At 38.0% G+C, this 60948-nt stretch overlaps 1 protein-coding gene across 2 annotated transcripts; it reads right to left on the bottom strand.

Annotated features, from left to right (window-relative positions):
- Positions 1-16099: 16099 nt before the first annotated feature.
- On the bottom strand, positions 16100-31525 carry LOC147617402 (aspartic proteinase-like protein 1). Of its 2 annotated transcripts, XM_086775656.1 has the most exons (10): positions 31086-31525; positions 30296-30440; positions 21888-22132; positions 21288-21512; positions 20470-20605; positions 20298-20365; positions 20108-20210; positions 19914-19971; positions 16421-16492; positions 16100-16324 (listed from the first exon to the last, which is right to left on the bottom strand). In XM_086775656.1, exons 1-10 carry the CDS (start codon positions 31394-31396, stop codon positions 16140-16142), a joined length of 1548 nt encoding a protein of 515 aa, XP_086631782.1. In that variant the 5' UTR covers positions 31397-31525; the 3' UTR covers positions 16100-16139. The 2 variants fall into 2 exon arrangements, with proteins under 2 accessions (XP_086631782.1, XP_086631783.1); XM_086775657.1 differs by lacking the exons at positions 16100-16324; positions 16421-16492; positions 19914-19971 and having other exon boundaries at positions 20104-20210; positions 20478-20605; positions 31086-31524.
- Between the last annotated feature and the right edge of the window lie 29423 nt (positions 31526-60948).

Here is a 60948-nt window from a genome sequence, read left to right as displayed (position 1 = left end):
ATCGTGTGCTTTAAATCCTTCGATTGCGCTCAGCTTTCGTTTTGCATCTCCTAACCCACCATCTCTGGATTTTGACCTTTTCTACTATCTTCTTTCGAGGTGGAAGCTTGATCCTTTTCTTTTCGTTTTCTTTTTCTTCTTCTTGTGTTTTTGATCTTCACGGATTCATAAAATCTTCTGTACATACATTGCAAATAGTATAAACAATGTCTTCAGGGAATGCATCTTTACAATAAAATTTAAAAATGAAAATGTTGCCATATACATAGGCAGTGATGTGTGTGAACACACTTAGGACCGCCGGGGCGCTTTTTCCCTCTTTAGGAGGTTTTTTCCCCCTGGGAGTATATACGCCCATCATTCTAGGGCTAACTTATCTTTGTACATTGACACAATCTAATACACTTTGTGTTGTGTGCATTCTTGCTTCTTCCTCTCCAAGCTTTGTGTGCTTTCTTCCTCCAAGCTTTGTGTGCTTTCCTCTTGGTTGTTATGACACAAGAGTGTCCACAAGTGGTTTTTGTTTCATGCTCGGTAGTAGCTCATGCATATCTTGGTTGAGAAGCATTCTACTGTGGCCACTTCTAGTTGTGAAGCTGAGTACAGGGCAGCTTTCACAGCTCGGTTGAGTGTGTGTGGCTCAGACAGCTTATGGCTGATTTGGGTGTTGGCTGCCACCTCTATCTACACTGACAGAGCGCATTGGCAGTTGCGAGAAACCCAGTTTTTCATGCTCGCACAAAGCACATTGAGGTGCATTATCACTATATCAGAGAGAGACTCTCAGCAGGAGAGATCAGCTTGGCCTATGTGCCAACACAGGACAACCTCGCCGATCTTTTCACAAAGGCGCTTCCTCGTGAGAAGTTTGAAGCTTTCCGCAAAGCTTTGGGCTTGCTCCCCTTTGTAGATTGATCTACTTCGGGCATGGCACTCCCCTATACATGAGTGCCAGCTCTCGTTCACACCATCACTCCCAAGGGGGATTTGTTGCCATATACATAGGCAGTGATGTGTGTGAACACACTTAGGACCGCCGGGGTACTTTTTCCCTCTTTAGGAGGTTTTTTTCCCCTGGGAGTATATACGCCCATCATTCTAGGGCTAACTTATCTTTGTACATTGACACAATCTAATACACTTTGTGTTGTGTGCATTCTTGCTTCTTCCTCTCCAAGCTTTGTGTGCTTTCCTACAACCCTAATTCCAACAGAAAAAACCCTCATAAACAAACAGCCATAATAAATGATTCACAATAACATCCTGAAGTTTCACGAAAACTCGGGTTCGTGAAACTATAGTTTCACGGAGCCTATAGGTTCACGAACTTGAGGAGGGAATCGTCACATATGCATCTTTACAATAAAATTAATAAATGAAAAAACCCTCATAAAACAAACAACCATAATAAATGATTCACAATAACATTCTACAGTTTCACGGAAACTTGGGTTCGTGAAACTGCAGTTTCATGGAAACTCAGGTTTGTAAACTTGCAGTTTCACTTCTAACATTTTCACGGCTCATTTTTCATGCCACCTGACTTTTTCACGGGTCACTTTTTCACGTTGACCTTTTTATGTCTGATTTTTCACGACTAACATTTTCACGTCGGATTTTTCACGTTCACGTCATATCTTTTCACACCTCAACTTTTCACGCCTCACTTTTTCACGCCTCACTTTTTCACGCCATACTTTTTCATGTCATACCTTTTCACATCTGACTTTTCATGTCATACCTTTTCACGCCTGATTTTTTCACGCTTCACCTTTTCATGTCTCACTTTTTCACGCCATACCTTTTCACGCCTGACTTTTCACGTCATACCTTTTCACGAGAGGACTGACTTTTTCATGTCTGACTTTTCACACCTGATTTTTTCACGGCTCACTTTTTCACGGCCTGAAGATTCATTAACTCACTCTAACCATGAACCTTCACGCCACAACTTTGCCCTGACTATTAATAACACACCCCATGATTGCTCCTACACTAACAATTCCTCAATCCAACTAAACTATTACCCATTATTTATATTTTTTAAAAGAAAAGAGAAAAAGAAAAGAAAAGAAAAGATGATATCAACCCCACCAGTTGGTAGACTGATGTGGTGATATTCATGTGTACAGATGTCGGCCTTAGAGTCAAAAGCTCTCGAGAACTCAGTTGCGACTCAAGCCAATGCCACAAGATCCCTAGTAAGTCCGAGAAAGAGGTCAACACAACGCCCAAAGATGAACTTTTTGGGCCCTTATGCCCAAGCCTTCCATGGGGCCATCATCAGCAAAAGAAGCTCTCACGGCCCATGGAAAGGTAGCCCTCCAGTACCACAGCCCAGAATGCCTACAAATTCTAGAGGAGGCCGAAGTAAAAGCAAAGCTGGATAAGGTTAATCTGGGGAAGATGGCAAAGATACTCTCAAGAAGTACCGACACAGAACTATGTGCAGAATACCAAAAGACATACGACAAGGGGACCAAAAGGGGAACCATCACCAAAGTTGACAGCACTTTCGAGCAACTCCTCATCACAGAAGATCTCATACGGGATGCTCTACAACTTTCGCCCGCCACAGTAAAGGTCCACGCACACGCCATTGACAAGATGCCTCTGGATGCCATGCTCAAGAAAAGGTTGTACAACTCAAATGGGGCCGAGTACGAAAACATCCAGGATGAGGCTATGGAGAAAGTTTGCAGGGCCATGTCCTTGATGCTGTAGGTGAAGCCCGTGGACAGATACAACAGGGTCACTTTGAACAGGATTGCCAAAGCACATGAGGAGAAAGAAGACGACTGGGCATGTCCATAAGGAGATGGAGAACTTCTTGAAGGCCCACCAATCCAAAATATATAACCCATACCTCCTCACACAGGTTCTCAATCACATAGCAAAAAGGCCTCTCAAGGAGCCTGAACCAGAGGAGCACAAGCAGTTGGCACTGCTACCAGACCAACCCACATTAACAGCTGAAGATAGGCAAGAAGGGCATGCAATCTTGATGGAGACCAAGGAAATCATGAAGCAGATCAAGAAGGGGCGAAAGAAGAAAACAGATAAGAAGATGAGGGGAATGCTGCAAGATATTACTACTGAGTAACAAAGATTAGAGGCGGAAGTGGCCCAAGAAATCTGCACATACCAAGAGGCCCTGCAAGAGACAACTCTCATCCAAGCCACACAGGAGCCCCTACAATGAATTACTCCTCCAACAAGCCCAGCGCAACTAATATTTACAGATTTACGTCCTCTCAAAGAATTAACTATGGTAGACACACCAACAGAGGCAACGCCCAAACAGAGAATTAACTATGGTAGACACACCAAAGAATTAACTATGGTAGACACACCAACAGAGGCAACGCCCAAACAAGCAACACCAATATAGAAATCTGCATATACCAAGAGGCCCTGCAAGAGACAACTCTCATCAAGCCACACAGGAGCCCCTACAATGAATTACTCCAACAAGCCCATCGCAACTAATATTTACAAATTTACGTCCTCTCAAAGAATTAACTATGGTAGACACGCCAACAGAGGCAACGCCCAAACAAGCAACACCAATACAGGCTGAGGAAAGACAAGGCGTTGAGCGGCTACAACTCTAGTACAAGAACCAGAGGCCCCAATTGACGGAAGCAAAAGATAAATAACTCTAGAGCCATCCAATCCAAGCAAGAGAAGGCGGTTGGAAGATGAAAGACTACCCCACTTGGCCTCCTTGCAGAACATAGACTATCACCAATTCTTGCAGAAGAGGAGACCATGGAAATGAGCTGCTCAACCAACCAGAAACTAGGCTGGAAGCCGAATCAAGCACAAGTGCAATGTGGGAGCAAGAACAAAAGGTTTGGCAGTGCCACCTCCTAACAACGCACATGCTCCACAACCGTAACGTCGCCCTCTGGAAACAAGTAAGAAATGCATCCACACAAGTGTAAAAATTAAAAGCCAACTTGGAAGCAGCTGAAACGACCCATAAAGATGTCATCATCATGAAGAGCTTGAAAGCCACGGAGGAGTAGGAGAAAAGTATAATGCCCTGGAGAGTAATAATATGGTCCTAAGCTAAACAATAGTGCAAAGAATCAAGGACAATGTGGACCTCAACGCCAAATTAGAACAAGCAAAGGCGTAGCTTCAAAAAGAGGTCACCCACACAAAGGAACTCACTACACTTCATGCATAACAAATATAGGAGTTCCAAGCCAATGCTAGGGCCAAAGAAGAAGATTTTGCAATGCCAAATCCAGCAGCTAATAGCACAGCTAAAGGCAGAGGAGGAAAGGGCAACCCATTTACAGCACGAAAGAGGACAAACAAACAAGGCCCATGCAGAAAAGATTATTGCACTTAATGAACAATAAGTGTAAGTCAGGCCGAAGTACAAAGAAAAGAGTTGGCACACCAAGAGGCGATGGAGTGACTTACACAACAACTACACGACGCTCAGAGGCTAGCTGCCCAAAGGCTCCAACAGAGCACTGCAGCTCAGGAAAGAGAAGCAACGGCCAGGAGGGCCCAAGACATTGCAACCAGAAGATTCGAAGAATTAGATGCTGCAAGGATGGTAAGAGAAAAGGCAATTTGAAACCTCCTTAGCAACACTAACTCTCTCTCGCCTATAAGAGTTAGAGCGTCGGATGGTGGTACAAGATAGAAGTCAGTGGGGCCGGAGCCTAGTGATGATCTCCGCGTCCTCCTTGAGCGCGCCTCCGAGAGTTGGGTCAGCTGCCAGTAACTCCTCGGCCCCCTCCTCAAACTCTTACCTTGTTTTTGTCTACACTAATACTCTCTCTACTTCACTATGACATAAATCTATCTGAAGATATAGGCCTAGGAGAACTAACCCTAATTAAACAAAATCTTGAACCAGACACTGATCCTACCATAATAATGGGAATTTTGCGAGGAGACTTAGTATTAACTAATCCCCAAGACATCTTTTTCTACCCCTTACATCCTATAGTGCTAAACCTTTGTAGTTGGTCTCGCGTTCTCCAAAATTCTAAAATTTTGGACAACAGTGTCAAAAAATTAGACTTGTTTGTCCTAGATGACATTCTTGAGATGCCCGCCAACTATGAGGTAGTCGCACAATGTTACCAATGGATTGTTAGTCATGGGTGGCTAGAAGTATATAATACTCACCAGCATCTAAATTTATGTGAGTCCACCTTATATCATCCTTTTGGCATTCTAAAACTCTATTCTAATATTTACAAGCACTTAGAAGCCATGGTAACAAATGTACAATACAATTTTGATGCTACCCACATAGAATATCCCACTATCAATCCCGAAGAAATTCCAGACTTACAAGAATTTATTAAGTCTCATAAACCTAGCCACCCACCCCCTAGCACAGGTCAGGGTCAAGAAGAATCCTCTTCTTCATTTTCAAAATCAACTTACCCTGTTTATTCTAATGTCGCTTGTAAGTTACTTAATCCATATCCTAATACACCACCTACTAACACATCTCAAGCTGACTGCATTTTCTCATCTTTTAATCCTCCAGAGATAGATTTTCCCACTAATATTCTCGCCCTCGAGGAGATACTAGTACCTCACCCATCTCCACAACAACTCTCCACAACAACGGACCTCTCAAGAGGTATGCCATCCTATCTCGCACGATAATATTGAGGCATTTACTGATGATACCATATTGAAATCTTTATCATGTGCAGAGTACAAAGGTTTCATTCATACCCAGCAACCGTTGGTGGCGCACCCATATACACTTGGCTGTATTCCGGAATTGCCAGGTATTCCTTCTGCCAGTCTGGTTGTATGCCAAAGTCTTCCAATCTGGGTTGCCCTTCATTGGTGACTATGGTGGCGTAGCCACCTCTTGTGTGCACAGGGTTTGCTTTCCTCCACCTTCGGAAACAATAGCTGATCATGAATATAACAATCTGTATTTCCAGCAAATTGGCTAACTAAGGGTTTGCCAGCTTTGTGTGCCTTGCCACATTTGCCCATAATGTACCTTCTCCAGCCAATGGAAGTAGTTTTTCTAATTCAGGGCATGGAGCTCAGAGAGGATATGGCACATTGTGCTGTTTTGTTGGAGTAATTTCTAAATAAACTTCTGGCATGATTCGTCTCATGGGCTCAAATGGAATTATCTACATTAGGACTTTGAACATTAACTTTGGCTTCAAAAGCGACTCACATGTTTGCTACAACTTTCCAATTTTCATACCAGCAACATTTGCAAACATACAGGAGCAAAGAAAACAAATGCTTACATGGATAAGGGCATAGCACAGAATTCCAGACCTAGTAATTGTGGCTAGCGTCAGATTTTTAAAATTGGTGGTGGTACTGATAGACCAACCAAGGAGCCCTATGATGGGTATGAAGCAGAACACCTGAAGTTCAACATGAACCATGGGCCATCTAACAGGGGTATCATACTTTACTACCATCGATTGCGATGTATTCTAGGCTACATGCATATCACTTTCAAAGACATGGTTGGATACAGGATTCTGGAGATCACACTCAGCATTCTGATGATGCACACTCAAAAAGCTCCAATCTAGAAGGAACTTCTACCGACATGAGTTCGGTGACCACAGGTCTTTAGACCTCGGTAAACAGGTTATGCGGACAGAACCTACATTAGGAAGGGGGGATGTTAATCCCGTTTTGGATTAACAAACATGATCCTCCAATTGAGGACATTAATAAGTGTCATCATGAAACGGCACTATAAAAGTTGTACATTATGAGAAATTACCCACCCAAGGCCTAGAAAGTAAGTTTTGGGCACCCAAGTGTGAATAAGGGCCAAATGTATATAAGGCATTTTCTCATAATGAAAAGACACAATCCCCTTTGTACTATAGAGAGCTCTTCCTTGTGTCTTGAGAGAGATTGAGAGAGAGAGAGCATTCTAGCATTATTCCTCTTCTATGCTTGTGTGAAAGAGTGAGTGAGAGAGAGAGATTGCCTTATGCGACAATGTGAGCGACTCTTCGGTGACAACGTGGAGGTGGAGCTTAACAAAAGAACTTGGAGGCCTCAAGGGACTCAAGTTTGAAGCATTGGTAAGTGCCCTACGATAGTTGTGATCTATTGCTCATCCTTTAGGTGAATGTGTTGAGTTCCCTCTTGGAGGTGTGGTAGCCCATAACAGCGATGATGAAGGGAATGAAAAAAAAAACTCAATATTTTGCCTAACTCTTCCCATTCAACCTAATCAACCCTTCCAACCCTCCCCTACTTTGTATGTGAATCTTCTATTGAGTCTAAATACTCTCTTCAACAATGTTTTGTTTTTCTTTTTGGTGTGCTGAGAGATTAAGGGAAATCTTGTAATCATCTCAACCCCCTTATCCTTCATATACTTGAATATCAAGTAACATGGGATGTGTATGTATTGATCTTGTTTTAATGTTGTGAGCCTTAATTAAGAAGAAAGGAGGATACATGTTGTTGTCCTCTATGTATCATTTTCCTCTTATGCCCAATATGTATGGAAACCCTTTGCTAAAGAGAAATGATTATTCTTCCTTCTTGTGGGTGGGTGCGATATGCTAAATAGATTTACAAGTAAGGGGTGTGTTATCTCCTTGCCATATATACAGAAGGAGATAATTAATTTTGGGGATCTTGTTCCTTCTCTTTTCCTTTTCTTCTACACCATTTAAGTCGTAATTGGAAAAATACCCATCTTTCATGGAAGTCATGGGGAGGATCCATAAGCTTACCTTTGTGAGTTAAAAGATCTTGCATTGTTAATGGGGTATAGGAAGTCTATAGAATGGTTAGAATTACCACCTTTATTTTTAGAGGGAAGGCCTATTAGGTGGGTAGAAGAGTAAGAGGAAGAAGTGGTGAGCGACTGGAATAAGTTAAGTGCAACCTTGTTGGATGAATTCTTACCTGAGGAGAAGTATGATCAACTTGCTAATTGAGGTCTCACATCTTTCTCAAAGCAATGATTCTATGAAGGATTATGGTGAATGGACCACTAAGTTGAGGAAGCGCATCGAACATCATTTGCATAGAGATGGGGTAAAGGAAGCCTCATCAGTTCATGTGGTAGGGATTTATGGATTGATCTTGTAGCAATTTATCTCTAGGGTGAATCCTATGATATAACAAATGGTCAAGTATGAAGGTGCTAAAGACTTAGCTGAGGCCTTGAAGATAGCCCTAAATTAGGAATCAAGTCTTGAGGATGAAGATACAGATCAACCAAAGTCTTAGGTATTTCCACTTTTGCATACCCCAATGGTTACAACTTCTTCTAGTGCTCCTAAAGTGGCCACCTTTAATGAATAACAATAAAGTATGGTTACTTCCGATGCACTTGATGTGGTGGTTTCTTAACTCATGGGGCAAGGATGGATCTGATATGGTTTGAGATTCTACAAGCTCGTGAAAGAAGGCATCCCCTAGGGCAAGTAGATGTAAGAAACATGGTAATAAATCATGGCCCTCTTGATCTTTCACGTATTACATGCTATGGGTGTGCTGCGAGAAGGGAACTATCAGAGATTATCCTAGGAGAGCTTCTTCTTCCTTAAATCCTATAAATTTAATAGATGCCACTAAGGAAGAATGTGTTGTTGAAGATAAGGGTAAGGGTATTGTTGATGTGTGTGCTCAAGAGAAGACACACGTGAAGGATAAGGATGTAGAAGAGTAAAAGCCTCTTTAGAAAAGAAAAAGGCGAAAGCAACAAAGTTTAAAGAAGCAAAAGCCTACTTGGGAGTTGCTAACTTTGGCTTCTCCAAGGATCAAGGGCCTTATTCCATTATAAAAGATATGGGGTTGCAAAAATCAAACATCACTTATGGACAACTTGTTGCATTGGCTTCTCCTTTAAGGAGGGAGTTGTGAAGTGGCATCAATGCTAGAAGGAGAAAGAGGGATGTGCCAGCTTAGCTAATGGAGGCAAAAGTGGAAATCTTTTCTCCTCAGGTGGTTTGATGTGATATGTAATGGTTTACATGTAAAGAATGTTCTTATTGATGGTGGTTCTATAGTCAATGTCATTTCTGAAGGTCCATTTGAAAAATTAGGGCTTAAAAATAATTGCAAGCCTAATGTTACCTTAGGAATGGCAAATAAGGCAAGTGTGAAACTTGAAGGTGTTGTGACTAATGTGGTAATTTCTATCATGGGAGTATCAGCCTCTTTAGATTTCCAAATTATGAAGAGGACTCAAACTTCTTATCCTATGCTTCTTGGAAGGCCTTGGTTAAAAAGGGTCCATGCAAGGGAATATTGGAGTGAAGGGTAAGAATCCCCATAAGAAGAAAATCTTTATCTCACCTACTAGTGTCGTTGATTTACAAATTGAGCAGAGTGAAGAAGATAATGAGTATGGATACTCTTCATATTACATACATGGAAGTGACCTAGACATAGAGATGGATGATGACACAGAGGTGGACCTGCATACACTTGAGGTGATTCCAAAGGTGGGGTCTCCATATGATAAGCATTGTCTATATGATGATGCACAGATCTATGAATGACTTCGACCCATTCAGCTTGGAGACATGATTACTAATTCATTAAAGGAAAAAAATCTTCTCTTTTTCATCGTTATGCTCATCTTTTTGTAGTTGACTACAAGCATCTCAAACAAGTCACAATGATGGAACAAGTCATCATTATGCTCATCTTTTTGTAGTTGACTATAAGCATCTCAAACAAGTCATCATTATGCTCATCTTTTTGTAGTTGACTATAAGCATCTCAAACAAGTCACAATGATCAAACAATAAGTGGATCTGATGGATGGGGCACAACCAGTAGCAACAATAAGTGGATTTGATGGATGGGGCACAACCAGTAGCAAACAACCCTACCATATGAACCCTAACTTCTCTCTTGTGGGGTAAAGCAAGAAATTGAAGAGCGTCTTCAAGCTAGGTTTATCTTACTCACCGAAGAGTATGATTGGGTTTCTCCTGTTGTAATCTCAATAAAGAAGTATGGAAAGTTGAGGGTATGTGTGGATTTTAAGAAGTTGAATGTTGTGACTAAGAAGGATCATTATCCAAGTGTGACTGGAAATGAGTGGTATAGCTTTAGAGATGGGTATAATTAAATACACATTATAGAGGAGGATCAACTAAAGATAGCCTTCACTACACTATGGGATACTTTTTCCTATTGTGTGATGCCTTTTGGTTTATGTAATGCCTTTTGGTTTATGTAATGCTTACAACATTTTAGAGGTTCATCAATAGGGTTTTTGAGCCTTTTATTGCTTTGATCTTGATGATAATGAATATTATGGTGGCACTCACCACGACACATATTTTGAGTTCACCTAACTAGGAGAGAGTTTTTGGTGTATCAAGATGATTATCGCTACCAGGAGGTCCTGAACATGATGGGTAGGTACACTACCACATCTTCGGTGGCCATTAGTGCTAAGATAGTAGACCATTGGTGGTAAACCCTAAAGCAGGTTTACCTGTCAACACTACCCCTCAGATTACTACTAATCCAAGAAGATGAGATTCTAATAATGCATAAGATTCTAATAATGCATAAGATTTGGCATTAATTGCTTTTTCTATGAGAAGGTCTATTGTTTTGCATATACGTCCTTAAAAAACTTTTACTTTCTTGGAACACCTTAGAGAGTATGCATTAGGGTAAAAATGATGCACGAGTTATTTTTCTCGAAAGGTAACTTGATAATGAGAAAATGTAGGAGAAGGGTTCCATGAATGAACACTTAACCAAGTTGCATGACTTAAGAAGGTAGCTTCTCAACATACTTTGAGCCAAAAGGATTAGAAAGGCATAATTATCATATTCATTTTGCAAGTCAGTAGCTCATATTAGTAGCTCATTTTGCAAGTCAGTAGCTCATATTAGTAGAAAGAAACTACTCTATCTCACTAAAAGAGAAGCTCTTGCTATTATCTTTGATGTGAAGAAATTTTTCCATTACCTTTTGGGAAACAACTTCAGTGTTTTAACTGATCATAGAGCTTTAAGGTTTATTCGTAATAGGCCTAATCCACTGGTCACATTATTATTTTGCAAGAATATGAGTTTGAGGTTTTGGATAGGCTAGGGTCTAAGTATATCATTGCGGATGCTTTATCTCGAACATATTATGATGTAGGGGATAAATCAGAGGATGATGATTTTTGTGATGCTAACCTTATGGCTATAGATGTTGTTCCAGTGGGTTTTCAATAAATTTGGGATTGTGGTGGAAGAAGAATAAAAGCATTATTCATAGAAGCTGACCTTATACAATAATTGTAAATAATCTTTATTTTCGAGCTGGTGATGGGATTTTTTCTAAGGTGGTTTCTCATTCAAATAGGAAAAAGCTTCTCGAGGAGTATTATGTGGAGGTCATTATGCCAGTAAAACTATTGCTTATAAAAAATCCTTACTATTATAGCGTATTATTAGATTTTTCTATTTATCATACTTATGATATTTGTCAGGCTTTTGCACTACACAAGGACCACTTCATCCTATCCCTCATCTTAGTCCTTTTGAAAAATGGGGGATAGACATTGTTGGACCACTCTTTGTAACACAATGGGCCACTGAGTATCTTACCAAATGGGTTGAGGAAGGCCTATCAAGAATGCAACAGGAGAGGAGATTGCACGCTTCATGAATGAAAGGATCATTCTCGCTTTGGATGCCCAAAGAAGATAGTGTCTAATCAAGGTAAAAACTTTCTTGGTTATGTAGTGGTAGCTCTAAATAGATAGGTTTTCTATTAAGCATCATGTAACCACATCTTATAAGCTAACCACCCTTTATGTAGAATAGGAGGGTGAGGTCTTGGAAGATAAAAGCTCATGGGATAAGAAGGTTCATGCTGCATTGTGGTCTTACCTATTCTATTAGTTTTACTCTCTTAAGGCTGGTTTTAGGCTACATTGTGGTCTTATAGATGTACTCCTATTCTATTTTTTAACTCCTTTTAGGATGGTTTGTGGTGTTGAGGGGATGCTTCCTATTGAGTATGATATTGCTACTTGGAGGGCCTTAACCATGGAGCATTTAAGAGAGGAGAAATATCTTAAGCATCATCTTTTAGATTTGCCTTAACTTGATGAGTGTCGTCATGTAGATGTGAATAATTTTTTAAAGGTACAAATAAGGTAGAAGAAGGCATTTGATACAAAACCGAAGATAAAGTTATTTAATAGTAGAAAGGTGACATTGTGAAGGAGTTTGATGTCCATCATGAAAAGTGAGTTAATAAAAAGTCTTTACCACAGTGGTTTGGCCCATACCAGGTGAAGGAGGCACACTATGATAATGACACCTATGAATTAGAGGATCTTGATGGGGCATAATCACATTGAGTGAATGAGGATAAGTTAGCTTTATTTTATGCACAAGGATCTTGATGGGATGTAGTCAAACTCTGAGGATAGAGTTCCATTTTGGTCTGGGAGATGTAATACTAAAAATTTTATTTATTGATACTTCTTTATTGCAGTATATAATATATATGTGTGGTGATTATCCATGTGGGACCTGACATTTGGTATGCCAATAATGCTCACACTAGGAAGGAGGTTATACAATAAGCTAAGACATTGGTATGGGTTATAATGCTAAATGTATATAGAATGGGTGATGAGTCATAAAATAGGAGTGGGCTTTTGTCTACATGGAATGGTAAATCTAGTAAAATAAGATGCATAACACATGCCAAGCTGTGGATGCATGTAGAGAGCATATGGAGGAGTGTGGAAGTATGCATAATAGAGAAGAATTCTTCTAGAGGTCCTACATGGAGGAATAAGGAGACTTTGGACATGTAATTGAGGGCCTTTTGTGGGATCAAGTTGGGGTTGAGATTGTTTTCCAAGTCAAAAAACCTTTGAATAAAGAAATCAAGAAGATACATGTCAAAAGTAGCTAAGAAGGACAAGTGATAGTAGTGACAGCTATGCTTAGGCAATCAAAAGTGGAATTCTTCTTCTATCTCTTATTATAATTCTTGATAAGAGTGTGAGAATGTTAGAATTTATGTATCGCATGTGTGGGAATAGAGCCCAAGTCCTTTTTTTTATTAAAGCTTTTTTCACTCTTATGTGAGTCGGGCAGGTTCCTTGATTGGGTATATATTAAACCCTTTGCCCACCATTGTTTCTCTCTCTCTCTCTCCCTCCCCTACCCTATTTCCCTTTGCTTCTACGGTGTCATTCTTGACATGGTATTAGAGCTCGAGGTTCTCTGATCTCGGCATGGCTAAGGAGAAGACAAGAGTGCTGCTACGAATTGAAGGTTCTGTTGTGCGGGCTGTGGTGCTATGTTTCCACCTCTTGCTGCCCTTGTGCACTGCTGTCTACTGCTGGTGCTCGCAGTGATGCTTGCTGCTGTGATGGTGCTGCACTTCATGGTGATGACCATGGTCTTATACAAGCATGGGAGTTAGTGATGGTGATCGCGTCAGTGTGTGGTGCAACAGAGATACCAGAGAGAGAAAAACGTGTTGCGTTTTCTTTTGCAGACTTGCATTCTTCTTCTTCTTCAAGATTTTAAAGGTTTAAAGCCTTAGTTAAACCCTTGCTAAGCTCCCGTTCCCATGTCCAATCTTCTCGGCTCTAGTCTTGCCCTCTTCCCCTCCAAGTGATCGTATCTGGGCATGGCGAGGATCTTAGTTATATTGGCAGTGTTAATTTCTTGAAACTGAAGTTTTTAAAAGCTTTGTTTCCTATGGGTTTATTGGAATGTGTTCCTGCGCGCTTCAAAATTCGAGTTCATTTGAATATTTTTTCAAAGAACTTTGGGGCCGTTGAGATGATGGCTTTCGGGCAAGGTTGGGAGTTTTTGGAAAAGGGTAATTAGTTGGCATGATTGGTTGATCTAGTCGACGAGGCTTCATCATTGTTGTCATGGATTTCTGGTCCCAAGGATTATTCTCAAGGATTAAGATTATGATACACTTCTAGGTTGTGGTTCACGGAGGAAAACTTACCAAGGTTTCAATTGGTCCTCCCTGGAGGTACCGATGAGTTCTATGCAGTGGACATTTGACAGACCATATGGATCAGGTTTTCCGGTCATACTAGCGCGATGCACTTCGGGTTCCTGTCATGCTAGTAGAGCAGAGGGGGATCGAGAGAGGCGTTAATTGTAGCATAATTATACGGAGTCCCATCACATGCTTTAGCCTGAGAGAGGCACAGGAGTGGGAGAGGGGGGCTACCCGAAGCTCCTGACAAGTGCATTGGATTCGTGTGTTGGAGTTCAGGGCACATGCATATGGCATGGAACAGCTTGACAACATTATGAACGTGATTTGTTCTTAATGGTTGGAGATTGTTTAGATGTGATGTGTTCATAGTTCAACGAATGGGGAATCATGACCATGGAGGTGTCTACATTTTATTGTTCTATGTGGAAACTGAAGATCAAGATGGCATTTTCTTGTGGAGAGAGGTGGAGTGGTGCATTTCTCGAGGTGGAGAGAGGTGGAGTGGTGCATTTCTCGAGGTGTACCCACAGTAGTGGCCATACTAGGGTGTCTATGGTTGCATCTTCATCAACTTGTTTGATCATCGATGCCCACTATGATCTACAAAGGGGGTGTTAGAGTTACGCACTTCGTATGGGTCCTACCAAGCCTCTCACATGGAATCAATTCCAAGACAAATTTAAGTCTACTTTTCTTCCTCCATCTTAACACTCATCGAGCATGGAATCTTCTTTACATGATATATCGTGATACTATTTCTCAATACACGGAGAGATTTTGGCAGTCACTTCTTATGCTTTGTATGCTCGAGGATGTTCTTGAAGAGTCACTCCAACAAAAGTATGAAGATGGTCTCTTGAGACAACTATTTAAGTGGGTGTGAACATGTTCAAGCCAACTTCTCTTGATGACGCGATCTCTCTTATGCTTTGTATGCTCGAGGATGTTCCTGAAGAGTCACTCCAACAAAAGTATGAAGATGGTCTTGAGACAACTATTCAAAAGCGAATGTGAACATATTCAAGTACATGACCTTGAGATACAAATTGTTGGTATTTGGCATTGGTATGAGTGAAGGTTACCAATTTAAGGTATCACACATGGTTATTGTTCCATGCAAAGTTCAGTGAATTGAGGTATTGCATGAGGTTTTGATATTGTGAAATCAGATTGTCTGTCATGGATATTTTGAACTTGATATTTTTTTTCATTGGCAAAGATCGCCGAATTGAGGTATTGCACGTAGTTGTTTAAATATGCAAAGGTACCCGACTTTGAGGTATTGCATGTTTAGCAACTGAAGACATTCGCTTTTCACTAGGGAGGAATGTTGGAATTATTCAAATTATTTGACATTTATAGATTTATTTGATGGATATTTATTTTATGTCCAAGCGAAACTAATCACCTCTAACTTGTTGCATATTTTGAGCTTATATTGTGAATGTTAGTCAAGGTTAGTGTACGGGATATGCATAGATCCATTGGGCTTGTTTCACAAAAATTTATTAATGCATGATACGTGGTGATTATTTATGATCAACAAATGACAGTGATATTTTATGTGCACATTAGTGTGCAAAATTTTGATATACATTAGTTTTATTTCATGAGTGAACCTTAGAGTGTTCACACTTTTGTATTTAGGCTTATGCAACACCCAACGTGGAGATTCATATTTTGGCTACATGTATTTTTGACTCTTTCTTTTTGTACAAGGAAATCTATTTAAATACACCATGTGAAGAGGACATGAGCCACTCTTATGGTGGGAGAGATTTAACCCATTCTTGTGTCATGTGCAGAAGCTTTCATCTATTTTGAGTTTGAGTATTTCTTTCAAGTTGATTTTTATAGAGGGCCAACCGTGAGCTTCCAATAGACTTATGACCAAGATGAAATATATAAATATCATCAAAAGTGTATGATTTTGGCATGAGGCATATGTATTAAAGCTTATGAACTTGAAATGAAAAGGCATTGTTATCTTTAAAACACATATTTCTTAGATTGAAGCGTCACACATGCATGTGTGCATGGACACACCCCTAAATCTTCCAAAATTATGAACTTAACTTGATATTTTAAGTGTTCATTAGTCAATTCAAAATATGATAACAAATGTTACAAGAGAAGATCAATAAACTTGTGATCAAATTTAAATCAAAGAATAAATGTATTAGATTAAGAACATTAAAAATATATATACAAAAGTTAAGGTGAATTTTAAAGAGAGTGTAGCTACACTATCTGTTGACTTATTAGTGTCACTTTGCTTTTTGGATGAATTTGGTGATGACGAAGGTGTATAACCAACAAGATTATCCATAGGGCTTTTTGTCGTAGTTGCATTTAAGGTATAGCCTGTATATGAAAAACTTACATTTATGAGATGAAATATCTATATATATCATGAATTGGTTTTGATTAGAATTCATGCGAAGTTTTGTTTATGCTTACACGTTGATGCTTCCCAGCTAAGTGTCATCGAGTCTTGATTAATAAAGAACTCATATCCTCCCATAAAATTATCTGTAAATTGAATGTTAGAGACTATATAGCCTTTGGACCATAATGTTGGTCACACAAGATAATTATGGTATGGTAAATTTCCATGTATCTCTCTCCTCCTCTTATAAAACACCACATTTGCCTCTTTTTTGACATGTTACACAAAGACAAACTTCTTTTGATTTATACTTATGCTAGAGATTATATAGCCTTTTGACCATAATGCTTGGCATACAATATACTTATGCTATGGTAAATTGTTGTAGTATCTCCTCCTCTTATAAACTTCTCTCATAAGACACCATATTTGACTCTCTTTTGACATGTCACACATAAAGACAAACTTGTTTTGATTTATTAATTATACCATAGAGGAAAAAATGTGTGTATGCACATATGTCCTAAAGTATAGATATTTGTACGTGCACATGCATCCTACGTATATAAGTGCATGTTAATGAACATGTACATGCCACATGCATTTAGCACGAGAGAGAGAGAGAGAGTTCCTTATTAAAACACCAAGGTCATTACTGACAATATTGAAAGGTGCACATTATTAGCATTATGAGATGATTGCACTACTATAAAGGGTATCTTATTATGTGTGTGCATAACAATCATTTTAAAGGGTTTATTTCCTAATCAAGGGATGCCGAATCAATTATGTTTTCAAAGGGGATGATCATGACAGAGGTGTAATTTAGGGAGGGGGAGGGGGGTGCCAACATGCATACTAGCATGTGTTGAAGCCCATATTTTGCAATCTTCATTCCTCTAGGTTTGTAAAAATCCTCTAGATGTGAAAAATATTGAATGATTTCAAAGAGCAATACAAATACCACTTTCAGGCAAGTGTTGCATGGTTTTCTCTCATGCAAGATTGAAGGGAAATGATGCACTAAATATATCATGCCACCACCTTGACACCTCCATCTTAATGCTATTATACGAATGCCATTAGTATTGAAATGACTTCTAGATTAAACCCAATGCTTACTCTCTCGTTAAATAAATTCTTTACCCTTAAATTTCATTTGTTCATAGAAATTCAAAAGAATTTTTTTGTTTTTGTTTTGCACCTTGCCATAGGTTTACTTATTTGTAAGATAAAACTTATATATGAATTTATTTCAATGTAAGATAATAGATATCTATCAAAACTATATACTCATGTACTTTTCAAGTATATACACACACATGCACAAATACTTCAAGGTAGGTTTTCACTTGTTTACATGGTGTCCATAATAAGAGTGTTTGGTGTCCACAATAAGGGTGTTTTACTCTACTACTTTAAGATGCGGGTGACTATGAAGCATGACTAGAAGCATAATATGCAATTATGTGATGGGTATGTGTGCATGCCCCACCACACACCACACATGTTATAACATGTTATCTTGCACAAGGGAGAAGCTAGATGTAAAGAAAATATTTCGTGATTTGTGTATGTAAACCTAAGGAGATCTATAGCCATGGTTTGAAAAAGATAGAGATAGTAAAACCTTATAGGAATAGAGTTAGTGATTTCTTTGGGTGGAATAAATTGTGTGATTATAATAAGTGTAATATTCAAGAATTCACATGAGAGATAATTTAAATGCCTTCCTCTAAGGCTATAAATTTGTAATATTTTTTTAAGTCATAGACAATATTTATGTCTTATTATCCTTTCACATTGCACCTACATTTTGTGAGTTTATTCTCACACACCTACCCCCATCATGAATTTGAATGTGATATTAAATTTTTTGATGTATCTCTCCCCATCTAGAGTATGATGGTTCTGCAAGTATCGTACTAAAAATTTTGGGATTAAATTTTTTAGTATATTACTAAAAAACTTAGGTCTCATACGTGGTAGATATTAAAATTTTTAAGAAATATTAGCTTGATAAATATTCAATAAAAATCAATATACTAAATGGTCAAATCTTTAAGATGTCACTATTGTAGCTTTAACAACCTAGTTAGTTTATGATGATTAAAGCAAAAAAATAGCATGGATTAAGCAAGCAAGCTAGTTTAGGTCTTAATAAGAAGAATAGTTACTTTAATTAGCAAGTTAGTTTGCCTCTCATGACAAAATTGGTTACGTAAATGAGAAATTTGGCTGGGGTCTCAACAAGTGAGGTAGTTCTAGTAAGCAAGCTTATAGAGCTATGAAAAATCAAGGTGTTTTTAGATATCAAAAAGCTTGGTGGGATGTGTAATAAGGTTTTTAAAATATATATTAAACCCATGACTTACGCCTTCTTTTTTATAATCTCAACTGACTTATCTAACTGACTTATCTTATTGCTTGTTGGAATGAAGCACACATATACATGTCTCTTTTTTGGGTATGAGAATCTTGTTGGATTCTTTTCCTCTACCCATGCAATAGTGCATAAAATGATGTACTTGGAAGAGAGATTCATCCCACATTATGTATATAGATTTTATGTTAATATTAAAAATCTTGCTAGCATATGGCTTTTGTGATTTGCTTTATGCAATACCAAGTTCTAACATGGCGAGTAAATCCTTAAATATCATTGTGGTTATCTACCATGGGTATTCGAAGTTTGAGACATTTGGTAGGAGCTAAAAGAATCAATCATGGTTAGTGCTCTAAAGCCTAAAAGAACTATTCATAGTGGATGCTCTATTTTTGTGTATCCATTGTTTCCATGGAAGACTTGTGATGATGCTCTCTACCATGGCCCCTTGGCCCAAAATATAGAATAGTGTAGTTTGAGAGAGGAAACATTAAAGTTTCATTGAATAAGGATTTGAATAGTTTGATCAAGTGTGGGTGTTAAAATTTGTTATCTCACATGTAAAATTATTTCAATTCATAAGGGCTAATAGCTAGAGTATAAGGATGAAACTTTACGAGTTGTATTAAAGAAACCTAGTAGTGGTTCAAAGATAGAAATAGATGATAAAAAGTAATTATAGAGTTATTAAGCATAAATAGATGATAAAAAGTAATTATAGAGTTATTAAGCTACTTGTTTGGCTTAAATTATATGAGTGCATTAGGCATGAGTAGGAATATCATAGGATAGGTGGAGGAAAGCTTGATGTCTTTGAGGCTATAAATTATATAATGCTTTTAGGATCTCATTTGTCTTTTGTGAGAATAACTCAAATGGATTTTAAATTTTGTTGTGTGCTCTCATGAACTATAATGTGTGTGTGTGTGTGTGTGTGTGTGTGTGTGTGAGAGAGAGAGAGAGAGAGAGAGAGAGAGAGAGAGAGAGAGGCTTTTAACATCGTAGGAACAATCCCAAGAGACTAAAACGATCTATCCGACGGAAAGTGAGATTCGAACACAAGATGTGTTGAATATCAACTCCATGAACTAGCCACTTCTGCCACATTTAGGTGGCAAAAGGGTTAGCCCATTTTTGTTTATTTACCCACACACCCCATGAGAGAGAGAGAGACTTACGACCAATGATGCCAATTGAGCCCTCCAAAATTCCTAAACAAATGTATTGCACATTTCCCTAGATATTCACATGTAAGAAGCCACATAACATCACTCGTAAGTGTATGATCACCTCTAAAAATAACATGGATTTTATATTAATAACTTCTATTCTCAATGATCTATTTGTTTATCTCAACATCTTTCTTTAATACCATTGAGTCATTGAATGTTGCATACGGGGTTTGAATGTCCCAATTACTCCCTCCAGAGAAAATGATGCGTAGACTAGGAAGTGAATCAAGCTCCTTTGAATCACTACAAAATTATTTCAAGACTTTAAAATCTTCAAATAAATAATATGCTTTAATCAAATTGGCAAAGGAAGTGAAAATAATGACATACCTTACAATCCAACAATAGTCAAAAGTACCACTATGTTGGAGTGGGGTCAAATTGATTTTCTGGTTGAACTACATCCAAAAGGTCATAAGTTAGCTTTAAACAATATAGCAAGCCTATGTTGAATATGAGAGGAATGATGAACTACCATGTTGTTACTTAAAAGTAAACTCACAATTTTACCAAGATCTTGATAGATAGGTTGAGGGATCATTGTGAAAGATGTGCCAGTGTCAAAAACCAAATTTATGAAGGCTTCAAACGAGTCCTCTCCAACAACTAGGTTGGTTGCAGTGACAACATAATTTTCCCTATCATAATAAAAGAGTGGATTGTTAAATAGAAATTGTAAACTCTTTCTTGAGTGGTTTAGCTCAATTGGGCCACCCTACTTGAGAGGCCATGATTTTAAACCCTAACACAAAATCTATTTTTTTCCTTTCCTTTTCTCAAATGATTATGCTAAGGCATGATTAAAAATTTCTTGCTTGAGTAGTTTTATCTCAATATGGCCACCCTAACTAAGAGGCCAAGATTTCAAACCCTGGCACTGAATCTATTTTTTTCCTATTTTCTCATATGATCATGCTAAGGCATGATTTGAAACCACTTAACATGCATGTATGTTTGCTTCATGAGCTAGAGCCCAATGGTTGATCCCACGCGTACTCAAGTGGAGGTGTTGGGCAGGGTTGCAATTTAAAGGCCATAAACTAGGTTGACCTTCAAAATATATATGTTTATAATTTAGAGAACTTTTTCAAAATATTCTGTAGATGCAACCCTATTTTCTAAGAGGCCTTCAAGGGCTTTGATGCCCTCTCAATGCTTCCAATTTTAGCATTGGTGGGTTCGAATCTACCCACTCTCCTAAAATGGAGGTGTTCGCGTGTAATTTTAATAAACACTCTTTAAAAAAGAACATGTGTATGATTGATTTACAGGTTGTAACTTGTAATATATAATTTGCAAATAAATGTCAATAAAATGTACCTCGAGCTAATTGGGACGAGGGCTGTGCTTTGACGTTTGTCTCCTTTACTTCCAAATACAAGCCTCCCGGATAAGTCAGAAGCTGAAAAGCACATTGAGAAAGAATTTGAAACTACTCCGGCTCTAGCTAGAGTGCGTGGTACTGAGATATCATTTGGTCCGAGACCAAGCAAGCCATCCGGCGCACCACCATTCACAAGATCACCAGTTTGTACTTCACCACATCTACAACAAAAGCGATTTAGACATCCTCAAAATATAGAATACTTTGTCAGTGGGCTCTAGCTCGAGTGGTCTAATAGCCCGGATCATTCTACCCTACCTAAACGAATGGACCTAAGTTCAAACCCTGACATCCGTGATGTATGTGAGTGGTGCAATGCTTACGTTACATCCTTGAAAGGGGCTTCCATTCATGATGTGTGTGAGAGATGCATTGCATCTCTCGAAAGGGGCTTTCGAGGAAATATTTCTTCAAAACCATAGCTTATGATGCATGATTTTGCACATATGGCATTAATAACCTTGCTTAGTTACATTAAATGATGGTGTAAACACCTTGAAATTTTTCATCGTTTGCACAACGAGCTTGCTACGTACCCGAAATAAATAGGTGTTGTGATTGTTCCGCCGTTGGAACTTTCGGGGTTTAAATAGAGTACGTCTTGCACAATTACGCCCGACGTTGATGTATTTGCTGAGATATAAGTGACGATATAATTGCAATGTGCATTCGCACTTGTACAATTCTTTGTAAAGAGCGTACTTGAGCACAAGGAATCGCTGCAAGACATTGACTCGCTTGTTTTTGAATTTGATGGATTGTATACTGAAAATTCAAGGGTCTGTAAAAAGCACAGGAAAAGAACACCACAAAGTTAAATTGAACTACAGAAAAGAAAAACTAAAATTTTTGCATGCATGCATGCATGTATGTATACACATATACATGTATGTATCACATATACATACATACATACATATACATATACATATACATATACATACATACATACATACACACACACACAAACACATATATGTATACATACATACATACACATCTATGTGTGTGCACGCGTGTATACATGCATGCATATAATATACATCTGTGTGGGGGTGTGTGTATCTACACATGCATACATATATAAATACACACACTATATATGTATATATGCATATACATATATATGTACATATACGTGTATATGTTTGTATAGTATATATATATATATATATGTATATATGTATATATACGTGTATGTTTATATAGCGCGCGTGCGTATGCACACACACACACACACACATATAATATATGCATGTATATACATACATACATATGTATGTACGTATATACATGCATATACATACATACATACATACATATATATATTTACATATACATATATATATATATATATACATATACATATATATATATACATATACATATATATATACATATACATATATATATATATATATATATATATATATATATATACACACACACACACACACATATATATATATATATATACATATATATACATATATATATATGTATGTATGTATATGTATGTATATATGTATGTATGTATGTACATGCATATATATAATATATATATGCATGTATATACATACATATATATGTATGTATGTATGTATGCACACACACACACACACACGACACACATATATATGCACATTGTCACATGCATACCTTAACATGAATGCACATGGATATGACTTTTAATTATAGCCTCCTAAAGGGCAAGGTTGGAGGGAGAGTTTAGAAAGAATGGTTATTGTTTTGGGCACCCAAAAAAAGGAGTGCCATGCACCATATTAGCTATATTGTGGACAACATATGGTTCATTGTATAAAGTGGTGGGCAATCCAATTTTATAAAGCAATGGGTCAATCCTATTTTTATAAAGTGGTGGGCCATTTAGCCATATTTGGTAGTGATCACACTAGGACCAACTGGGGCACTTTTTTCCTCTTTTCCCCCGTGCTAGTATACACCCATCTTGGGGTATACTTATCTTCTTTGTAGAGCACACATTTACTATCTATCATCTCATCTCATTGTGTGCTCCCTTGAGCTTCTCCACTATGTGTGTGTGTGTGTGTGTGTGTGTGGGTGCACGCGCGCCCATTCTTACAACCCTATTTCCAACATTTGGTGTCAGAGCATACACTCCTTGCTCCTGTGCTGCTGCCTACTCCTTACCCTGAGTCGCATGTTTTCTTGAATTGGATCAAGGAGCCCTTTTGGAAGACGAAAGAGGATCGTGAAGTGTGTAGTACTTTGTACTGCAGTGTTTCGGTCAAATTTTCGTTTCGAGCACATTTTGGGGGCCATTTGCGCAGTTTTTGGTTTTTTACAGACATCTTTGAGGATCGGATTTACACTATTCTTTATTGGATTCTGGAGTAGTTTTGTCAAATCTAGTACAGACAAGTGTGCAGATACATAGGTAGTATCTACGGGCTTCACTTCAGTGATATCAATCTCTGTATCTTACGAGTAAAATTTTTACTCACTATACTATACATTTCTTTCATACACCTTGCAGGTATCCATTGTCAGCAGCGACCTTGTTAGCAACCACATTGGTTGCATCAAAGAGCACTCAACACTTTGCAGGTTGTGTGATTACTTGCGTGGGTATTATCAGAAACGGCAAACAGTGATGTATTTTGGATGTTATCCGTGTTGAGGATAAGCTTGACAGGACCAACTACCCGTTATGGTTCTATATGATGCGACATGTATTGGTAGCCAAAGGGTTGTGGAATGTTGTGGTCGACATTGAGAAACGTCTCAGTTCTTTTGACAAACATGATGTAGAAGGCACATTTGTAGACATGGACTCAGTTTCACATGTGCATTACCACAACATAGCATAACTCCTACACAGGAACAAACAAAGTGGGATAGAAGAAATACGCAAGCACATACGTTGCTTGCTTTGTCAATTAAGAGGACTATCATTCCTCACATTCGATCATGCAGGACTGTTAAATATGCTTGGGATGCACTTGCGTTATTGTAATAGGTACGTAATGAAGCACGCATTACTTATACATGCAAGCAATTAAGAGTCAAAGCATGTGGATAAGGAAGACTCCATGAACAATTCCCTTACAAAAATCAAGGATTTTAAGGAGGAATTGGCCATAGTTGATGAAATATTTCCTAACAGTTCATTGATGCCTACTGTCTTGAATGCGTTGCCAGACTCATATCAAGGTTTTGCTTCTACCATCAGACTCATATAATGAAAGGCAAACCAAATGCCTTGAAGTTTGAGGAGTTGATTTTTCTGTGCTCTTAAAAGAAGAGCAATCCAGGCAAAACAAATCTATCATGCGTTGAAGTTTGAGGAATTGGTTTCTGTGCTCTTATAAGAAGAGCAATCCAAGCAAAACAGATCTATCATGCATACATGAGACCAGGCTTTTGCTGCTAGTCAACAAAGAGACAAAGGTAAATCCTTTCCTCAAGGGTTACAAGCCAAAATTAGAGTCATCAAGCAAGCCTGCCAGGCGACAAGTCAAAGAAAAAAGAAAAATGCAACTATTGTAGAAAACTTGGTGACTACAGTAATTTTGCGCAGAAAACGGTTAGAGAAGGAGAAAAAGAAAGACTCAGGTATGGCCGATGAATCAGCATCCAATGTAAAAAATAAAAAATCTGCAAACTATGCACATGATGATTGGACTTTCATTATGCAATGCAGTTATTATGACCCTTCGCATAAGGATGTATGCATGCTTGTTTACAGATGTACATGTTTGGTATTTTAACAGTGGTGCTAGTAAGCACATTATTTCTCATCGCAGTTTGTTCTCATCACTTGAATCTACTCGGGAAACACTGTAACATGTGCAAACAACTTCTCGTATCTTATAAAAGGAGTTGGTAAGATTATTCTCACTCTGCAACAAATGGTGAAACAATCATCTTTTTAGATGTATTATATGTACCTCTCTGCCATTACTAAGTCTAGCTTAGTGGTTCAATTTGAAGATGACATATGTATTGTTCATAATCGCAGTGATGGCAAGACAATTATTACTTCTAGTACTTTGTCTCATGGCCTTTATAGTCTAGATGCATATGAAGACAAAGGTATGCTGCATGTATAATTTTTGTCAACAAAGGCAATGGGTGATGCTAAGCTGTGGCATGCACCATTTGGTCACTTGAACTTTGGTAGTTTACTGCGTTTACATAAACATGGCATGGTGTCTGAGCTACCACATCTTGTAGTAGCCCCTCCATCAAACATGTTTGTGAGGGGTGTAGTCTTGGAAAATGCAACGGGCATCATTTCTCAAAGATGGTTCAGTTAGAGCTTTCCAAAAATTACAACTTATACGCAGTATTGTATGTGGTCCTATAATAAGGACACCATCTCTTGGGGGCTACCTCTATTTTATCACATTCATTAATTATTATTGCAGACATACTTGGGTCTATCTATTGACATGCCTCGTACGGATTTTTCAAAAAAAAATTTATATCGTATCGTATTTTTTTGTATAGTATTGTATTGTACGAGCTGTACGGTATCGTATACCTGACAACTATGGGTGTAGCTAAACGTAAAAACAGGTCTCTCATGGAGATGACACGTTATATGATTAAAAGTCAGGAGTTTCCTCATGGTTTCTGGCTAGAAGCAGTCATGTGTGTAATATATATTTTGAACAGGTATCCTACAAAGGTCTTGTATACAATTACACCTTTTGAAGCTTGGAATGGTAGAAATCCCTCTGTGGTTCACTTACATATTTTTGGTTGTCTTGCTTATGCACTTGTGCCTGGGCAACTTCCCAACAAGCTTGATAATAAGGCTGTTAAATGTATTTTTATGGGATACAGCTCCAAAAGTAAGGGTTACCATCTTTATCATCCTACTACCAAGCGGATTCTTGTGAGTAGAGATTATGTATTTGTGAAAGATGTAAATCAGCCCTTGCTTTCATGTAAAAAAAGAGCAAAATGTATATTCGCAAGATATATTCAACACTCTCCTTCCATTGTTCAATGCACGATACACTAATATAGAGCATTTGGATATTCCAAGGAATGCTAAAAATCAACCCACATGGTTACAAATCAACATGTTTTTCAGCCCATAGATCAGCCTATTGATGAGATAAAATGTGGATGATGTAGTTGATAAGGAAAGAAGAAAAATGTGGAGCCAAAAAGTATACCAAAATGACTGGTGCAAAGACTACATGATAATAAATTGGCCACTTCTTTGCCTAGCGCAGAACATGTGCAAATTTTCATTATGCATCACATGTTGATACAGGTTATACTCTTATTCTAGTTTATGTGATGAAGAGGAACTTGTCTCCTTTTTGATGAAGCAAAGGAATCTAAAAATTGGATGAGTGCTTTTACAATCCGAGTATGATTCGATACTAAAAAACAATACATGGGATTTGGTAGACTTGCCTCTTGGTAAGAAGGCCATTGGAATGAAATGGGTTTACAAGCTCAAACGTAAAGCGGATAATAGTGTTATTTGAGCGATACAAAGTTAGGCTTGTTGTTGCAAAGGGTTATACACAAGAGAAAATTATTGAATATGGTTAAATCTTTGCACCCATATGTCATATGACTACTATGCCGACTATCATTGCATTTGCAGCACATAAAGGTTGAAATGTACGTCCATTGAATATCAAAACTGCTTTCTTAACTGGAGATTTGCATGAGGAGGTCTATGTATCTCAGCCTCATGGTTTTGTTCAGAAAAGTTGAGAATCAAAAGTATGCAGATTGAAGAAAGCTTTATATGGTCTTAAGCAGGCTCCCCAAGCACAATATAAAACGATACATGCATACTTGGTTGCTCAAAGTTTTTGCAATAGCCCAACTGACAATGGACTAAGGATGTTTCACTGGTCATCGTGTTGTATGTTGATGATATGCTGCTCACAGGCCCTAATGATGATCATATTTTAGCTTTGCTGATTTAGAGAAGTCTTTTGAGATGTCAGATCTTGAACCATTGCACTATTACTTGGGCATTGAGTTTTGGTAGCGTATTGATGGCATTGTTATGATGTAGAGGAAATACATAGATGCATTGTTGAAGAGGCTGTAAATCTGTAGCTACGCCTATGGAGCCACGTTTATGACTAAGTCTTAAAGATGCAGATAGCTCTTTTGATGCTGGCTTGTATCAAGAACCGATTGAATGCATTGTTGAAGAGGTTCAATCTTGAGGACTGTAAATCTGTAGCTACACCTATGGAGCCACGTTTACGACTAAGTCTTGAAGATGCAAATAGCTCTTTTGATGCTGGCTTCTATCAAGAACCGGTTGAATGCCTTATCTTTTTGTGCAAAACTAGGCTTAACATTCTATATGTGGTCTCAATATTGAGCAGATTTATACATAGCCCAGGCAAAAAGCATTGGCAGTCTGTCAAACGGATGTTCCGTTACTTAAAGGACAATATGCACTTTGCTTTATTTTATTCCAAGGAGGGTAAATCATAGCTGTATACATTTACAAACTCACATTGGGCTAGATGTTATGACACATAAGTGTCCACGAGTGGTTTTTGCTTTTGCCTTGGTGATTCATATATATCATGGTGCTCAACATTGTGACCACTTCTAGCTGTGAAGCTGAGTATAGGGTAACATTATAGCTACAGTTGAGTTATTGACGAGTCCTCAACCACTACCATCTTCATTGGCAGTCAAAGCGTTATGGCAATTGTGAGGAATCCAGTTTTTCAAGCTCACACAAAGCACATTAAGGTGCACTATCATTATGTTAGAGAAAGATGCTCTACAAGGAAAATCAAGTTGGCTTATATCCCAATATAGGACAACTTGGGAGATTTTTCACGAAGGCTCTCCCATGAGAGAAGTTTGAAGCTCTTTGCAAAAAAGCTTTAAACTTACTTCCTTTTGGGGACTAGTCTGGACTCCCTACAAAAGTCCAAAGAGCTTGGCACATCTCTGTACTTCTAGTGTCAGCTCACCCCTTGTTCACATCATCTCTCAGGGGGATTTGTAGCTATATTTGGTAGTGATGTGTGTGAACACACTAGGACCAGCTGGGATATTTTTTCCCTCTTTAGGAGGTTTTTTCCCTGTGCTAGTATACACCCATCTTGGGGTATACTTATCTTCTTTGTACATCACACATTCATTATCTATCTATCATCTCATTGTGTGCTCCCTTGAGCTTCTCTACTGTGTGTGCGCGCGCGTGTGTGTGTGCATACATCCTTGCAACTCTATTTCCAACATTGCAATCCTACAAAGCCAACCAATAGCCTAGTGCTCGTTTAGTACAATAGGTACCCATATAAGAGCATGCCAATAAAATAGTTAGTATTTGAGAGTGTAATCTATAGTACTAGTTCTCCACATAGTAGACAAGGGTTTTGAATTAATGTAGTACACATTCTATGAGCATTTGTTCCTTTCTCACTACAACATAATAACCTTTTGTTATGCATTATAGCAGATTCTCATTAACATAAAGATTACAAATTTTGGATGTGTGTTCTTCATAGTATATGACCATGTTTTGACATCATTAAGTGGATGAGGCAATCATACTCTTATCTATTGTGTAATTGTATCATTCATAATGGACATAACCTATCATTCTCACAGTGAACGTAACCTATATACACGTTCACTTGAATTACATGTGTAACAAAATGTACATACAATTTCTCGCCCAAATGGACATGTCAATGCAATGACTTATAGAAAGGTATAACTAAATAGGCATGGGAGAAAGGCTCAAAGTTGTTAAAAAGTAAGCTTAAATAAGTTATGAAAACCTATGAAAGATGTATTTTTTTTTGCACATGATACAAAAATACCTAGGCCATCTTTCAATCAATTCAATTAGCCAAGGGCATGCACATTAGTTCATCAATAAACTTACTTAGTTGAAGATTATTCGATTGTCCACTCTCAAAGAGGCACCTGAATCAAGACTCAAGAGGGATCTAAATAAGAGGAGAGATGAACTTGAATAGTTTAAAAGAGAGCCTTAGAAGGCCTTGGCAAGGCACTCAATGAAACAAATATAAATGCAAAAATGTTTTTATTTTGGGTCGATGTTAAAAAAACCAAGACATTTTGCATATATTGTCTTTTATAGGACTCTGCTATCATATGGTCTACCATATTTAAAAAGGGTAGAAACAAATAAGTTTTCTTATGTATACATGCCTATGTGCGTGTACATGCGCATGCATATGCATGCATGTGCACGTGGGTGTGTGTGCATGTGTGTGTGTGTGCATGCTATGTGTGTGGTTTGAGAGAGAGAGAGAGAGAGAGAGAGAGAGAAGCATCATAATTAAAAATAGAGGCAACAATTTGACTTTCCTTGAGAAAGCCTTTTTTGTTATCAAAAGATAGCAAGTTCAAGACATGATATCCAAAAGTTTACATGCTCCAAAAGATATTTTATTTTCCTTTCTAAAAAAGATTAGAGCATGACTACATATTTACCGCTATGGCCTACTAAAAAAGAATAGGCATGTGAGTTAAACAAAAAAATATAAATAAAAATAGACATTGAAATATTGACTTAAAAAGAAGTGGAGACAGGTGTGAGTCACACACAAAAATTCAAGGAAAATGATAGTTTATGGACAAGAAAAGGTTAACCTATAAGAAGTGGGTGCATGAAAAATCTTATGGCATCCTCTTTGTGACTCTAGAGACACATAATAGCAATAGCCACGTAATAGCAGTAGTATAGCCACGATTCCTTGGCTAGGCCCATTTTGACTGAGGGTCTTTTAGGGGCCATGGAAATGGAGAATGGATGGGAAACAATGCTCAATAATGTACAATGGGCCGTGAAGGTGCAATCATGACGTGATGGATTGCCTAATGTATAAAGATGTGTAAAGACTCTATGTTCAATTCATGTATGTGTAAAGACTATGTTCAATTCATATTTAAGGAGTTAAGTAAGGCGGCATACCTTGCTTTCGAGCCCATAGCTTGCCAAATTTGTGGGAGAGCATTGTTGGCAATTGCAAGGCACCCACAAGAGATCACTACCCGTGTCAAGTGCCACTAGGAAGGTTAAGCTAGGGGTTCCAATAGTAATTAGGGAGTAATGCAATCTGCATGCACAAAAACAATCCATAAAAAAATAAAAATATCAACACAACCAACAATAATTAGGGAGTAAACAATCTGCATACACAAAAACAATCCATAAAAAAATAAAAATATCAACACAACCAACAATAATTAGGGAGTAAACAATGTGCATGCAATCTGCATGCACAAAAACAATCCATAAAAAAATAAAAATATCAACACAACCAACAAAATTAGCAACACAATTAACTCATAAATGACATGATACATTAGCTTACCCTCCTAGTTAATACAATCGTACATAAAATTATCAACACTTGGATTAATTGGTAAGTGAAACAATATATCAGCTCATAAGTGCAAAATACATACATATAATTATCAACTCGTACATTAGCTTACCCTCCTAGTTAATACAATCGTACATAAAATTATCAACACTTGGATTAATTGGTAAGTGAAACAATACATCAACTCATAAGTGAAAAATACATACATAAAATTATCAACACAATTAACTCATAAGTGAAAAATACATACATATAATTATCAACTCGTAAGTGAAAATACATACATATAATTATCAGCACAATTAACCCATAAGTGAAAAAATTTACATTAACTCATAATTACCAACAGAATTAATGTAAAAGTGATTAACTCACCCTCCTAAGGTATCGAAATAGGTGGACTCATTGGTAGGCGATAGGGAGTAGGATCCGTCGATCAAACCTCTGTTGGCATGTCTACGGCGGTCACGTTTTATGAGCTTCTGGTAGTGTTCCAAAGTCCCGTGTTTGTGCCAATCTGGCAGCGCCTTGTTCCTGGCCTCCATCAAGGCCTTGAACTCGTCTGAGTACCTGTAAATCATGTCCATGTGGAACGTGCCTGCAGCAACGCAATTGTCCGCCCAAATGAGAAAGAGGCCAGAGGCCAATATCACGAAGAAGCTGCAATCCCCTAATCCTCCCTTCATAATCGCGATTAAGAGCAGGGGGGGATGAATCAAGGAAGGATTAGCAAGGGGGTTAAGGAAGGAAGAGTCGTGATTAGGGAGGGGGTGTCCTCCTATGTAAGCAGAGGCGGCTCAACCTACCGCATGTGCTGTGACAACGCAAGCCCACCAAAATAATTATTATTTATTTATTTATTTATTTGATAAAATGGCCCTAGCATCAACGTTCTGGATGGGCTTTCACATCCTCCTCCTTCACACGCAACAACAGAGAACCTTTTTGTTTATAAAGAGCGCCACCCCGTCGTTGACGCTTCTCCACACATGTGCAATTTTTGGCTTAGCTGCCCACCACCACCACAAGCGTTTGGAAGTATCTTTCCGCTACCTACCCGGCCGGCCTCAATTCAATTTATCCCCCTTGTGTCAAAATCATAGTGAACTCATTTATCAATGTGCTTACCCTTCACCTCCTCTCCAAAGGGTCATAAACCCATCTCATTTTTTGGCCGTTGCTTGGTCTCATAAGTTTATCATATGATTCATGTGTGTGTGTGTGTGAGAGAGAGAGAGAGAGTTTACAATTAAATAATTACATTGAATATTAATAATAAACTCTTGCATTGTGGGCATAAAAAACTATGTATAGTTTTGTATAGTTTGGATCACATGGGGATATACTCTAATCTAGCAAGGGTGAGATGGTAGGTCTTTGTCGTAGGGATATGAAGCTCTCTAAGCTCCATATATAATTTCACCTCCATAAGGTCTCAACCTTCTTAGTCACAAATCTCATTATCTCTTCTCTGTTATTATTATTATATTATGTAAGTTATTATTATTATTATATTATATAAGGGCTATTACATCATGAACATCCTTTCATCTCTCAAAAGTTAGCCGTATACATGTAATGATTTTAAAACCAGACAAGCTGCATAGTATTTAATCTTCATTCAACCATTTACATATTTTATCCCACATCTTATCTTCAAAGACAAAAGAACATCCATTCCATCGAATATAAATCCCAAGTGATTGTTGGCAAACAAAATTGGCTTAGTTAAAAACCCTTTTGGAGTCTGTTCTTCCATATACTTTTTTCTCTTCCAGATTTTTACATTAGGTCTCTTTCTCGCAGGATTTTCCAAGAGGGTAAAGTAGGATTATATAGGTTGCTTCACCTTAAGATACCACCTCCTTGTTTTGGGTCCAAATTTTTGAAGTCTTTGCCTCCTCTTCTTGCTGGCCCTTTGTGACCCTTTGATGTCTTTATACACTTGCATATTTTTATGCATGTTAGGTTGCCTTAGTATGTACTAGCATCTGCACCCAATATGTATAAGATACCCCTATAATGACTGTAATAGATTAACATATGTATTATTGTTGAGTTTATTGATGTAAAATGTTGAGAATTCAAGCATGGTTGAGCTCATGGTGTAAAAGATCCCTGTCCCCTCCGCGCAACGAATTCAGGGGTGCTAGCAGCAGAAGTAGCACTTCTTGCACGGAGCAGGGTCCCTCACTCGGGGCCTCGCCCACCACGGATATTCGGACAAGAGACTAATCCCTTGGTTCGTCCAAAACCGAACCCAAAAAAACTTCCCTCGCCCCTCGGAAAGCACGGGCGATTCCTCCAGGATATTTTTTGCACTTGGATCATAGAGACCAACGCTTTTTTCCTCATTGAGAGGAACAGCCGCCGTTGATTCTTTTCCATAGAATAATTTTTATCCGGGATTTACTTCATCTATCCTACCAACAGAATTGAGTCTCATTTTAGGGATCCATCAATCTAGCCTAACCCCATCCAGTCCCGTGGGTTAGCCAACCGCCCAACCACTGTAGTGATGGGATCCATTTAAGAATTTGGTTAGGTTTTGTCCGGGATACCAGTAGGGAAAAGAGTTCCCAGGCCCCCTAGCCGGATATTCATACAAACTTAAAACTAGTCACACCACTTACACACCCAATATGAAATTGCCTTTTTCACAGATTCAGCTGTGAAAATAATCTTTTAATGAAACTATAGTATCACTGATCATAATCCTCCAAAATTATCCGGTTGAATCCTAATTTCTAATTTTTTCGGTGTACCTATGGCATCATTGGCAACCAGAATGCTCACCACCTTTCCACTCAGGAACCTTTTCGATAGTTCCTAGCTCATAGTATCCGGCAATATATTCAGTTATAAAAATCAAAATGAAATCTCCATTGAACATCAACAAGATCAACCAACAGATCTATATAAAAGAGCCATGGACTCATCCGTTGAGGACCAGCAAGGTCAATCAACCAGATCCATGCCCGAATTCAGAAAACAACTCTTACTCCTTGTTCCAATATCTTCTCCAGGATGTACGTGTGGGTATCTTCGGCAACTCGGAGCCTGAGCATCGTATGGTCAGCACCCTCTAGGATACTTTGTAGGTCACCTAGCGCTTCACTCATAGGCCGCTTCCTTAGTCTCTCATCCACCGTACCGGAAGCTCACCATTTAAATCGAACCGAGGCTGGTCGTCTCAAGACCTCTATCGACCTTGCTACGCGAGACGTCCTTCGTTGACTCTCCGTCAGATGTTGCAACTTTATCAGATAGGTCTGCATGACCTCATTCACAAGACGGTCAAAATGCTTCCCTAGCATTTTTGACATTAAACAGTCATTTAAAAAAATAGGTCATAAATATAGTTTCTATAATGAACTCTCATCTTTCCACATTGCTCTACATCAATCCTTATTTATTTCATATGTATTCCTATTCTCATCACATCATTTTCCATCTCATTACATCTTTTCTCATTTATTCGCATCAGATCTCATCCACTCACATCTACCCATATCCACATCTCATCACATCATATTCATTCACATCACATATCACATCTATACCAATTTACATCACATCTCATTCACTCACATCCTGATTCAGATGACATCACATCTCATTCATTTACATCCCGATTCACATCACATCACATCTATTCACGTCCATCATATTCATTTACATCACATCCATTTACATCCATCACATCATCACATTCATTCATATCCATCACATTCATTCATTCATATCCACCACATTCATTCTCATAACCATCTCATCACATGCATTCTATCCACATTATATCACATCACTTCTATCCACATCATATCTCTTTCATACACATCTCATCTCATTCATCCACATCCATCCAAGTGTTCACATGTACGACTACTCACATCTATCCATACATTCATATCTGTCACTTCACATCCACATATATTCATGTCACATCACATTCTTTCACAGACACATCCACATCCATTCTTTCACATACTCATCCACATCCATTCTTCACATGCACATCCACATCCATTCTTCACATGCACATTCATATCCATTCTTCACATACACATCCACATCCATTTTCATCACATACACATCCATATCCATCCATTCATTCACATCTATCTAACTCATATCACATCTCATCACATCTATTCACATCACATTACATCCATCCATTCATTCATCTCATCACATCTATTCACATCACATCACATCACATCCATCCATTCATTCATCTCATCACATCTATTCACATCACATCTCATCACATCTATTCACATCACATTACATCCATCCATTCATTCATCTCATCACATCTATTCACATCACATTACATCCATCCATCCATTAACATCTATCTTATTCACATTGCATCTCATCTTATCTATTCACATTGCATCTCATCACATCTATTCACATCACATCTCATTTCTATGCAAGTTTTTAGTTTGATTTTCTTTTGAATACAAGGAGTATTTCTTGAATCAGTATCCCCAAAACTTCTTGATCGGAGTTCTGAATTTCATACCAGAATTCCTCGAATGCTATAACCTTGATCCACAGATAAATTCGAAGGGTCTCAAACTTAGTTTCAGATTTGGTGGGAGTTTTGAGTGTATTTTTCTAAACTGGTCACACCTTCTTTCCTCAAAACTCACGAAAGAGTTTGGTCTTGGTCATAATTTGATTCAAGGTTCGAGTCGGATAAGATTTTTCCTGATCTATCTTTCTCGAAAAGGTTTGATAATTCAATTACTATTTTACTGAATTTTTTCTTTGAATATTCACTTAACTGATTTCTAAATTAGTTATAAATTTCAATGAGGAATAGATTAATCATTTATCTGAATATTTCGATCTCGATAGATTTCCTGAATTCTCTTTTTACAATATGTGTGAATATAAAACGATAAAAATTTCTCTCTTAGAGTATTTGATTATTCATTTATCAAATACTCATAGACTTTAAACATAGAATTTAAAAGAATTCTAATTTTGATATAAACATTCTTTATGCATCTATTTATGCATAAAACTCAACTTCAGTGGGAATAACATGTTTATAAAAAATCCTTTTATGCATAAAATCAAATTTAATAGGAATAACACTTTTAAAATAAAAAGAATTTCTTTATGCATCTATTTATGCATAAAAATCAATTTTTATAAGAATGATGCTTTTATAATAAAAAAATTCCTTTATGCATCTTTCTATGCATAAAAATCAAATTTAATGAGAATAACACTTTTGTAATAAAAAATTTCCTTTATGCATCTTTCTATGCATAAAAATCAAATTTAATGAGAATAACACTTTTGAAATAAAAATAATTCCTTTATGTATCTTTCTATGCATAAAAATCAAATTTAATGAGAATAACACTTTTGAAATAAAAATAAATCCTTTATGCATGTTTCTATGCATAAAAATCAAATTTAATGAGAATAACACTTTTGAAATAAAAATAATTCTTTTATGTATCTTTCTATGCATAAAAATCAAATTTAATGAGAATAACACTTTTAAAATAAAAATAATTTCTTTATGCATCTTTCTATGCATAAAAATCAAATTTAATAATTAATATTAGTAATATCCATGCATATTCATAGGTGAATATGTACATGGAGTAATTAGAATATTTCTTTTAGATGCAAAAAATGGTGGGAATTACTCTTTTGGAATAACATAATTTTTTTTTTCTTTTCCACAAATTTCTGGAAAATTTTGCCATAGCCTCCTTTGTATGGCTAAAATTTTGCCATAGCCTCCTTTGTATGGCTAACCATTTCTCATTTTTATCATTCTTTATTTAACTTCAATTAACCCAAATTAGATTTATAGAACTCTAATTTACATACTTTTCTAAATTCAAGAGAGTAAACAATAAAAAGAGTTTAATTAATCCTTTAGTTAATCTTTCTAGGACTGAGAAAGGTTGGAATGTAAAGAGAAGAAGGGGGTGGCCTTTTTATGAAAGCATAGCATTTGAATTTAATACATAAAAATTAAGAAAACCATAGATTTTTCATTAAACAAGTAAGAAAATTAACTTACATAGAGCTTGTAAGCTCTTCTTTAGCTTGAGGGATTGAGAGTTCTACTCTTGTTTGAAGCAAGAGTGGCCACCAATTCACTTTGGAGAGGAGAGGATTAGGCCAAAAAAATAATTGAATTATTCAGAAATTCAATGTAGATGGCTCAGGACAGGAGCAGAGTAACAGTTCATAAACACCATTAAGCTTTTACAAAGAGGGAGGCTTCTATTTATAGGAAAAAGTGAGCCTCTAACCAAGCAAACTGATTCTAGAATTTTCCAAATCAATTTGGTCAATTTTTGACCATTTTTGGGTCAGTTCAGCTTACTTTTTGGATCTAGTTTTGAAATAGGAGAGAGGAGGATGAAAATATCTCATTTTATTGATTAAAAATTGGGGGTGATGATGAGAAAAATGTGCCTACTTCATGAGGGGAGATCCCCACTCTGAGGTGTCAAAATTCAGTTTTTTTAATTGTTTTTTTTGGTCCTTAGTCCACTCTTCATCTTATGTGAGCGTTTACTCATTTTTAGGGGGGTTTTTCTTTTATTCTTCAATTTATCTCCTCCCTACATTTGGATTAATCTTATTGGTCCATAGGAATCTTAATTGGATCATAATCCAAAAATTTCTGAAAATCTAGACCCTTAGACAAGGTCCTTTATACCTATTTTCAATCAATTCCAATTGCACATTGGAAAGTTCTTTTTGAATTTATGTTATAGGGGAAACCATTTTAGACACTAGGAGGATTTTTATATCCAAAAATATCTTGATTTTGAATTACCTCCCTCCACACATTTTCTCTCTCTAGGCCAAAATAGGGTAAAATAGGATCTTTCTTTTATTTCAGAAAGGGGAATAATTATAAGATCAGAAGGGGAGGTTCTTACACTTGCACACCTCAAAAGCCGAAGGGAGGAATCTTACATCCTACCCCACTTAAAAAACACGGATGTCCTCATCTCGCAAACTAAAGGACAACTCTTTCCCTTAAGATCCAACTGATTCTGGGGTTTCTTATAGTCTGGTGAACCCAACAGAATCCTGGGATAAAGATCCCTTATATAGAACTCATCATGAGATAACAATTCATTCAGATCATATCATTCATATCCTTAATACAAATATGGTCCATTAGACCGAAATTTCCATCTGAACATTCCTCCAAGGGGAATTTCAATTATACAGGTTTTTAATTTATCATCCCTTAACTTGATCCACTGGGACAAGTGTTAACAGTAGCAATCTGTCAGCACAATCCACTAATCTCATAGTGATTTAATGAAGTCATTATCGTCATTCCAGTTACAAACATCATCACAGGGACTCGTCCCATTCATCCTCATTGAGGTTTTGCTTAGCTTATCGCTTTTCAACCAAAATTCAAGAATCATCATTTTTCAATCAGAATCCAAATTAACTCATCAGTTCTCAACCAGAGTTTTAAAAGCATATCAACCACATTTGAATTCATCATCTGGATAGCATTTATGCTTATAATTTCAAGGCCTTAGATTTACTCGTATATACTGCTAATTATACTCTCGGTATATACAGGTAGTCTCACGGTCCTTGGAATTTTAAGGTAAATATCATCATGTCTAGGCCTCAAGCAAGTCAGGGATTCCATACAATGGCGGTACTTCCATTTGAAGACCCAATTACCTATTTATGAATCTTCATTTTGAATATCAATTTGTATGAATTTAATCACATAATTACAACCTTTTACTGCTACTTCATAAATTTTTGACATTTCTGGCTTCTCGGTTGATTCACTTTAGCCAATTTGCTCTGATACCAGCCAAAAGATCCCTATCCCCTCCGCGCAACGAATTTAGGGGTGCTAGCAGCGGAAGTAGCACTTCTTATACGGGACAGGGTCCCTCACTCGGGGCCTCGCCCATGGATATCTAGACAAGAGACTAATCCCTCGGTTCTTCCAAAACGGAACCCGGAAAAACTTCCCTCGCCCGAAAAGCACGGGCGATTTTACTCTAACGTAGTCAAGAACCTTATCTAACTGAATTGATCTGACCAAACCCGTAAGTCCCATAGTCAGATCGAGGAAAAGACTTGCACTTGGATCATAGAGACCAACCCTTTTTTCCCCATTGTTGAGAGGCACGGCCGTTGATTCTTTTCCATAGAATAATTTTTATTCGAGATTTACTTCATCTATCGTACCAACAGAATTGAGTCTCATTTTAGGGATCCATCAGTCCAGCCTAACCCCATCCAGTCTCATGGGTTAACCAACCGCCCAACAACTGTAGTGATGGGATCCATTTAAGAATTTGGTTAGGTTTTATCCCGGGTACTACGGAAAAGAGTTCCCAGGCCCCCTAGCCAGATATTCATACAAACTTAAAACTAGTCACACCACTTACACACCCAATATGAAATTGCCTTTTTCACAGATTCAGCTGTCTTTAAAACAATCTTTTAATGAAACTATAGTATCAGTTGTCTTTAAAACAATCTTTTAAAGAAACTATAGTATCACCCAATATGAAATTGCCTTTTTCACAGATTCAACTGTCTTTAAAACAATCTTTTAAAGAAACTACAGTATCACCCAATATGAAATTGCCTTTTTCACGGATTCAGCTGTCTTTAAAACAATCTTTTAAAGAAACTATAGTATCACCCAATATGAAATTGCCTTTTTCACAGATTCAGCTATCTTTAAAACAATCTTTTAATGAAACTATAGTATCACTGATCATAATCCTCCAAAATTATCCAGTTGAATCCTAATTTCTAATTTTTTCGGTGTACCTATGGCATCATTGGCAACCAGAACGCTCACCACCTATCCACTTAGGGGCCTTTTCGATAGTTCCTAGCTCATAGTACCTGGCAATATATTTACTTATAAAAATCAAAATGGAATCTCCGTTGAAGATAAGCAAGATCAACCAACAGATCCATATAAAAGAGCCATAGACTCATCCGTTGAGGACCAGTAAGGTCAATCAACCAGATCCATGCCCGAATTCAAAAAACAACTCTTACTTCTTATTCTAATATCTTCCACGATGTACGTGTGGGTATCCTCGGCGACTCGGAGCCTGAGCACCGTATGGTCAGCACCCTCTAGGATCCTTCGTAGGTCACCTAGTGCTTCACTCATAGGCCGCTTCCTTAGTCCCTCATCCACCGTACACCGAAAGCTCACCATTTAAATCAAATCGAGGCTGATCAAGACCTTTGCCGACCTTGCTAGAGGAGATGTCCTCCGTTGACTCTCCATCAGCTGTTACAACTTTATCAGCACGACCTCATTCAGAAGACGGTCAAAATGCTTCCCCAACATTTTTAACATTAAAGAGTCATTTAAAAAAACAGGTCATAAATACAGTTTCTATAACGAGCTCTCGTCTTTCCACATTGTTCCACATCAATCCTCATTTATTTCATATGTATTCCCATTCTCATCACATCATTTTCCATCTCATCACATCTTTTCTCATTTATCTGCATCAGATCTCATCCACTCGCATCATTTTCCATCTCATCACATCTTTTCTCATTTATCTGCATCAGATCTCATCCACTCGCATCTACCCATATCCACATCTCATCACATCATATTCATTCACATCACATATCACATCTATCCCAATTTACATCACATCTCATTCACTCACATCCCAATTCACATAACATCACATCTCATTCATTCACATCCCGATTCGCATCACATCACATCTATTCACGTCCATCACATTCATTTACATCACATCCATTTACATCCATCACATCACATTCATTCATATCCATCACATTCATTCATTCATATCCACCACATTCATTCTCATAACGATCCCATCACATGCATTCTATCCACATTATATCACATCACTTCTATCCACATCATATCTCATTCATACACATCTCATCTCATTCATCCACATCCATCCAAGCCTTCACATGTACGACTACTCACATCTATCCATACATTCATATCTATCACTTCACATCCACATATATTCATCTCACATCACATTCTTTCACATACACATCCACATCTATTCTTTCACATACATTCACATCGATTCTTTCACATACTCATCCACATCCATTCTTCAAATACACATCCACATCCACATCCATTCTTCACATGCACATTCACATCCATTCTTCACATACACATCCATATCCATTCTTCACATGCATATTCACATCCATTCTTCATATACACATCCATATCCATTCTTCACATACACATTCACATCCATTCTTCACATACACATCCACATCCATTCTTCACATACACATACACATCCACATCCGTCCATTCATTCACATCTATCTGACTCATATCACATCTATTCACATCACATTACATCCATCCATTCATTTACATCTATCTGATTCACATCACATCTATCCATTCACTCACATCTATCTGATTCACATCGCATCTATCCATTCACTCACATCTATCTGATTCACATCGCATCTCATCACATCTATTCACATCACATCTCATTTCTATGCAAGTTTTCAGTTTGATTTTCTTTTGAATACAAGGACTATTTCTTGAATCAGTATCCCTAAAACTTCTTGATTGGAGTTCTGAATTTCATACCAGAATTCCTCGAATTCTAAAACCTTGATCCACATATCAATTCGGAGGGTCTCAAACTTAGTTTCAGATATGGCTGGAGTTTTGAGTGTATATTCTAAACTGGTCACACCTTTTCTCAAAACTGACGAAAGAGTTTGTTGGTCTTGGCCATATATTGATTCAAGGTTTGAGTCGTATAAGATTTTTCCTGATCTATCTTTCTCGAAAAGCTTTGATAATTCAGTTACTATTTCATTGAATTTCTTTCTTTGAATATTCACTTAACTGATTTCTAAACTAGTTACAAATTTCAATGAGGAATAGATTAATTATTTATCTGAATATTTCGATCTCGATAGATTTCCTGAATTCTCTTTTTACAATCCGTGTGAATATAAAACGATAGAAATTTCTCTCTTAGAGTATTTGATTATTCATTTATCAAATACTCATAGAATTTAAATATAGAATTTAAGAGACTTTTAATTTTCATATAAAAATTCTTTATGCATCTCTTTATGCATAAAAATCAACTTCAATGGGAATAACACTTTTATAAAAAATCCTTTTGTGCATCTATTTATGCATAAAATCAAATTTAATAACACTTTTAAAATAAAAAGAATTTCTTTATGCATCTATTTATGCATAAAAATTAATTTTTATAAGAATAACATTTTTATAATAAAAATTTTCTTTATGCATCTTTCTATGCATAAAAATTAAATTTAATGAGAATAACACTTTTGTAATAAAAAAATTCCTTTATGTATCTTTCTATGCATAAAAATCAAATTTAATGAGATTGACACTTTTGAAAAAAAAAATTCCTTTATGCATCTTTCTATGCATAAAAATCAAATTTAATAATTAATATCAATGATATCCATGCATATTCATAGGTGAATATGTACATGGAGTAATTAGAATATTTCTTTTAGATGCAAAAAATGGTGGGAGTTACTCTTTTAGAATAACATAAAAATAAACTTTCTTTTCCATAAATTTTTGGAAAATTTTACCATAACCTCCTTTGTATTGCTGACCATTTCTCATTTTTATCATTCTTTATTTAACTTAAATTAACCCAAATTAGATTCATAGAACTCTAATCTACACAATTTTCTAAATTCAAGAGAGTAAACAATAAAAAGAGTTTAATTAATCCTTTAGTTAATCTTTCTAGGATTTACAAAGGTTGGAATGTAAAGAGGAGAAGGGGGTGGCCTTTTTATCAAAGGCATAGCATTTGAATTTAATTCAATATCTACAAAACATAAAAATTAAGAAAACCATCGATTTTTCATTAAACAAGTAAGAAAATTAACTTACATAGAGCTTGTAAGCTCTCCTTTAGCTTGAGGGATTGAGGGTACTACTCTTGTTTGAAGCAAGAGTGGCCACCAATTCACTTTGGAGAGGATTAGGCAAAAAACAATTGAATTATTCAAAAATTCAATGTAGATGGCTCAGGACAGAGGAGCAGAGAGGGGGAGGCTTCTATTTATAGGAAAAAGTGAGCCTCTAACCAAGCAAAATAATTCTAGAATTTCCTAGATCAGTTTGCTCAATTTTTGACCATTTTTGGGTCAGTTCAGCTTACTTTTTGGATCTAGTTTTGAAATAGGAGAGAGGAGGATGAAAATATCTCATTTTATTGATTAAAAATTGGGGATAATGATGAGAAAAAGGTGCCTACTTCATGAGGGGATATCCCCACTCTGAGGTGTCAAAATTCAGTTTTTTAAATTATTTTCTTTGGTCCTTAGTCCACTCTTCATCTTATGTGGGCATTTACTCATTTACTCATTTTTAGGGGGTTTTTTCTTTGGTCCTTAGTCCACTCTTCATCTTATGTGGGCATTTACTCATTTTTAGGGGGTTTTTTCTTTTATTCTTCAATTTATCTCCTCCCTACATTTGGATTAATCTTATTGGTCCATAGGAACCTTAACTGGACCATAATCTAATTTTTTATGAAAATCTGGACCCTTAGGCTAAGGTCCTTTATACCTATTTTTAGTTAATTCCAATTTCACATTAAAAAGTTCTATTTGAATTTCTATTTAAGGGGAAACCATTTTAGACATAGGAGGATTTTTATATACAAAAATATCTCAATTTTGAATTACCTCCCTCTAGATATTTTCTCTCTCTAGTCTAAAACAGGGTAAAACAGGATCTTTCTTTTATTTCAGAAAGGGGAATAATTATAAGATCAGAAGGGGAGGTTCTTACACCTGCACACCTCAAAAGATGGAGGGAGGAATCTTACATGGTGGATCAAAACACATGAGAAATATGATTAAGCATATTGATTAAGATAACACACAAAATAAGATTAAGCTAAAATAAAGAAAATGATAATAATTAAGGAGTAAATCATCATAATCTCATTGAATTATAGTTAATCCAAGTACATATTTTTATAGCTCTCATGGAGCTCCATCTCACAAGATATGCACACCCTTGCGCCATCCATGTGTCCATGAATGCTCACACTACATGTGCCTCCTTGCACTTAACATGTGCTACCTTTTGACCTTTGACTTCACCTTTTATAAATGACCATACAAATCAACCTTTGGCAATGGACCCTTAGTCTATTTCTTTTCTAATGTGCATGCTCCTCTCATTGCTCTACATATATTATACCCTTACACATTACATTTCTCAACATCTCTCCTCAATGTGATGAGGGTCTAACACCTAACATGCATTGACTTGACCTACACTCCATACTCATATGGTTGGAGTGGTCCATCTAGCTGCTCTATGAGCTACAATGTTGGTTTTGTCTTGACTCCTTACACACTTGGAGAGTGGGGTTACAACCATCCTAGGAGGCTTTATCATTGTCTTTCTTCTTTGTCATTACATTGGCTTCTTCAGCTCTCTTCTTATGCCAACAATCCTTTGCCATGTGACCAATTTTGCCATAGTAATGGCGGGTCATCTTTGTCCTTGGTCCTTCTCTAGTTTCTCGATCCCGGTCCTCTTGAGAAGACTGCTTTCTCCTCCCTTGATGTAGCTTGAGCTATCTTCCCTTGAATCTGCTTCTCTTCTTCTATGAGTGCTGCTTCCACTCCTACAATGGTTGGATCTGGAAGATTCTTTAAGGTAGCCACCACCAAGGAGCCATACTCCTCAAGTTTCATGCTTTTTAATAATGTGGCTATGGCATTCTCTTCTTCTATTGGTGCCCTAATCCCAACCAATTGTTGTGTTATACTCTTCATTTCGTTAAGGTGTGCTGAAAGTGAGTCATTATCTTTAATGTCCAAGCCAAATAATTGTATTTTTAAACTTATTTTTGAATTATTTTTCTTGGCCCAAACAAGTTCTCTAGATCATCTCCCAAGCACCCTTAGATGTGTCTTGTGATGCGATATAATGAATAAATCCATGTCCCAATCCTAATGCAATGATGGCTAATACTTTTTCATTTCGGCTTAACCATTTGTTCTTTTCATCCCCTTCATCTTCTGGACACTTTTCCCGTCCATTTACAATGCCCTATAGTCCATCCTTTATTAACATAAGGTTAATATTAACACTAGTCTTATAATTGAGCACTTTTGTGGCTTTGATAAAGTGGCTTCAAGGGAACCTTCAACAATTTGATAAAATGAAGTATTATCTTTTTATAATTTTATATGAAATTTGGTTGAGTTGAAGTAGACTCATGTTCTAATGGGGTGGCAAAATCACAAGGCTTGATGTTTTTGCATTAAAAAATTACCAAAGATTTAAAATGGACCAATTTTGAAGAAAATGAGAGACAAAAGAGTGGGTTTGAAGTTTTGATTTGATGCAAAAGGTTCACACAATTTCTCAAGAAATGTGGCCTTCTCTTATTTGTAAATACCACTTATGTAGGGTCATCCACATCTGGAGGGAGCGCATGTGATAGGTGGAGAGAATATCATTTATTAGATTGTAAGCGGAAGTTAGCATTAAATGCCTAAGATTCGAAGTGGTTTAGGAATCCAAAGGTGATTTGCTATACGCATGTTACTTGATTTGTTGTGTACGTAAGTTACCTTAATCGTTTTAGTAGGTTACCTTAATCTCTTAATTAGCAAGTTTACTTAATCACTTTTTTTCTTATTCGCTATACGTTAGTTGTTGAAAGGGCTTGCAAATTGTGTTTTTAAAATATTTACAAGTTTGTATTTTTTATGTGCTTATTTGCAGGTTTCTGTTCGCAGATTTTTTGCTATTCACTCACAAGTAAGAGGTTGTTGAAAGCCTTGCAAATTGTGTATTTTAATCATTCATAGGTTGCGTACCCTCGCTTGAAGGGGCTACATGTTCACTATTTGAAGGGGTTGCATGTTATCTAAGAAAGTTCTTTATGCCTAAATATTAATGTTTATGGTTTAATATCAGAGAAAATTAATTGCCCACTAATCTTGTGTACTTTTATCTCTCTCATGATGGATAAGAAATTGTTGTGCTAAGAAATTGCTTCTCTTTTGATGCAGTTGTTAGAATTTATACCAATGATTGTTTATTTCTCAAGAGACAATTGATTGTTTGTTTCTCAAGAGACGACTATGCCAAGAGGTTGAACTTATTACAATCGACACAATCAATTTCAGATACAAGAGGGGGAAGAATGTGACAATGAAATTTCCACATCCCAATTCTTGAAAAAGGAGGAATGTGACAATGAAAATATGGCCATTACATAAGTGTGCAATCTTTTTGACATTCCCATTATGGCACCATAATGGGTATAATCATTATGTAATGGGTGCTTTTACAAAGGTTACGACCATCCCACACGATATTAGTAGCCCACTTTTAAAATCCATGTCGGGAGGGGACAAGATGGGAAATGTCCTCCCAAGGATTGGTCTATATTTTTGTGAGTGATAACCTTTCAATTTTGAAAAAGAGACTAAGTTATATTCTTAAAGAACAGTATACTTGATGATAGAAGTGTAACTTAATTTTTGTTTGTGTGTAGATAATGGCAGAGAATAATATAATTGCATCAAATTCATTTAATTTTCTTATGGTGGGAAGGCTCTCAAGGTTCCAACCACATGGTGGGGAAAATATTGGGCTCTCCCCAACAATTTGGGAAATAATGGTGCACTAAATTTTACATTGGAAAAATTGTTGATCACAAAAACATTTGGCATGCCATTTTTGATGACCCTAAGCAGTATCATGCTTAAAAATGTGAAACATTTCTTAGTCAATGATAATGATAATTTGGTTGAGAAGGACAATGACTTGATGCATGATGATATTATGCCACTCTCACAGTTTAGAAAGTCAACATTGCAAGAGTGCGGTTTGCTTAAAACGATGAAAGAATACGGTGGTCAGTTAAGAGGTGTGCCTTTGAATGATGATCTTGAAAGTGAATCCTTTGAGAATGTGGAAAATGTCTTAGTTGATCAAGATGCCCTTGAAATTCTCGTGAATCTAAGCACATCTCCTTACCTAAATAGACATGAACAAGGAATTGAATCAGCAAACATTGATGACATCCCAATTACTGAAAATGATCTAGGTGTTCATCATAGAAAATGAGGGGGGGTTAGATGCAACTTGGTTAAGCGTTCATTCATGGATCCCTTCTCTTGCATTTTCTCATTATCAAGTTGCCTTTTGAGAAAAATAACTTGTGCATCATTTTTACCCTACTACACATTCTCTAAAGTGTCCCAAGCAAGTTTAAATGTTTTTGAAGGATGGATATGCATAACAATAGAACTTCTCACAAACAAAGCAATTAATGCCAAAGCTTATGCATTATTAGAATATCATCTTCTTTGATCATTAGTAATATGAGGAGTAGTGTTAATGGGTAAACCTACTTTAAGGGTTTACCACCAGTGGTCTACCATCTTAGCACTAATGGCCACCAAAGATGTGGTACTGTACCTACCCATTATGATCAGAAGCTCCTGGCAGGGAGAAGCATCTAGGTACACCAAAAACACTCTTAGTTTGGTGAACTCAAAATAAGTGCCAGGGGTGAGTGCCACCTTTTCAGCTTCTCAAATGTACCAAAAACTCTCTTAGTTAGGTGAACTCAAAATAAGTGCCACCTTTTCAGCTTCTCAAATGTACCAAAAACTCTCTTAGTTAGGTGAACTCAAAATAGGTGCCGTGGGGTGAGTGCCACCTTTTCAGCTTCTCAAATGCATCATATACATTATCATTAGGATCAAAGCAATAAAAGGCTCAAAAACCCTATTCATGAATCTGTGAAATGTAGCAAGAGAATTACGTAATCCAAAAGGCCAATAGGAAAAAGTGTCCCAGTGTAGTGAAGATTATCTTTAGGTTATCCTTCTCTATAATGCGTATTTGATTATACCCACTATAACCATCTCCAAAGTTGTACAACTCATTTGCTAGCCACACTAGGATAATGATCCTTCTTAGTCACAACATTTAACTTCTTGAAATCCACACATAGCCTTAACTTTCCATACTTCTTTGTTGAGATTACAATAGGATAAATCCAATCAAACTCTTCCATACGAAAAATAAACCTAGCTTGAAGAAGCTTATAAACCTAGCTTGAAGACGCTTATCAATTTCTTACTTTACCCCCACAAGTGAGAAGTTAGGGTTCATGTGGTAGGGTTGTTGCTATACTAGTTGTGCCCCATCTACCAGATCCACTTATTGTTCCATCATTGTGACTTGTTTAAGATGCTTATAGTCAACTGCAGAAAGATGAGCATAACGATGACTTGTTCCATTGTGACTTTTTTGAGATGCTTGTAGTCAATTGTTAAAAAGAGGAGAATAACGATGAAAAAGAGAGAATATTTTTTTCCTTTCATGAATCCATGATCATGTCTCCAAGATGAATGGGTCAAAGTCGTTCCTAGATCTCTACATCATCAGCTAGACAATGCCTATCATATGGAGACCCCACCTTTGGAATTAACTCAAGTGCATGCAAGTCCACTTCTGTGTCATCATCCATCTCTTTGTCTAAGTCACTTCCACTTATGTAATCTGAAGAGTATCCATACTCATCATCATCTTCACTAAGCTCACTTTGTGAAACAACACTAGTAGGTGAGATAAATATTTTCTTCTTATGGGGATTCCTACCCTTTACTCCAATATTCCCTTGCATGGACCCTTTTCAACCAAGGCCTTAAAAGATAAATAGGATAAGAAGTTTGATTCCTCTTCATAATTTGGAAATCTAAAGAGGTTGATACTCCCATGATAGAAATCACCACATTGGTCACACAACACATTCAGGTTTCACACTTGCCTTGTTTGCCATTCCTAAGGTAACATTAGACTTGTGATTATTTTTAAGCCCTAATTTTTCCATTAAACCTTCAAAAATGACATTGACTATAGAATCACCATTAACAAGAACATTCTTTACATGTAAACCGTTACATACCTCATCAACCAGAGGAGAATAGATGGCTACTTTTATCTCCACTAGCTCAGCTGGCACATCCCTCTTTCTCCTTCTAGCATTGATGCCACTTGTCAAATCCCTCCTTAAAGAATGATATTTGTTATGTTTATGGCTTCCCTAACCTTTGACATAGATTACAATGCTTAGCAAAATCCCAAGCATCATTTAACACAATTAGCCAACCATAGGCCGACGTGAATTAGCCAACCATAGGTCCAACCATAGCGAAATCCCAAGCATCATTTAACACAATTAGCCAACCATAGGCCCAACCATAGGCCGACCTGAATTATTTTCTTGCCCACCATGATGTCACCTCCAAAGTGACTCTATTGGCATGGCTTGTTGCTCATGATGAGGTTGGCTTGCATTATTTTTTTTCCCTAACCTTTGACACATATCACACTGCTAAAAAAAATCCCAAGCATCTTTCAGCACAATTAGCCACCCACCATAGGTCGGCTTGTTGCTCACATGATGAGGTCGGTTTGCATTATTTTCTTGCCCTAACCTTTGACACATATCACATTGCTTAACAAAACTTTGAACATATTTCAGCACACTTAGCAACCCACCATAGGTCAGCTTGCATTATTTTGTTGCCTTTGATGTCACCTCCAAAGTGACCACCACTTATGCATTATTTTCTTGCTTGTGATGTCACCTCCAAAGTGACCACCACTTATGCCTTGATGAGATTCTATCAAGGTAGCTTGCTACTCTTGATTAGGCACACACCTACAAGACTTTATTCTACTCCCATTTTACACAATTGATTAACCATCACTATAAACATTCACTTTTCAATGCCAACTTCTTACATTGATCCTTTGTCATCCCTTTTGGAAAAATTTCATAATGTTGCACATAAAGGTTAGCATATCATAATTCTAGTTTCCCTCACACTATTGTACCATAATGTAAATAGCTCTACATTGGTTGAATGATCTGGCACTCTAGATTTTGTAGGTTCCCCACTGTCCATCTAGACAAAAAGTTAGCCAACCATGACATGCTCACTTTAGGGGTGTGAACTAATGTGAAATCAAACTATTGCACAAGAAACATCCATGTAGACATCCATCTATCCAACTTGCCTTACAATTTTGGCTTGTTGATGAGATACATTAATGCTTGATGATTCACATGAAACACAAATTTGTTACCCAATAGTGCTTGAACTTGTTGATTGAGTATATTAGTCTGAGGGCTTCCCTTTGACTTGTATATAATTGTGCTTGGGCTTGGAGAGCATTTTGTGCTTGCATATAGTAAACTTGATGTACCAACCTTCCTCTGATTTTTACATTAGTACACTATGTATCGTCACATGGGATGCATCTAAAAACATATGGAATGATCAATATAGGTGTAGTAGTTAGCATTTTCTTTAACTAGACAAAATTCTCTGTCATGCTCTTTTAACCATTTGTATACTGCATCCTTTTTTATCAGTTGGTACAATAGACATGCCACATGGAGATAGGTATCTTAGAAATCTGTATGCCGTTTGACCTTGCCTAGGAACCTTTCTAGTTCCTTTATATTTTTTGGTGGCAGCATGGTGCAAATTACTTGTGGATATATAGCCTCTTTTGAAACAATGTGGCTTGAAAACATTCTCGAGGATATACTACAAAGGTGCACTTTTGTCGGATTTAGTTAGCTTGGTTTCTCTGCATCTATGTAGACACATCCTTAAGTGGTAGAGGTGTATTTCTCTTCTGCCAACAAAACACACTAAAATCATCAGCAAACACTTTTTAAATTTGTTAGATATTTATAAAATATTTCTTGACCATGCTCTAGAATGTTATTTTGGTGCATGACCTTCAGGAAAAATTGTCATTACGTTGGAGAAAACTTCCCCCCATTCTATGATGAATGATGTCTTCTACAAACCTGATTGTAATGAATACATTTTTATGGCTAGCAATTTCATCTAGCGATTCTATAAAGGATAAGGGAAATGGATCCAAGGTTGTTGAAGCATTTAATTTCCTATACTCTATTGCACATGCTGATCTTTAGATTTTTCTTTAGCACAATCACTATGGGTGATATCCATGTGAAAATTTCTATCAAATAGATGAATCCAACTCTAAGTATTAGCTGATCAATTCTCTCCTTTACTTGTTTGGCATAGTTGGGGTTCATTCTATATCGCTAATGGTGCATCCTCCTTGAGGTTGATTCTTGAGGTTCATCCAATGTTGGTAAAAGCTAGGGGCAATTTCTTCCATATCAATAGAGCTTCATGCAAACACATACCTATATTAATTCACATTAGTGAGATGAGGTCTTCCCTAAATTTTTCCTCCAGTTGTACACTCACCCTGAGATTTTGTGGATTATCCTCATAGGACCCAAATTGATCTCCACTAGCTCATCCTCTTACACTCTGATACATGTCATCTTGCTCAGCCTTCTTCTATGGACTTTGTCTGTCCTTTTAACTATTATGAGAAGTCACTTGATTACCCCTCGCAAACTTTTGTGTTGAGGGGTAAGTGCAGTGTATTGAGCTATTATTTTCCTCACATGTGTCCATATGAGGATTTTCCCTTAGGATCCTCTCTTTCTCATCTTCATGTGCTCCATCCATCAAGTTCAATCCTTTTGGGTGAAAGCATGGTACGGTGTACCCATTTAGTAGTGTTTTTGGCAAAAAAAATTGACAGGTAGTAAACATACTTTTAGTACTAAATAAAGATCCATGGCAAGAAAATTTAGAACTCTAAAAATAGAGATCCTTCCACAATTCAAGAAATTTTGGACGTGCATGGTAGTTCACTTCGACCATTGAGTGCTCGATCTTCCCTGATTTGTGTGATTCTCCTTTCTCAAAATATCTCTCCTACTCTGCCACTACCATGCTTCTGCCCCTCCCCCCCTCTCTCTCTGCCTCTCCCTCTGCCTCTCCCCCTGCCCCGCTTATTCTCTCTCTAGATATCTCATTTATATGGAACATTCAACTGAGCCATGCGTGTCCACGGGATCATCAGGTGGATATTCAAAGTGCTGGATAGGAACAAGCGTGGTCTTGCATTGTCTACAGTGCATTACTTCCTCAACGTTACTAGCAGTTTTGACAGAGAAGGATGATCAAAAATTCTTGGTAGGATTTTAAATCTAGAACTACAAGAAATTGTGAAGAAGAAGACAGTGTTTCCTAACCAGATGATTTCGGAGGCGATTGTAGAGAACATAAAGACATCACTGAGCATGGTCAAAGGCATGGAAAGTGCAAATAAGCTAGCTGCAAAAGAGAGTAGCACTTCACATGGTTGATAACAATGCGACAAAAAAATGATACAGTGATAGGAGAGTTGCTAAAGCCCTTGGTATCCAACCAAGAAATTTGAAGAAACATCGTGCTGATGTATAAGCTAAACAGTTCAAATGGGTGGGAGAAGGTTGCAAACGCAGGAATGATTGTCCAAGTGAAGAGGTTGTTCACTCTGTCATTCAATTTTGGACAAGCAACACAAGGGTGTCTCTAAACAAGAAGGATGTCTGCAGGTAGCGGATAAGTCAAAAAAACTATAAAGTTGAGTTCATCCCCGCCATTACTTGGAGCTTACCGAGGTATATCTACATCATTATTTTTTTCTTAGGAAAGGAAATTTGTCTCCTTAAATTTCTATCCAAGTGTAGACAAAATCTTGCATTAGAAGAGATACATCAATCAAAACTCCCTTCAGCAAATAAACTAATCACTGGCCAAGCTTTGCTTTCTGCTTCTGCTAAAGGGAGTCAAGGGCACTATCTACATCATTATTATCTTCAACGTGATATTACCTCTTTGATCTTCTTCTCTGAATTATTCAAATTATTAGTATGATTAAAACTAATAGTACTATTAGTACTAACAATATCAACACTAAAACCACTAAAACTACTATTGGTAGTATCAGAGTTCATACTTACTAACTCTTGATTTTGTAAATTTTTTGTTTTGGTTATGCATAATTCATCAACTTCAAAGAACAACATCCCTCCATTAACATCGGCTTTCATGCTTTTTAGAGCTTGAAGCCTTATTTTGTTAGAAAACTTAAGGAGAGAAACACGTGTTGTTGTGTTTACCATACAAGAATTGATTTAAGCGGCTTGTGAATTCCATGAGGACCGATACAAAATTATTACATGGAGATGCATGTAGTTGCTTGTGTATGGTTTGCAGGCCGAATGAAGAGGAAAAGTGCAATGCCTATGCAACCACCTATTCTTCAATGTCAGAATTGTGGAGGTCAATAGTATGCCCAAAGGAAGAGTCAACTGAGTGGTACAAACTTGCATGCTTACTACAAACGTGTAAGAACTATCCAAAACCTTTTTTTTGTTCCTCGTGAGCTTGATGTAGCAAATCAAGAACTGGTAAAGTGGAAGACTTATGAATATGTCACAGAGGACATAAGAAAAGGTCAAATAAGGAAATGCATAAAACGAGTCTACAAGGAGACACCTGCAAAAGACATTATCCCACTGTTTTTGCAACATTTGAATGTGTTCATCCTCCATAACTTTCGAAGTTACTGGTAGAATTCTCAATTCAAAGAATGCTTGAAGAATTTGCCAGATGATGTGGTGATATCTATTGTTGACTTTGTTGAGCATTATACCTTCAAGGTGTAGAACGAAATCCAGTCCATGCATTGGTATAGTGACCAATGTACAATATTGGTACAAATTTACTATTGGAAGGAGGATAGAAATTTAAAGAATTAATCCATCTTTTATATTTCAGATGATAAACAACATGACACATTGTTTGTTCAACATTGTTTTAAGCTTCATTATCAACGTCTTCTGTCTCAACAAGGACTGAAGTTTACAAGGCACTAGGTTTGGTCGGATGGAGCAGCATCTCAATTTAAGGCAGCACGACCATTTTACTTCATTGTGCAAGGTGTGTGCTAGTCTGTGTTACTACTATGTTAGTACTCTGTGTTAGTCTATGGTAGTGTTCTGTGCTAGTTTGTGTTAGTTTGTGTTAGTACTCTGTGTTAGTCTATGGTAGTACTCTGTGCTAGTCTGTGTTAGTTTGTGTTAGTACTATGTGTACTATGTTAGTCTGTGTTAGTACTATGTTATTACTCTGTGTTAGTTTATGGCAGTACTCTGTGCTAATCTGTGTTAGTACTATGTTAGTACTCTGTGTTAGTTTGTGTTAGTCTATGTTAGTACCATGTTAGTACTCTGTGTTAGTTTGTGTTAGTCTCTGTGTCAGTACACTGTGCTAGTCTGTGTTAGTACTATGTTAGTACTCTGTGTTAGTACTATTTTAGCACAGTCTCTGTATGTAAAAAATCAGCATTGTTCTATAATCAACAAAATTTTATTGTTTTGGCTATTACAAGTACTATTCACTAACCAACAGCTGAATGCTATGGAACTACTTTGGTACTGGGCATTATAAGGGAGAGCATGATGGTACGGGTGCTATGATAAAGCGTGCTCTAAATAGCTGAGCAGTTGGATGCAAATGGTGCTATGGTTGACTTGGAAGATGGCAAATGATGGAAAGCAAAGGCCTTTTGTGGAGGTGAAGATCAATGATATCGACAGGAGCAATGCATACGCATGCCAAATAGTCAAAGGTACTCACAAAACACATTGTGTGTTGGGATTCAGTCTCACAGCAAAGACCCTACACAAGTTCTATTTTGAAGTTTGTCATGCTTTTGTTCCTTCTCTGTTGATAAATCTTGGAACAAGTGCATCAATCTAGGCCATGTACAACCATGGAATTTGCATAAGCTAGAGCTTAATAGAGAGGACAATAATACAGTAGTTGTGGAGCAAGATGACATTGTCTACTCGGAGCAGCAGGACGAATTAGCTGATATGTTAGACGTTGAGACCACCTGGCAGTGCTAAAGTCTCCCTATATGAACAAAGACAATGAGGATTACTACACTGTGCTATGCAAACAAGGTAAGATAGTCCTCTAAGAGCAAGTGAAGGATGGTTGGGGTAATTTTTTCAACATTGGAGATGCAGTGGTGCATGGTCTCTATTACGCTAAATCGCCATAATGAAAAAATAGTTATGCCTTACTAAGGGAAGCACCTACAGCTATGTTGCATGTTGATGCAATACTTGCAATAAAGTTCCCAATGTTACAAGCAAAGCACAAGGTCAAAGGGTACACAATAGTTTATCGTGTTCCTCCGAAGGTGCGTGAAAACATCCTAGGTAATGTCTCACTCCTTAATTCCTAGGTAACGCTGAAGAAGGTCGATTGAGGGACAAGATTGGCAAGATGGCTACCTGCATGGTTGACCTGCTTAACCACATCAAAGAGCTTAGGAATAGCGAGCGGCGATTTTCTTGCATGAGAGTGACTAGGACACATTGACCCCTTGTAATAGTTAAAAATTAATGGTCTCATATACTGTTTCAACCTGTTTTGCTAATATCATATCCTTCTCCGCGTTTTAAAAAACGTCTAAATCCTAAATATGGGACCAAAATATTTCTTTGCTATTAATTAATTAGTTGAGAGAAAAGAACCTTATAAAACCTTAGAGTGGATATGACTTGGGGATATGGGGCCAAAACCTTAGAGTGGATATGATTTGGGGATATGGGGCCAAAACCTTAGAGTGGATATGATTTGATGCGTGGCAGTGAGCGAATTTTCTCGAAGGGGAGAGATGTGTCAGAGAGGGAGAGAGTGCAAAAAAGGTTTAAGGTTTAAACCTTTGAATGGAAAGGTTTAAACCTTAAATTTTTTTAATTAATTAGTGCCCAGTGGGCACTAATTAATTAATTGAAGGTGTGCCTAAATATGCCTTCAATTTCACCTCTATCTTTGCACCCTGTCTCTTCTCCTCCATCTTTGCGCGGCCGCCCTATCACTTCACATTCACACACATTTCATTTCAAGGGAAGTCTCCACTCAAGGCCTTCTCTCCTATAAAGGAATGCAATTTCATCTCTATAGCCTCACTATTTCACTTACCTCTCTACGGCCTCACTATGGCCTTCTCTACAGCCTCACTATTTCAAATTAATCTTCAGTATGCCTAAATGCGCGGCTGCCCTATCACTTCACATTCACACACATTTCATTTCAAGGGAAGCATCCACTCAAGGCCTTCTCTCCTATAAAGGAATGCAATTTCATCTCTACAGCCTCATTATTTCACTTACCTCTCTATGGCCTCACTACGGCCTTCTCTACAGCCTCACTATTTCAAATTCATCTTCAGTATGCCTAAATGCAGTATAAGGAGTGCCTGAGGGGGACCTGTGAGTATGGACCACCATAGCACAACCTCAAGGGATGAAGTGGATTATGACGACCTATACTCACTAATGTCCCATGATGAGGATGAGGAGACCTCAAACCCCTCAGAGGAGGAGGAACATGAGGAGAACAAGGAAGAGGAGGAGTGGACTGAAGAGGAGAACGAGGAGGAGGAGGAACAAGAGGAGAACGAGGAGGAGGAGGAACAAGAGGAGAACGAAGCAGAGGAGTGGGCAGAAGAGGACAAGGAAGAGGCAGAGGCATTTACACATAGTGGGGATGATGTAAATGATGATTCGGATGGTGCTGTGAAGAAGGATGGTGCTAGGAAGAAGGTTGAGGATGAGGATAGCTCTACCAATGAAGAGCGTGCTAAATAGATGCCATTCCCTTTCTGACTGTAATTTTGATTTCACTGAGCTGGCCCTTTCTGGCTATGTAATTTGGGCTATGATCAAGTTTTGATAGTAATCTAGTGGTTGTTATTTCCCCATTATTGTAATTGCTAATAATTAGTTACTTTTCCCTTCGTCATCTCCATACAAATTACAGACTATGCTAGTAATATTTTACTATGTAATTTGGGCTATGATCAAGTTTTGATAGTAATCTAGTGGTTGTTATTTCCCCATTATGGTAATTGCTAATAATTAGTTACTTTTCCCTTCCTCATCTCCATACAAATTACAGACTATGCTAGTAATATTTTACTATTGTTAGATCTATGCTAGTACTATGTTAGTACTATGTTACTATTATGTTAGTACTGTCTTAGTACTATTTTAGTCTCATGTTAGTACTGTGCCATTATAGTGTTAGTCTTACGTTAGTACTGTGTTAGTCTTTAATCAACAATATTACTTAGAGCAATGAATTGTTGTCCTAGTTAATTAATTGTGCTATCTCTAGACAATACTGACTTAGTACTATGTTAGTACTGTGTTAGATCTATGTTAGTACTATGTTAGATATATGCTAGTACTATTGTGTTAGTACTATCGTAGTACTATTTTAGTCTCATGTTAGTACTGTGCCATTACAGTGTTAGTCTTATGTTAGTACTGTATGTTAGTAGTGTGTTAGTCTTTAATCAACAAGTTTTTTTTGGTAAAATATAACTTGAATTATAAAAGACGATTTACAGAGATGTCCAAAAAGTTACAAAAAGACCCAAGACTGTCAGATGAAAACCAAAGGCTAATATAACAAGTTAAAGAGAACTTTAATTACTAGGGAGCTCATACAAAAGGTGGTTTTGAGAGCAAAAACATGTATCATTATATACAAGCTACCGCATTGAAATTGATTTATAATATATCTGATTACAAACGCCAAACCCAATCACATAACCCTACTCAGTCACCAATTCACATATGCATGGAAGCAGTTCTTTTCAATAATGGTTGTAGTAGCCAGATCGGGTGGCAACATCCAAATTCTATCTTGAGCGGCAGGCCAGCTTGTTGGTAATGGATCAGCTCCGATGAACTTCATGGCAGACTCAATGTTTTCCACCTTGGCATATTCAGCCCTCAATTACCTTTAGCAGCTCATGCAGGGGATTTGTATTCCGCTGCCTTGCCCAGCACCACAGCTCAAACATATGTCCTTTGTAAGGAAATTTATATGAGAACTCCGGGACAATACCCTTAAATTTATATGGCCTCTGCAAGTAAGGCAACAACACCTCGAGCAACTCTTCATCCTTAGCATCACCTTCATATGTTGAGACAAAATGAGTTGTCCCTATTAGATTTAAACATCCCTTATCTGGCGTGTCGTCGACGAGTAGGGTATGAATGGGGTCCAATTGTATGCCCCTGTCAAGAAGCGAGTTGAACTGCTTTAGGAATAGGAGATCCTTAGTCCACTTGGGTTGGTATATGCTTGGCTGCTGCACACACTCATCTTGCGAGAAGTGGAATTTGAATTGGAAGTCTGAACCCATGGTGGCAGCAAGCTCTTTCTCTATCAAATTGGCAATTGGCATCAGATTTCTAGGAGCCATGCTACTCCAAGTTCCTACATCATAACGGGGCCCCAATTCGGCAAGGAACTGAATCAATCTGGGCCTTCGCAACACCACGTGCTTGCCCACTCTGTGTCACGTAGGTTGTAATGCCTGTGACCGACGGCAGACCGGATGGCCATATCCGGGGTTCAATGGGAGAGGACGCCCATGCGGAGTCATGGGCGGCCAGGCTAGTGTGGACGGCAGGCCACACACTATATAGCCTGGGGGATGAGGGGCAATCCTCATTCTTCCTCTATGGCTGGGTGGTGAGCCAGAGGCCGTCCCCTCTCGTGGTAACGCCCGTAGCGGCGTTATGGATATCTAACACTGGTATCAGAGCATGGTTCGAAGGGATCGTGAGAGTCCGCGCGCGAACGGGGGACCGGAGTCCACTCGATGGTTTTCATCCACAATCTCCTCACCCTTATCTCCACAAGGGAATGTGTGGAGGAAGGAGGGCCAAGACTTTTGAAGGGAAGAACTCTTTCTCTCTCTCTCTCTCTCATTCTCTCTCCCCGTCACACACAGCATCGAGGTAAGCAAAATTTGTTTGTTTTTCATTTTTTTTCTGCGTTGAATCGCTTCGAAAAAAGAAAAAAAAACTCTGCATTGAAGGTTTCAAAGGATTGAAACCTGTGTCAAGGTGGGGGGGGCAGACCAACCCCCCACGAAATAAGCGTGGGTAAACGGGGGCGAAACCAGCCCGGCCAGTCCCACTTATCCCTTGTTGAAGTGGGGGGGCGCAGACCACCCCCACGACCAGCCCAGTGTGTGATGGGCGGCGAAACACATATCTAGTCAAGCTGCAATACTCTGTGTGTGGGACAAAGAGCATTCCCCACGACGTGTGTAGAGGGGGGGGAGGCGCAGGCCGCCACAGCGCCGCATTGAGTGTGAGGTGCAGGAAGCTCTGTAATGTCGCATAATGCGTGGAGGTGTGGGGGCGAAACAAGTTGAAGCTCTGCGAGGGCCCACGAGTGTGAGGCGCTGAAGCTCGGTGGCGGCCAGCCAGCCAGGCCGGCCAGCGGGGGCGGGCGACGGCGGCCAGCCAGCCAGGCCAGCCATGGGCGGCTAGCGGCGGCGGCGGCCAAGGGCCACAACGGCCAGCCAACCCACCAGCGGCCAGAGACAACCACAGGAAAAGAAAAAAAAGAAAAAGAAAAAAAAACCATTAGTTTTATATATATATATATTTTTTCATTATCCAATTTAGAAAAAATTAAAAATGAAAAATTCAAAGACCCTTTCTCTCTCGGCTAGGGAGGAGAATCATCCCCGAAAGAAATAATTCCGGCAAGGCACCTCTCGATCATTTCAATTTTTGTTATGAGTTGCAGGCATTTTCTCGTGGATCGGAGCATCCCGGAAGCGTCCTTGTAGAGGCTCGCAACGCAACACTAATCGACAGGCGACCGTAAAGGGGGGTGACTATTATTCTCTCTCCACCACTGCTCATTTTTATTAGTGTTTTTTAGTAATTTCCGAGTTCTCGCATTATTTTTTGCAAGAATTAAAAATGTCTGCTAGGCGTAGTGTGTCCCCACCGCCTTCTACTTCTCTAGGTTTTTCCAGTCTCTTGTCCTCGGTCGCGGGTTTGACCCCGACCGAATTGTCAGGCCGTACACGCCCGACCGTTGTTCGGTCCGGAGCGCGCTTATCGATCACTCATGATCCGCCAGCGCCCTCCTCGTCTATTGACCCCGTCTTAGGACCCAGCGAGCCCGCAGCGGCCGCATTGGCTGATGACCCCTTTCTGGCCAATGAGCCAGAGGACATGAACACTGATGTCGCCGAGGGGACCGAGGAGGACCTCTTGGATTATGACGACGATGACTATGACCTACTGGACCCTGCTGATGTCCTGACAGAGACGGAGCTCTCTAGTGGACTGTTTAAATATCTTAATGCCAAATTGAACACTATGGGTAAAGCCCAGGCTGATTTAGTCACGATGCTACAAAGCATCTCCACACGGTTAGATGCACTGACAGCCGCCTCGGCTAATACTCCGACTCCTCGTGGTAGCCGAGCTCCTGCGGCACGGGTGAGTGTAGCCTCGCGCCAGTGGTTGCAGGAGTACAGGCCGATGCGCCTGCGGGGCCGTCCGTAGCGACAGCTTCGTCGTTGTTAAAAGACTTAAAGCCGCCTAGTTTTGGTGGCGAGAAAAAGGAGAGAAACAAGGACTCAGTCAATATGTTTCTAGCAAAGTGGTCAGATTTGCACGCGCTGCGACAACAGCCTAGCCGTATACAGCCCGTAGAGGCTAGTCTCTCTTTAACCGGCAAAGCGTACAAGTGGTGGATGAGTCTGACAACTCGCCCTGCCACTTGGACAGAATTTGAAACAATGTTTCGAAAAGAATTTTTGCCTGTTAATGAGGCAGAGAGAAGCTGGGAGTTATGGGACAAGTGCTCGATGGAGAACAAATCCCTAACTCAGTACATCTCAAACTACAGGGAGATAGTACTCAAGTTAAAGGGAATCGATGCATTCCAGACATTGCGAGGCTTTAAGAGAGGCCTCAAAGATGATTACCTTGAGTACGTAGAACCCCTACAGCCTAAAGACTTAGCAGAGGCAATTCAATATGCACAGATATTCGATGACATCAAGCGCCGTAGTGCGCGTGGTGCTTCTAGCAGGGCCGAGGGTAGTGAAAAGAGGAGGTCAGGCCTCAAAAGAAAAGGGTTCCGCAGTGACAAACAAGGGGATAGGACGGACCAGGAAGGACAGGGTGGTCATTGGTCTAAAAAACCGCGACCATCCAGGAAGAAAAGAGACATCGAAAACCAAAAGAAAGAGCAATATATTAAAGCGCGAAAGGAAAATCGCTGCTTTAATTGCAATGAAGTAGGACACACGAAGGCTGAGTGTCCAAAGCCTAAAGCCAGCACGACTGGCAACGAGCCCAAAAAAGATGAT

Source organism: Cibotium barometz, chromosome 36, assembly GCF_041138505.1.
Source record: "Cibotium barometz isolate CiBa-2024 chromosome 36, ASM4113850v1, whole genome shotgun sequence".
NCBI classification, from domain to species: domain Eukaryota; kingdom Viridiplantae; phylum Streptophyta; class Polypodiopsida; order Cyatheales; family Cibotiaceae; genus Cibotium; species Cibotium barometz.
This window is presented reverse-complemented; position numbering and strand designations above follow the sequence as displayed.

Coding starts and splice junctions, on each gene's coding strand:
- LOC147617402 (XM_086775656.1), bottom strand. CDS start 31,396: ATGAAGGGAGGATTAGGGGATTGCAGCTTCTTCGTGATATTGGCCTCT. Junction 20,366..20,469: donor ATCAAGATCTTGGTAAAATT/GTGAGTTTACTT, acceptor TTTTGGATGTAG/TTCAACCAGAAAATCAATTT. Junction 16,493..19,913: donor CTCAATTGGCATCATTGGTC/GTAAGTCTCTCT, acceptor TTCAATTTACAG/ATAATTTTATGGGAGGATAT.